We start from the raw sequence: 72089 nt of genomic DNA on the forward strand, positions 1-72089 counted from the left end.
GGCAGACCTACACATACATGATATTGAGTTAACAACGGAAAGCTAGAAGGACATAGACGAGGGCTGAACAATTCATCCAAATTTTATCGAAATCGCAATACAGCTGACTGCAATTTTTCAAATCGCAGGAGACGTTCAAGCCAAAATGTGTGTCTTCATCTTTACACATCTTATCCTGCAGACAGAAGAGAACATCTTTGTTTCTCACAGAGCTGCACAAATATCACACATTGATTGTACATATGTTTTTTGAATGAAATGAGAATGGTGTAAAAATGACCATTCCCTCTGATCTCACAAATCACTTCCTTGCAATAAGATATTTATTGAAAATGGTTCAGCCCTAACATAGACAAATTAGCAGGAACTACAGAGAAATGTGTCTCAAGATTGTCACTGATGTGTATAATTGATCTATAAATGAAAACAGACATAGGAATGTCTACCTTCCAAAAATAAGGGACATTATTTTATAATAATTTATAGATTGTTAAAGGAGTGTGAAAGTAGATTAGTTGATTAATAGCTAGCGTCACATACATCACATCTATGAAAGCATACTGTGTAATTGTGCCATCCGAAAATGGGAGACGTGCCTGTCAATGAAGTCAAGCATCATTCATTTATTAAGACAGATGTTTCTCTAAAGAGACAGAATTCCCCATCATTTCAGTATTACACCTTGAATAAAAACACAATTTGTAATGATGATTTTAGTCCACAGTGGAATGTTAGCATAATATGTTGTGATTAAGCGACCAATGGCGCCATGGGGAGGTCTCACCTGTGATGCGAGTATGAAGCGTATGTCTCATTCTCTGCTCTTTTGCTCTTTGTCCTCCACAGTGTACGAGTAAACCATTCTGTGATAAGTCCATGACTGTTTTCTGTAACACTTTATCAAAAATAGCCAGGACATCGTTGGGATAGGCATTGAAATAGTCCCCAACCTGTGGTCACATATATTACACATAACACCAGGTCATTAATCAGGACAAATTATCAAGTGTACTAAAAACATGATCTCTAATGGGTTTATCAGAAGAGGATCAAAGGATGTAGGTCTTAACTGAACCTAAATGTATCTGATCAGTTAGCTTCCAAAAAATGTTGATTGTGGTTAAAATGATGATGTTCTCAAATGTCTTTTTTTTTAATTCAAAAACCAATATTATTTAGTTTTAATTAATTATTCATTATATGGAGCAAAGAAACTGGAAAATATTCACATTTAAGAGCCAACCCTTAATGAACAATTGTGGAAATTGTATTTATCAATTAATCTGCCCTGTACAGAGGATGTGTTCAAGTGCCTTTCACTCGCTCAGATCACTTTATTTACATTATGCTGGAGGGTCATGAACCCTGACAGCTCTACATCTAATTGTTCTGTGTACTGAATCTAAACATGGAACACTGAGATTGTGTTCACATTACCTCCATATTGGCTTCAAACAATGTCATGGCATTGACAACAACAGAGTGATGAGTCTCCTCATTGGTGTCTGCAAAAAGCTGGAGAATGTCCCCATGGTGATGCTCTGTCAGATAGGTTTCAAACACCTGGCCAATCAGAGCCTCCTGTTGGGGGTTTATCAGCATGCTGTTAAGAGAAAGTTTAAAAAAAAAAAAGCCATAGCCTGAGGAGTTTATATTTGTGATCTGACAAATGTCATGTTCACTGTAATGAAACAACGGAGAGCACTTAGACATAAAATTATTATATACATATATAAAACCATTTGTTAATTTCCCCCAGGGAACCTCCCAAAGGGATTCATAAAGTCGTCTGTCTGTATGACAAGCATCCCAGCACTGTGTGTGTGTGTGTCATGGTAACAGGAAGTTTAATCTGCAGCCCTGACACACCTGAGCTATGTGAGCCAAGGAGAATGCTTTTGTGAAAGTGTTAGTTACAGGTTACAGGTTTTTTAAACTGTGATTGTTTGACGTACAAACAAATTGTCAGGACGCATGAAACAAACTGATTTTAACCCTGGTCATAGGTCATCTCCATGACCTCACCTAATAAAAAACTGCACAAGCCTAAGTCTATGATGTCTTAAAACTCTGTTTGCTGCTTTATTTAACCATATGACTGAAATTAAACTGTTTGTATTGCTCTCTATCACTCACTTACTGTATCAAAATCCATGGAGAAATGCTGTGTGTTTACATCAAAGCACTCAGGAAATGTAGCTCCACTGCTACATCCATCAGTGACCTCAAATGTGTTATTCAGTTAGTTCTGTAACAGTACACCAGCAGCTTTACAGTAACATTAGTGGGTGAAATCTATAAAGTTTACAATCAACTCCACAGAGACTGTGTTTCAGGGTGAGTGGACACCATAAAGAAATAAGTTGTGATGGAGGGTTGACATGCTCAAGTGAAAACCAACTTCTTTCATCATTTGAAATGACACAGAAATGATATGTATTCTGTAAGCATCAGATGTTCCAGTTACTTAAATGTATATTTGTGGATGTGTGTGCAGCTGGAGTGAAGACTACACAACAACATTCATTTATACATCATGTATTATATACAGGTGTGTGTTCGTTAGTGTGGGTGCTGTGTCACTGCACAGGTGTATGTCATGACACATCACATTATAGTAAACAGTTAACACACAGCTACAGCTCGAGGCTAACACACACACACACACACACACACACACACACACACACACACACACACACACACACACACACACACTGGAGAGTTACTGACTGTACCTTAAAAGGTGAGTTTGCTTTCCTTCTTGACGTAAACTATTGACTGCACTTACGAGATAAAAACGAAAGAATTGCGCGGCTAGCACCAGCACTTTTTCTGCTGTTAGCAAGTGTGGACTTTTTCCTTCTTCTTCTTCTTCTTCTTCTTCTTCGTTATTAACGGCGGTTGGCCACCAACATTATAGGCCATTACCGCCACCTACTGACCCGGGGTGTGGGTCAGGCTCCATTCTCACCCAAATTTCCTCCGACTTATTAAAAGAAATATATATATATATTTTATATATATATATATATATATATATATATATATATATATATATATATATATATATATATAACCCCTGTTACAGGACCATATATATATATATATGCAAAAGTTTGGACACCCATGTAAATTCATGATTTTCCTTTATAAATCAACAATTTTTCAATTTCAGTTCAGTTTTAGTTCAGTCAGGGCCTAGTTTGGGAGATTATATGTGTGTATGTGTATATATAAATTTACTTATGTGTGTAGGTGTGTATGTAGTGTAAATGTTCATGATTTTCCTTTATAAATCATGGGTTTGGATAAGAAATTTCAGTTAAATATATCATATAGGATATTTGAGAAGTGAAATAAAGTGATTTACAGAAAGTGTGCAAGAATTAAAGCCTCAAAAGCAAAACTTGAGGGGGGTCTAAACATATTACAGTGTAAAGATTTTTGTACTTCCAGATTTACTTATATGATCTACATACATAATACAATGTGCATGATTTCTTATTCTTTATAACCACATGATACGTAATTTATTTTATTTGTAATTTTGTATTTTAATGTTTTAATGAATTGCTTTCCAAATGGCGCTGTGGAAAAGGCCCACACAAGGCCAGATCTGACAGGGAATATAACCAATACTGCATGGTGGCACCTGCACTCTTAGAAATAAAAGTGCTAAGTAACCCTCACCCTATTAAAACCTTTTCTTCGGGGAAAGGGTTTTTCAGAAGCAAATGGTTCCAGGTAGAACCTCAGCCCTTGTAGAAGGACCCTTTTGGAACCCTCTTTTCTAAGAGTGTGGGGTGGTGAAACAGTATTGCGCAACACATTATTCATGGGTATTTGGTACACTGCCCCTGACCTCTAATAAACCCTCTAATTCCTACCTCTTACACGGATTGTAGTAGTTAATCACCGCCACCTCCACACCACCACTACAATATACTCTAAATCAAACCCCTGTTCCAGGACCCTAAAGGGAACACCTAGCCTTATAAAAATAAAACACCCCCCATGTAGGAGCCATATATTCATTTGTATTTTCTGGGTTTATTCTTCCTGAACACCAGGGGGTGTATTGGTAAAGGCTGGCCACAACATATTTACGTTCATGTCACTGATCACAGGTGTTGCTAAGTTTTGGAGGAGTCAAACCGTTTTTGACTGTGCTCGGAAGACGTGTGGGTTTAAAGACTTTGTTTGGAAAACAACAAAGAAGGTTTTCTGTATGAGTTTATCCAAGTTACACGTCTGAACAAACTACTAATTAGCAATAAGTAGCAGCTGAAAATGGGACTTAGTCATTCTGGCCTGACTGTATTTATTTTTTGATGATCATTCTATAGTATATATACATATATATATATATGCCTTATGTTATGTGAACATTTCCATATTAATAATGTGCTTACCTGTTATTATAAGTTTGATGATGTCAAATAAATATCCAATAAACGGAATAATGGTCCACTTGTACACACTGTGCATTTTTATATTACACCTTTTTAAATATTAGATGACATTGAGACTTTATTATATTGCTCTCGTCATTGATATAATTGAAACCATATTTGCAACCTTAGTCATTTCTAATCATCTCAACATCTACATAATGTTGCATGGACCAAAAAGTTTGTGATCTGACAGCTACAAGGTTAACAAAGGCACCGATAGTGAAACCCAGTGGGAAGTGACAAAATAACATTCTGTAGGATTAAAAATGTCTATCAAAATTAAAATATACATATTTTAATGCAGCTTATGAAAATTGGGCAAAATAACAATAATAATAAAAAAATGATCATGGATAACTGAATTACATTTGTTTCTGATCAGTGTGACAGTTGACAGAAAGGACCGACTTAGCAGGATTAATAAATCCTTGTTGTTTCACCATGGTAACTTTACTTTTGTGCAACTGACTCAGTTCAGCCAGGATAGCTGACATATCCTTATCTTGGTTTTGTGCAGCAGCCCCCAGGAGGGTTGTGGACCCCAAAATATTGTCCCTTGCATGTGGATTATTGATTATATATTATAGTGAAAAGAAGCGTTTTGTTGGCTCCTCAAAGCGTATGAATATGTGTCTCCTCAAGCACTCAACAATCATTTCATCTATCTATGTCAATCCACCAGACGCTTTGTGTGGGCAACTGCTGTGCGCTCAGAAAAGTCATCCAGTGTTCAGTCTTCTGGAGGACATAGTGGACCATCATGAAGAGGCACACAAGGATGTCAGTCTTTGTGTCACCTGTGGATACATGTGTTCAGTCCTTCTCCATCACGCAGCTGTCCAACCACTGACTCATTTTGAAATGCCTAAAGATATTTCTACTGAGGATGCGAGCGATTATTGCATCAAAACATGGATCCTGCATCAACACTATGATCCTCAAGTTGTCGTCAAACAAATCCTGGAGCTCAGCGAGGACGCAGTTACTTACTGACTTACTGACTGTATGCTACTCTCCAGAAAGAGCCCCTTCGTATTTGAGAGTTCTGCCATAGTCAGATCCACCAGGCCCTGCATGTGGCTGAATGCAACGGATGCAAAGGCAGGCCAGTCAGAGTGCTGTTTTTCTGGAGGACATATTCAACTATCCTGTGGAGGAACCTTCTTGTCGTCCACATGGTCTCTGCATCTCCTCTGTCCATCATAATTGCATTTCTTCCGTCCTCCAAAGCATCAGCATCTCCTCTGTCATTTACTATCTCCACATCTCCTCTGTCATTTACCATCTCCACATTTCTTCTGTCATTTACCATCTCCACATCTCCTCTGTCCTCTATTGCTTCATCATCTCCTCTGTCATTTTTCATCTCGACATCTCTTCTGCCCTCAACTGAGCAGCTGTCTATGCACTCTGGGATTTTTGGCTGCTTTTCAAATGCCCCGAGTATATTTCTCCTGAGGATTTCAGTGATTACATCATCCAAACGTGGATCCTGTGTCCACACCATGTATCTCAGCTCATCACCAAACTTCTCATGGAGCTCAGCAATGACGCATTTACCCACTGACTTGAATGTGCTTATGTCCAGGATAAGCCCCTCATCGTCCGTGAGTTCTGCTATGCAGGATTTGTACATGAAGCCCCATGGCCGGGAAAGCCAGATTCCTTTGTCTATTGGAGGAATGCAAAAGGGGAGTTGCTCAGGTATAAATGTGGAGGGCTCACTTTGCGCTGGGTCTTTCTCCAGCTAGGATCACTCCTGTGAAGATTGACCTTTTCCTTGCAAAGAAAATAGAAGTTCTCTATTTCATTCTTCACCAGCAGCAGAGAATTTCCACAACAGCACACATCACTCTTGTTTAGCAGTAGTGAAGCAAATACAACAGACTTGCTACCAACGCATTTAGCTTTGCTAATTAACAAGCTAACAACAGTTAGTTTACAACTTCACAGTGCAGTAGTGAGGTTAAATTGAATTGTCACTAACAAACAAACCCTGGAAAAGCTAAGCCACTGACCTTCTTAAAGCATCTCATGCTGCACAGCATGTCTTTACTGGTTTGTTGCCACTTAAACTTCTGCACAGCTTCAGGATGACTTTCCAGCAATGATTTTCTGGGCGATGGAGTAATGTAAAATAATAATAATAATACGTAAAATTCCATCCATCCATCTACTCCTGCTTTATCCCTCACATGAGGGTCCCACGCCAATCTCAGCTGGTGAAAGGCGGGGGGGCCACAGGGCCAAAAAGAAGAATGAACACACTGCTCAGTGTCTTTGATCTGTGACATTTCATGGTATGAATGTGGAAATCCCAGCCTTTGAACAGATTTCAAAGGTTAGGAAAGAGAAGCCAGTACTGCAAAATTACAGTAGGCAACTGCTGTAAAACATCAAAGAAAACAGCAACTGTGGAAATGCTTTGGCCAGTTCAAGAACTCTTCTTGTAATGTCAATATCCAGGCCCTGTTCCGTCACCCACTAGACCTCAATAAATTCTCAGCGCCACTGAAGGACCATCGAACACCATGGACCCTGACACTCAGTGTCTGGGATGCTCAGGACAGGAAGGGCTTCTGTTTGATGACCAAGGAATGGTTCTTCCCCATAGCTTTCTGGGTAGTTTAGATGATTTTAGAAGCTATCTAGAGGCCAAAGGAGAAACAGAGTTGATAAAGCGACTACCAAAGTCTCAGAGAGATCCTCCACGTGGGAGATATAAGTGTGAGGCTGTGGAGTGTCAGGTCTCTTCAGAACACTTACAGAGTAATGCCCTGCAGAACTGGAACACACACATGAGGCAGCGCAAAAGACAGCAGGACTATTTATCAAATTTGCTCAACAAACCAATCAAGACTTTACTGATGAACTCAGCAAACAATTTCAGAGAAGTACAGGAGCAGAGGGAATTTCTAAACCAAGTCATGCCGTTCATCCACCCTGGATATGGCTATCGTGTCGGCAGTGAGTTTTGGAGTCTCCCCCCGCATTTGGGGGATGAAACAAGTGGCATCACAGCCACTCTGACTCAGACACAGCAGGGCAGATGGACACCGGTCACATTTATAGGACAACCAAGTAGCATCTGCATAGAATCCAGTGCTGAGACCTTTCGTTCAGCCTCTTGCACTTGGAACCAGAGCTCATACCTCCAGCACCAGTACCAGCTGCTGGGGGAGTTTTTACAGGACATGGCCATCAAAAAGCCTGACTTGAGCGTGCTGGAGGTGATAGGCTCTGGCAAGCCTCTCACATTTGTCACAGAGTGTCAAAGTCCCTTAGTGGAGAAGGAGATGGAGCATGAGGAGGAGAAGGGAAAGAGCATTGATCCACAGAACAATGAAGGTCCCTCTGTTCTGCTCATTCCTGCCTTGAGGTTCTGTGGTCAGCTTGCTTGCTGGACCGGGAACTCTCCCACTAAGCACGGAGAAGTAGGAATCAGTGCCACAATCATTTTTGAGGGTTTGACTGAAGACATAGCCACATCCCATCTGGAGATGTGCAATGAAGGCAGCACAGCCATTTTCTTCAGCTGGCAGCAGCTTCCCATGACACAAAGCTTTCATAATCTACAATCGCAAACAAAACACAGAAACTTCTACTTCAATTCCTCCTCTGGTGTGATCCTTCCTGGTGACACCCGGCGCCTGGAGTTTATATTCAAGTCAGAGAAGCCAGGAATCAGAACTGAAGTATGGCAGCTCACCACTCACCCTGTGCTGCTTCAAGGAGCCTCCCTGCAGGTTGTGTTGAGAGGGGTGTCCCTGTACCAGGACAAAACTTCTGATCAAAGGCTTTTCATAGAGAGCAAACTGGAAAAGATGATGACTGTAAACATGTGTCAGGCGATTTTGCGCGATGTGCTACGTGGCATTCGAAGCCCTGAGAGACCCAGCTCTCCTGCTGAGCTCTATGTTACTGAAGAGCAAATGTTTCTCGATAGAAACCCAAAGTTGCAGTACCTTTATCAGCCAGTGGAGGACCTGAAGAGACTGTATCAAAAAGTATATCCAGAGCACACCTGGGACTTCTCTGTTGATACTCTTCAACAAGTGGTGCTGTCTCTTCCTGAGAATGCTCAGGACACCATCACCAAAGAGAATAGCTTGGCTCAGCTCAACTCTCTGCTTGTTGAGCTTTCAAAACCTCCTAAACCGAAAAACTGCCATCTAACAGCAGTGGCTGTGGGGCACCAGCTGTGGGTGGTACTCCTGGACAGGATGGCAGATGAGGCTATGAACATTCGAAACCTGCTGGGCCTCCCAGAAAACAAGACATGGACGTATACCAACGTTAAATCCTTCATCTCTTATGGCAGTTCAACAACAGGTGATATATATGACAAATCAGTGGAGGATAGCAAAAAGAAGGGGAAACGAAAAGAGGAAGTTGGGAAGCGCACCAAAGAAAAGCAAGGGAAGGTGAATTCTTCCATGATTGATTCTGAAAGCAACAGTCAGCATCTTTTTGATGACCAAAATGATGAACCACAAGTTTCGGACATTTACACAAGGCTCCTACACAAAAAGGTGTATGCTTTGATGGGAGACCTGGTGGACAACCTGTGTGGCCTGATGGATGAGGGGGCTAAGGAGGCTAAGGAGGCCACATGGAACATAGGAGATAAGCAAACTTTCTAGTCTTGATGACCACTTTACGTGCTTTACTGTTTTCATTCACTCATGCATTCATACAGTGCTTTTTCTATCACACATCTATCATACACATTCACACACACAGCCAAAATAGGCCCACTTTGTATGTGACTGGGGAACATAGGACCCTTTCTCTAACTCTAATCCTAACCCTATCCTTTTTCAAAAAAAGGGTCCTATGTTCCCCTGTCACATACAAAGTGAAACTATTTTGGGAAAAACGGGGAACATAGGACCCGGGGAACATAGGTACGACCCCCTCATTGTCTATCGCTTTATCCTTCACGACGGGCTGGAGACAACCCCAGCTGACATAGAGCTAAAGGTGGGCTACATCCTGGACATTTGCCAGTCCATCCCAGGGCAAACATTTAGAGCAGACGCCCTGTGAGCTGACGTCCTCTGCAACAACCAGGTTTTGAGTTAACTTGGGCCTCTGTCCTTTGCTTCATGTCTATCCCCCTTTCACGTTGTCTGTTCTATCGACTAATAAAGGTAAAAAATACCCCAAACATATCTTAACTAAGGTTTACTACCTAGAGTGTTACTGGCTCAGTTTGTATGCTTTTTTCTATTATTCGTCTCTACTGTACAACATTCTTCTTTCCCTCTACCCTCTTCCATCCCTACCTTGTTCTCTTCTTGCTCCATCATTTCCTCATGCCAATGAAAAATAACAATGGCTGACTGAGGCGTCAGAGGAACGTAGCCCACTACAGGTGAACTAACTAATAGCAGTGAATGGAAATGGGCTTTAACTATGTCTATCTACGATTCATACAATTTGACAATTTGTTGAGTTAGTGCCATGTTTTGTTAAGCTGTATTTGTGAGTAGAGTTTTGTTAAGTTAACCTCTTATTCTGCCCAGATTTCCAATCATTTGCAAAATGTTCTTTTTTCTTTTTTTTCAACATCATCCTGTGTTTCTTTGTTCATTGCTGCTTGGTCCATGACACCATCGAAGCTCTTCTTCCTCCCTGTACCTAATTTGTCTAAATACTTTTTAGTTTTAAAGGTTCAATCTTACTCCACTGATGACTTTCAGCAATGTAAGAAAAAAAAATCCATTACCACATTGGCACCAAGAAGCAGGCACGATAAGAAAAAAAGTCTTCCCATATAAGGATTTTTAAGGACTAGCTTCACTATGAGGCTTTTCATGCTCTCTCATTCATTACCCCATTTCTCAAATAATGTCATTCACTGATTCTTGAAACTTTGGCAAAAACTTGTCCCACTGAAAGTGCTAAAAGTGCCAATTCTGTTGGAAATTAATAACATTTTCATGAATAAAATAATTAAGGTTATAATCAGAAAGGACTCCTTTGCACATATGTAAGTATTTTTAATTTTTATTAATTGAATGATTATATGCTGGCCCGCTGCCTGCAAAATCAGTTGCCCTCGGATAGGAGATAATCATTTCAACTTGATTAAAAAAACAAAAAGTAATAATTGAATTGAATAATATCTTTACCAAAGCTAGAGTACATTGTATTATGTGTTCAAAACTACAAACAGTGAGCTTTGAATAATATTTACTATTATTTTGTGGTTGCTCAAAATGTGTCCCACATATTCGTCAGCAATAAAATCGGGCAACTAAAAGGTCAACTACATTCCTGAGGACCCCATGTTCATACCTTCAGCTACACTGCATGCTTCAAGGTCACTCAAGCTCCTGCAGGTTTGCTATTTTCACTTAAACTTGTTTATATTTTTGGACACTGCTACTGTCACAACCATAACATGTAATCACCGTCTCTGTTGTATAAAAATATTAGATTAGATTATGACAGATGAAAATGGTGATGTACAGTCTGACTGTGGTGACAAAAACCTCCAAATTGCCCTCAAAGGAGGCTAGAATATAATTGTTGATCAAATAAATACTAATATGACCTGTAATGTTTCACTAACCTCTTTTATATTTTTATTTATGTAATTCCCCCTATAGTTCTTATATTTATTTTCCTATATTACTACCTAGTACCTACATAGAACATAGTATACAGTATCCTTTGTAGGCTCTGTATCTCAAATTACTAAAACCAAATGAAAATGACATGACAACATTTTACCAAATCTAACATTCACTGAAATTTCCACCAGTTTCAAAGTCATTACACTCAACTTTTATTAATGATAGCCTGTTGCTAAATGAACCTACAGTATATGTTTCTTATTGAATGTTTGCCACAGTGCTCAAAGTTGTTATCTACTTCACGTACAATATACAGTTTACAGAAGAATATAAGTCATTATTTTATGAGTAGATGACAGTATAAGATGATGTCAGTGATACATGCTACATTATTCTTACTGGTAATGACTACTGCTATTTACTATGATGATTTGATATTTGATGATATGGTGAAATGGTGATGGGGTACTTTTACACACGATTGGTTTTTTTTGGACCAAATAGTTAAATAAAGTTGTGAAGCAAGAAGCCATAAACTTGGGTGGTATCAATTTTGGAATTAATGTTGAAATGAGGCCACTGTTACCACGGTCAGATTAGTGTCACCATCATCAGTGGGAGTTTTATGCTAATATGACATCCACAAATATGTATGGTCACAAATATTTGAGTTATTGTATTGTGTATATGTGTCTTGTGTGAAAAATGAGGCAGATTGAATGTTTTAAAACGTGTTTTACAGGCAGTAGTAATGTAAAAACTGTTACAATAGCAGTTAAAGGTGTTAAAAGCACAAGTACAATGTTGAAAATGCTGATTATAACAGTGGAAATTTGGTTTTAATGACACAGACATGTTTTGTTATTTCATCATATGTTGGGAATATGATATGTGAAATTATCATTTTGTGGTGATTTATGGATTACGATGAGGAATGATAGTAGAGAACTGAGCGTATGAAGAAGAGTGAAATCTGTTTAATAAAGACAGCTAACAGCCTGCTATGAGAAACGCGACTGATGACTTCTGTCCCTTCTTTTCCTGTGAAAACAGGATATATCTTCTGTGAAAAGGTAACTCATCTTGAAGCCTGTAACACTAACAATATTCAATATTCTTCAGTACTGTTGATATATTAAAGTAATAGTCTCTTACACAATACAAAATAAGTTTTTAAATTAAAAAATATTACTTTTTTGTATTTAGGCTTAAAGTAAACATTCTATGATGTTAGATCTTTTAGAGTACACAGTATACAGTGAAACAATATAAAAATGAACAAAAGTGAATATTCAACATTTAACAGCATATATGTGCACTAATGGTAGATAATAATTTAAAAACTCTAAATAAGTATTAGACCAAATAAATTACAAATAATTTGCTTTATATTGTGACTGACGGTGTTGACAAAAACAAAATAATAACTGGAAAAACGCCTATTTTACGAAAAAAAAATACAAAATGAGGAGTTTGCACCGGTACATTGCTGAGACCTTGGTCTATCATGATATACCTTCAGATTTTGTAATATGAGTAAAAATAAAAGTAAAAATCAGTGAATTGTCAAAACCTCTTAGAGGTACAGTTTATGAGCAACTTTGGCCAACAGTCATACTTTACCTATGCTCGACTTGCTGCTTACCATGTTTTTCCTCCTCTGATAGAAAGTGTCTTTTTGGATGGGAAAAGCTTGGCATCGACACCTTTAAAGACGAATTCTGACTCTTGAAGCAAAATAGTTTTTAAATATTTGCAGGTCTGGAGCTTTGTTCAGAACACATTCCCCATGTTTCTCCAGATTATTCTGTTCTAGATATATATATTATTATTTTTTTACCTTAAAAGGCTCTATTTCACATATTTATTGCCAAATCTATCTTCTTTTCCAGACTCTTTAAATTATATCAAGACCCTGTGGGAGAGTGGCCTGGGAGTGGAAGGCAATGAGATTTTTAAAACAAGTTTACAATTATACCATTTGTGCTAGACGTTCAATGCAAATTGGTTCATGGCACCTGTTATACCAATTCACCATTAATTAAGTTTTATGATGGGGTGTCCTCTGTGTGTGTGTGTTTCACATTTGTATTTGCTTGTGAAACTAAACTTAAACAATGTTTGAAAAATAATAATGATAATTTGACTTCACTGCAAATGATGCATCAGATTGTATTGATTTTATTTACTTGAAAGTGGCATTTTTGTTATGTAGATTGAGTGCTGTCATTGAAACGTCCTTTAGTTAGGTGCGGACGGTGTATAGGGACGATTTGGGCGACGCCCTCCCAACTAGGAGGAGAAAGAGAATTTTTTTTCCTCAGCAATTCCAAAGATCCTTAGTACTAATATTCCTTTCAGCCGTCTCTGCCAGCAAAGGTAGTTATTATCAGTATTCTAGACATATTATCTGTCATTGTCCAATCAGAACCATCAGATTCAAGTCACGTTTTATGGTTCCGCCTCTTCTGGGACGATTTGACTGACGTGAAGATTCGCCCGAAAATGCTCCCATTGACTCTCATGTCTCAACATACCCTCCAATGCATTTTTAATGACGATTTATGTGTACGCACTAACGTGCTCGCGTCATATGTAAATTGAGCAAAGAGAGGAGGGGATAACTTATCTTCACTAACTTCATGTCTCTCGATAAGAAGCTCACCGTTTTCAAAATACACAGATGATTGTGCTCGTTTAATCGGTCCCAGCACTAACGGATAAGTACACGTAGTTTGACCAGTGCCACGGGGTTCACACTTTCATACGTGTTAACTGTTTATGGCTCGTTGCAGTGGACAGCAGTCATTTGAAGCTACGTTCGTTAGCTTGTTTGCTAACATTATTGATGTTTGTATCGCTCAGGGTTTAACTGCAGGTTAAACTTCACGCAAATCAGACAATCGGACTGTTTTGTGTAAGAAAGTATTGTAAGATGCATTTATCAACACATCTAAATATCCAATTCTGCACTTTCCTTTACACTTAAAGGGATATTTCACCGCTGGGAAGTTGAATGTCTATTAAAATGGGTCATCTATGGAGTAGAAATGTGAAATAAAATTTGAAGAAAGTGCCTTAGCCGAGAAATTCAGAAAAATGTATTTTTCGCTCATGTACACAAACGACAACAACTCCCACAATGCTCCGCTCACTTCCGACTCCGAGGCCGTTTCTCAATACCCAAGTATGCCAGTATGTACTTGCTTACTTGGAAAGTACATACTTGAGAAGTACGACTGAAGAACATACTTGCCAAGTACGGGAGTACACGAGCACGATTCTCCATTTGGAACAGCAGTGTACTTCCTTGTTCTACTGTTTGAATGGCGGGTGGCGCGAAGCACTTAAGCCTCATTACCGCCACCTACAGTGTTGATGAAGGAACATATAAAATACTTTTAATAAATACATATATTGTTGTTATTTTCACATTTTAAATATTTTATACACTATAAAATGTGTCCATTATATGTAAATACATAAACAATGACAGTGCGACTTTAATATAAATCTAAAATTCAAAGTTACAATAAATGAAACATTAATATTATACAAAAGTTCACACTGTCAGGTCAAAACGTTTGCATTAAAAACAAAACAACATGTCAACAACAAATCTATGGATCACACCAAGTATGTAATGACGGAGCCGTCTGAGCCAGTGGATCATTTCATCAGGACAGGCCGAGGTAACGCTGCTCTGTACAGGTGTTGTGCCAATGTAAGTATCCCCGACAGAAAGTGTTTCCCCTGGCCACGGCCGCGGAGGCGGAGAAACAGTGGTGCGCTTGCTATAATAAAACTAACAACAATTGCATTGTTTAATGATTTATTTTATGTATACTTCACATAGTATCCTTACCTTAGGTATAATGAGCAGCTTTGTTCTATTCTAGCCAAAGATATGGGGGAAACGCATTATTTCAGACTGTTTACCTGTCTGCCATAATTTGTATCCCCCCATATCTTTGGCTAGAATAGAAGAACGCTGTTCTTAATACTAGAGGTTATAGAGTAGTATGTGAAGTTTACATAAAATAAATCATTAAACAATGCAATTGTTGTTAGTTGTAATTTATTTGGGTGAAAGCAAGCGCACCACTGTTTCTCCGCCTCCGCGGCCGTGGCCAGGGGAAACACTTTCTGTCGGGGATACCTACATTGGCACAACACCGGTGGTAACTTTTTAGCAAAGATGGCGGACACTGTTTACATTCTCGGAATTAAGTCTCGTCCATTCTGGAAAGTCTCGTCCCCCTGTGGGTGAGTCAAATAAGTGCAGAACTAGAGTTGTAGTTTTTTTTATTGTATTTTGGCAGCAAAACAATGATATGGGATGAGGGAGTTATGGGATAGAGTTGTAGTTTCAACACTGAAACTAAATGAAACGCGTCATTTTACGCGGTTTGTCACGTGTGTGGTCCTCTTGGAAAAGGGAGAACGGATTTTTTACAGCTCAGTGAAAAATTGCGGGAGGGAAGACAAAACTTTCTAAAATATATACTACCCCTATTCTAGCAACACAAAGCCACATGCAAATCAGGGAAGTATCCCTTTAATGAATAATTTGACAGGACTATCTTGTCATATGTTTGTTGTGTGTATCTGGTAAAGGTTGTGAAAGCTCTTGATCCTTGGTTAGTTAAATAGTTGGTTAAAAGACTTAATATGCTGCCCCTGCCTTTATGTGGTTGCTGGACACATCTTGTGTCCTGTTTAGCTATTTTACATCATACATTAGATTCATGTAAATAATATTTGTTGTAATATAAGTTGCCATCTAGTGGACACAAGGATGACTGTTAGTAAACTAACAACACATTGATACTGTCTTGCTTTATGCACTCAATTGAATGGGTCACCTTATCATTATCACCCCCCCACACACACACGCACACACGCACGCACGCACGCACACACACACGCACACACACACACACACACACACACACACACACACACACACACACACACACACACACACACCCCAACTAACCAACCAACACGCGTGTGTTTACGTCCAACGTGATTACGTGTGCATGACTTTACGTACTGCGTGTTGTGCGCGGGATCTTTGGTTATCAAACGTTAAGTGAGAGGTAGAACGGACGAGAAGGAGAATCAGTCACCGAAGATTGAAGCGGACACAGTAACTTCCTACATATAAAGGTGAGAGCTAAGTGTCTTCTGTTGAGCTGACACAACTCTGTGTGGCTCATGCGTTAGCTTCGCATGCTAACTAACTAATGCAGACAGCTGCTTAGACGGTGCTAATGCTAACAAGCTAACCCACCCCGTTTGTTTTAACTGTATGTTATGCCTATTGCAAACACTTAACCAAGTAACGTTTTGTTTTCTAGTAAGTCTGTTAACTTGCTAAGCAGTAGGAAGGTTACACTTTATAAAATTACGAGCGCTGTCATGTCACTCAAATATTTCGACAACAATCAGTTGTATTAACATTCAGTGTCATAACAGCCGTTCAACGTCGTTTCCTTTTATTGTATCACTCGTCTTCACATGGAGCAGTCACTGTGTTCCAGACTACCCGTGTCTCACGGAGTGTCCCCAGTCTGTGGACCAGGTCTTTATTCTTACACCATGGCAATGAGCAGCGAGGCCAGGGTGGAGGCAGAGGTGGAGGAGGAAGAAAGCTTCGGACCACAGCCTCTGTGTAGACTCGAGGTATAGTTTCAAACACACGGATCTCTGCTGGTCTGCAGAGTTTTCCCTCTGTGTTGGCACTGGCATTTATGTTTTCATTGATGTCAAGCATCCGAGACTTGGGCTGGTTGTTGAAGCACAGGTGTCACTCACTGCCCCTGTGCTTCAGAGATGTAATACTCTCCTATCTTCTCCTTAGTAATTAATATGTGGCTCTCTTATATTCCAATCTTTTCAATTGCAGCAATGTGGAATCAGTGCTAGTGACATCAAGAAGCTGGAGGATGCTGGTTTCCACACTATTGAGGCAGTGGCCTACGCACCGAAGAAGGAGCTGCTCAACATCAAGGGCATCAGTGAGGCTAAAGCTGACAAAATTCTAGTAAGTAAGCACAGATCAGTGTCATAATACAGCAGTGCATTTTCTTGTATTCTCTATGGCCTGATTCATACCCGGTATCCACATTTATCTTATGAAACTGCAATTAGACAGTGTTAAAGATGTCGTGCACAATATTTAAAGTGGTACTAGAGCGGAAGTTTCAATTAACGCTGTTTTTTAGTGTGTATCTGCGTCATTACCTTGTTTATGAAGCCATGAAGGTTCTAAACAAACAGTTCAGCCACTGCTGAGAACGCTGTATTTCATTGTAATCTCGGGCTCAGCGTGATCTCTGAAAATCCTGTTATAGTTACGTAAACATCGGTTCTCCGGAACAGCAGAACCTCCTGCTCCAGGCACTAGTCCGGGTACATCCGGTTGCGTACATTGAACTGCAGAAGAAGAATAACGTCCGTTGTGGAGGTGTTTCACGAGCGACAGTGTCTTCTGACTCTGGGTCAAAGTCATAAAAGGGACTGCGGCGGAGAGTCGTGAAGAAGCTATTTTTAAACATTGTTAAAACAATGTTTTGATAATGAGTAGCAGTGTATCCACCGTTCCAGAGGGGGGAGCTGTGCTTCTGAGAACGGGTGTGCTGATATATGTCACTTCCGGGTTGATAGATTTGAGTCTCAAGTCTCGCGGCTGGGAAACAGTCAGAAAAGACAGATTTCTATCGGCTCGTTTACAGCAACTAGGGGGTTTTGACCATAAAAACAAGTTAATGTATGCAAGTAGACCTCCATAACTAACATATATGTGCAACAGGACCACTCTATGTGACCTTTAAATATGTTACATTCAAACCATTGTCAAATGGTTCAAAGACAGTTATAATAATAATAACAATAACAATAATTATAATACATTTAATTTAAGGGTGCCTGTCAGAACACTCAAGGTCTTACACTACTAATGCACAAAGCGTTCCATCGTCTTTACATTACACTTAAATAAAATCCTGACTAGAACCCTGTCCGGTACTCCTTTTTCTTTTCTTTTTTTTTTACCAGTATCTGATTATTTCCAATGCCATGTAATATTTTGTAATTCCAGGCAGTTGCTCTTCAGGTGGGATTCTTATTCTTATTTTCTTTTTATTTCTGCCTTTTCAGACTGAAGCAGCCAAGCTGGTGCCTATGGGGTTCACCACAGCCACGGAGTTTCACCAGAGGAGAGCAGAAATCATCCAGATCTCAACAGGCTCCAAGGAGCTCGACAAGCTACTGCAAGGTCTGTTCTTGGGTTGGGCTGAATCCACATTTTAATGCCAGGGAACCTTCCAAATTTCCCATGGTATACAGCGTTACAATGACTATTGATAGAATTACACCAGGGCTCTAGACTGCAGCCAAAGCTTGAAATGGTGTGAGTTCATCTACTCGTGCATGTGCAACCAATTTCCCCCCCACACACACACAGAGATGGTGGGTGTTGTTCACCTCTCTGTCAGCATGCAGAATGGCCAGACAGCGATTTCTCGCAGTAATTCAAAAACTACATATGTACTGTAAACACAAGAAACGGGTGTTTCACTGACCGTCAGGAGAACGAGAAGAGAATGCTGGATTTGCAAGAGTGTCATTGATGTAGTTAATTGAAATAGGATATGGTGTTGGCAGAGGGGGGCTTTTATTCAAATAAATATATTTAAACGCTTAAATATCTAACAAATTTAAGCGTTGTGTTCAGTCATCTGGCAAAAATAATTTGTGTATTTTCTGCATATATTGCTGGCACTCATTAATATGTGTTAATATCAGCACTTGAAGTGGAGAAAAAATAGTACTCCCATTATCCATATGAGACATGTATCTCTGTCTGTGCTACAAAATCATGAAACGCTAAACTATGAGAATCTTCAGTAAATTAAATAAGGGAACATTATCGCAATTAGATATTTGCTGAACAATTCTAAATTGTTCAGCCCGAACATCTAGTAGTGCAGCCTGAGAAATTAGTATTCTGGACCATAATAATGAATTGGACAGATAACCTAAACAGAATACCAAAATAAATTGAATTCAATTTAAAAAAGGGGGAAAATAACAATAACTGCAACTATCAATAGTAACAGTGATTATAGAAATACACTGAAAAATACACATAAAACATTGAATTTGTACTGTACTAGTGTATGCTCACCGTCCTGATATTTTTCAACACCCTAAGAGTGAGATGTGTTTAAGTTGGAGCAACACAGTAATTAGACAGATGAAATTTGTGTGTGTTGGTTAAAATGTTGTTGCCCTGCAGGTGGGATTGAGACAGGCTCCATCACAGAGATGTTTGGAGAGTTTCGGACGGGGAAGACTCAGCTGTGCCACACGTTGGCCGTCACCTGTCAGGTACAGAGAGAGCTGTTACTCTGATGAGAGCCTCACTGCTGTCATTATGAGAGGGTGGAATATTTTTAAATACAAGAAATCATGATTGTGTTTACAAGTAGGAGTGTGGGACTGAGCAGTGTGTCTGTGCCATGTTAGTCCAACTTAAATTGAGCTAGTCTTAGTCAGACTACCATACCTGGGTAATGCAATTCATAGTCAGATTACTCCTGCACATACACTTAGTCGGACTAGGTGTTCTGCGCATGCACCAAAAAGGAGACGACAGTAAACGGCAGTGCTGTTGTAGGAAAAGTACCAACAATACGATTGCTTCACGATTAACATGACCAGCAGGTACAAAAACATACAGATGCACAGCACCATCTACTTTCTCAATAACCAAGTATGCAAGCACGACTGTACATACTCACCAAGTATGGGAGTACAGGAGTTGGTGCTGGGTGATTCATCAATTTTAAATCGAAATCGGATTTATTTGTTTTGATGTTAAAAAATGAGAATCAATTTTTTCCTTTTTACTGCGCTCCCTCCGCTCCATTGAAAATCAGATCTGGTATTTAAAAAAAACAAAAACGGGGATTTTATTTTTTGGCCGTATCACCTAGGCCTAATAGGAGTACTCGAGTACGATCTCTTCAATTGGAACAGCAGCGTACTTTACTACGTTTTACTGTTGCTTAAGCCTCGTCACCTACAATGTTTAACTTAATTTATTTTTATTAAAATATATAGTACCATGTGGAAAATGGATATATTACAGCAGTGTAGAGTTGTGTGTGTATATATATATATATATACACACACACGTATACATGTCCATATTATATTTAAATACATATCCCGTATAATGTCAGAACGACTCTAATATAAAGCTAAAATTCAACTTTAAAATAATTAAAACATTAATAATATACAAACTTTAAAACTGTCAGGTCGAAACGTTTGCATTAAAAATAAAATAATGCATGAACAACAAATCTATCTTCTCTGCTGCTGTGTTCTGCCCAAATGGATCCACATGGATACTCAGCCTCTGCAAGTTGTCCAATTGCCTGTTTTAGTCAGACTGTGGCAGTGCATGTAAACAACTGAGTGTGAGTGCACTCCTGAAACTGTTGCATTCTCTCTATCCACAGCTGCCCATTGATCAGGGAGGTGGAGAGGGTAAAGCCATGTACATTGACACAGAGGGAACCTTTCGGCCAGAGAGGCTTCTTGCTGTAGCAGAGAGGTGAGTCAGCAGCTCATCCAGTGTGTGACACTTCCAATGCAGCTGCTGTCTGGATCCAGTGACAGGTTCTAGGTTTTGGGAAAACACCTGATGTTTCTCTCTGTCCTCAGATACGGGCTTGTAGGCAGTGACGTTCTGGACAACGTGGCTTATGCCCGAGCCTTTAACACAGACCATCAGACCCAGCTTCTGTATCAAGCGTCTGCCATGATGGCTGAGTCCAGGTCAGTCAGGATCTTGACTTGTAATTTAAACAACACTCTGTATTCACTTTTCACTTTAAAAAATAAAGGGTTAATTCAGTTTTCAAGTGGTTTTAAAAGGCAAAAACACTCCCTCTCTGTTAAAACATGGTGTCAGAAACAGATTTTAGTCGCTTCACAAAAGACTATTCACCTGCTTAAGTCTGTTAGTCAGCCTTTGAAAAATAAAGTTTCTTTGAAACCACTCACTTCCTTTGCCAAAGTCCACAGAGAAAATCAGCAACTTACACAACAGCAACAGTTGCTTCACAACAGCAATATAATAATAATTATAGTTATTATTTGTCTTCAGCGTTTGAAATCCTTAGTTCAGATTCACCCCAGTGACACAAACTGACCACACGAAGGCATCAGTAGCACTCAGCACTGACTATGTCAGTACCTCATACAACCGTTCTTTAAAATGTGTTTCCAATCCAGACTAGCTCAGATATTTACTAATGTGACTACAGCAGCTTCAATTAGGGATGTCATGATTATATATTGTCTTGGTACGATCATTGTCAGAGAATTAATCACGACATTACAATCATCGCGATTATTATGCGTTAATTGGCTTCACATCACTATGTGTGTAAAATCACATGAACGAACGCGGGTTCAAAAACCTGAGCCCTCTGGCAACGCAGCCGTGCCAGCAGAGTGAGTTTTCTCTAGTTTTTTTGTCCCTCATTCTTATTATAGCTGCATTGATGATCACTAATGGACATTACAGCCATGTTTTTGAGGCTAAAATTGCTGCTGTAAAAAAAAAGGCAGACAATTCGACAAAAATTTGACACGTGGACCTCAACAATCGACTCTCAAAATGTTGTCATTCCTATCCCTACTGTGCCTTTACCTTAACTCGTACAGAGCCGGGTGGTTATCCCGCAGGGAACGGCTCTATTCTGCAACTCACATTGAACAAAAAGAAAGCAACACAAGTGGTACTTTTGCTTTTGCTTTTGCTCCGTGCGAGCTGCGCTGAACTACATATATGGTAATCTTTTGTGACCGTATTGAGGAAACATTGCGATTAATATACCTTAGCGTTTAATACTGCGATTAATCGTTAAATCAAGTAATCGTGACATCCCTAGCCTCAATCCATTGTAGCCTCAGTTGATGGAGTTATTATTTGTGGTGACATTTCAGCAGTGTGAGTGTGAAGTGTGTCTCACTCTTGTCTCACTCTTTCCCTCCCTGTATGTCAGGTACGCTCTGCTGATAGTGGACAGTGCCACTGCTCTGTACAGAACAGACTACTCAGGGAGAGGAGAGCTGTCGGCCAGACAGGGACACCTGGGACGTTTCCTCCGTATGCTACTCAGACTAGCAGACGAGGTTGGCAACTGGTCTTTTCCTCCAAATCATTATAACTATTTGCTTAAAGCTTGTCTGATGACTGATTCTTCTGTCATACACTTAAAGCTGTAGTGTGTAAATTTTCCGTGTGCCAAAATGCAGATTGAGCATTGCTACTTTACACATACAGCGCTTTTCCATTATAGAGTTTGAGCATTACTCGGCTCTATCTTGTATCAGGCACATCATTTTCCATAACTATAGTACCTCCTCAAGGCTGCATGGAAATGCCTTGCTGTTTTTTCACACGCGCCACAAACGCACACACTACTGATGAGCAAAGCAGTGGTTTGGAAAGGGAACTGGGCTTGAAACGCGAAGGTCGCTGGTATAAGTCCTTTGAGGGAGGCGGAGGTGTTCATGTTCAAATCTTTACTAAGTGATGTGAGACATGCAAGAAAGGCAAGTATACAGGTTATCCTCGGGGTCTTAAAAAGTCTTAAATACAATAATTTGAATTTAAGGCCTTAAAATGTCTAAAATTCTCCTAAAATATCATAAAAGGTCAATTTTGAAAGGTCTTAAAAATCTATTAACATGACTTTTATTTGAAACGTGCATAAACTTCAGTCTCGCTTTGAAATGTTTCGATTTTTGAGGATGCGATAACATAACTACACCACGGAACTAAAGTAGGCCACCTGTGCTGCCCGGTGAGAATTTATCGAGCACCACGAGGGGAGCTAGTGTGCTCTGCGCACGCCGTGGTGTGTTACAGCTTAGCTTAGCAGAGGAGAAAACTTAATGAAAACCAAAGTTCAACAATTTGTGGCTCCAATTTTCCTTCATGTCTTTTGTACTTTTTTGTTTTGAAATGGGTCTTAAATTGTGTTCATTATGGTCTTAAAAAGTCTTAAATTTGACTTGTTGAAACCTGCAGAGACCCTGCAAACAATAAAATGCACTATTTTTGAATGATAAAATGTTTTTATTTGCTTGATAAAAAGTGTTGTGAAAAGCTGCTGCTCTAAACTGCAGACGGGTTCCACCTCCACTGAATCACGTGATGTAAAGGCTTCATATATTGAGAGAGAAGGCAGCGACAAGGCTGTGCTTGAGAAACTCTGTGTGGAAAATAGGATTGTTTATTTGTGATGCAGCTCGTGAAATAAATGCAGAAGAATTGCTGTCATTTAGAAATGAGATCATGTGTAGTTGTGACATTATACAGTATAGTCGCAGTTTTCTAACCATTTATCGTGCAGCTCTTGTCTGGACATTTATTTCTTCCAACAAGCATAGAACATCAAACCATTGTCAAATAAGTTCACACAATGCTGATATAAGGGCTGTTTACATGCAAAGCAACTAAAACCAGGGAGTTGCTGAAAAGACTTGATTAACACATCCAACTAAACAAATGAAAGCTCAGCAGCTGCAGATCATCTGCTCTTCCCTCAGCCAGTCATTTCTCTCTGCTCTGTCACTACAGTTTGGTGTTGCTGTGGTGATAAGCAATCAGGTGGTTGCACAAGTGGATGGAGCAGCCATGTTCTCAGCTGATCCAAAGAAACCAATAGGAGGCAACATTCTGGCCCACGCCTCCACCACACGGTGAGTCAAACTGACGTATTAGCATTTCCCTCAGTGATAAAGACCACTTTATTATCAATCAATAAGGTACACGTCATTGATCAAATATGTATTTACTATATATTTCCTTGTTAGTATCACAGTATATTGTTATAAATGCTCTTGTCAGCTCTGTATCAAAATATATGTATTGTATAGAGATGTTTGATTTTGATATATATGTATATGTATGTATATACACGTATGTGTGTATATATATGTATATACAGGCTGTAGAGATACATGCTTCCTACAAAACAAATGTTGATGCCCCACTGATGCACAAATAAACACTGTACAAAATAAGAAAAATCCTCCTTTAAAGTGCAACAAATGAGCTTATGAGTGAGTGAGTGAATGAAGCACAGCCTTTTTCAGCACAGTCTTGATGCCATTGACCAAATTCAGCATGCTAACGCTTACCTGGCTAAAGCTTGAAGAGCAGATATCTGTTGTGAAGCTAATGGTTACAGCATCAGAAAAGAGCTTCTCGACGTGTCTGTAAACACAGTGCTTGTTGCTTCTTTTCAGTACTTTGCTGCACAAATGCTGGCATGTACCTCCGAGTGGTTCTTCTTCAGGTGTGTGATTTAAATTGGAGGAATTGAATGAAGACGTTCCTCCTCAAATAACCAACGTGTTGCAGTCACTCAGACTGGCACTGAATGAGCAAGCTTGTTAGCCACGGCTGCTGTCATGGTCGCCTCACGGTGCCGTTTGACGAGGTCATCAACCGTGTACCGGTAAACATCACAGGACCACATATACTAAGCGTTTGCTCGCACACTTTGGCAAAATCCAGGCTTTTATTACTTTATCCCCTTTTCATTATCGGCAGAAAAAACGAACAGACATTACTTTATTAGGCTAATATCAGGCCGATATTATTGGACATCCTTAGTATTGTATCATCAGATTCCTGTCAGCACACAACCCTAGTTACCAGATGAGTGACCCTCAGGGTAAGATAGAGTGATTGGGAAGAGTTTTTACATTTTCTTAATAAGCATTGGACAATTATTATTTTATTGACCTTGATTTCTAATGAGCCAATTTTATGTATATGGCCCAGATTTATAAATCATAGTTTGCTCAATCTGTACATGTAGCAACATCCTTCGACTTAAGAGAAAATCCCATGAATATAGTTTTAACTGGAAAAATAGAAAAAACCTCAGGAGGAGCCACAGAGGAAGAATCAACAGGAAAACTGCTGTTTTTTTTAAAAGTGTTGTTGTTGTTGCAGTCTGTACCTGAGGAAAGGCCGAGGAGAGACGAGGATCTGTAAAATCTACGACTCGCCCTGTCTGCCCGAGGCTGAAGCCATGTTTGCCATTAATGCTGACGGAGTGGGCGACGCCAAGGACTGAGCAGGTGGATGAGCGTTGTCTGGGACTCTAACCTTTCATTAAAACTCAGTGACTAAAGGCTGAGGGGATTTTGAGTTTGCTTGACTGGGACAGGTGATGAGCATCCATGCTGCACATCAGTGACACAGCTGGAACACTGGAGAGAAAGGTGTTTTTCTGCAAACATCTCATAAGGATGAGAATCTTAAATGCTTTTGAGGCACTTCAGCAGTTGTTCCTAATTAATTACTTGACAGCAGACAAAGTCTAAATGTATAATTTCATGCTTCTTTTTAGTGTTGTGTCAGAATTGTGAGACATCGTCATAATGAGGTTATTTTCTTTGTTGTCAGTGCAGTGGTTATTTAGAATTGTACATGTTTATTTTCTTTCCTTCATTTAGTCTGTGTTGAAAAGGCAGTTCCAACTTAATTTTACAATGAACATATTTTCACAACTGTCATTTCTGTTGGTCTTTACTTGAACCTTCTGTGTGGAGTCTTTGGTTTCCAAATGAAATGTATTTTATTATTGATGTTACCTGTGGGCATCACCAGAATGGAAAGTGTTTTAAACCGACTGAGCTGCATCCACACAAACACATATGCAAATCAAAAAGACAATTTAAAATTGTTTATTTAAACTTTCATCTCAAAACAAAAGTCAGATCAGCCAATGAAATTTCACAGAATCAAAAATACAATGTGAAGTGATGATGCTGACAGAACATGGAAAATAAAAACCTCACAACTGAGCAGAAGACACCATGCACTGGACCACTAAACCTAGGGTTCAAAGTGCATGTGGATCAAGGCAGTCGTTTCTTACTTCACTGGAAAATCAGGTCCACAAACGACAACACGACAAAGACAAACTGAAATGGACCTCGTTTAGATTAAAGTGCACAAAACACAGATCACTTAAATGGGTGCATTACATGTGTTGTAGTGATTCCAAAAATCCCTTGTTAGCTGTAGTCAATTTCCAGATGCTTTCCACTGAATCAGTGTTAGAAGCCAACGTACAATACACTTGGATTCAACACAAATGTCAAATAATTCTGTGTCGATCTCTATGGGTGCTTTCAGTGGTCCAGAACATCTGCAGAACTTCACTGAGGAGAAGTTGTTAAGTGTCATTCATTTGTTTAGCTGAGGAATAAATAAAAAGTTTAAAACATTTATCATTAATACCATATACACTAAAATCAATATACCCACCCAATTAGGCTTGAATAAACTCTAGAAAATAAATAGACATCAATAAACTCTATTTCACAAATACAATGAAGGGCCAGATCATGTGACTGGTGGACGACGAACCAATCAAAGCTTCATCTGCCAGCTCAAGACAAATCAACTGTTCATTTCCCAGCTAAGACTCCAAGTTCAGCCTCCAGTTTAGATGCTTCTTCATCCTTGGAAACAAAGAAAAACAACAGTAAAATACTGTGTTGGTGCAAATGTAATATGACTAGTGCAGCATCCACATCTAAGGCTTCATGTCACAGTGACACAGATAGAGATGAATCATCGTTGAATTAATAGAGATATTTAAATGTCAAACCCAAGAACATGTGATTAGCTCCTCATCACTGCAGTCACGCTCAGTATTTACAGAAAATATAGAAATCCAAGGTTTAGAGAGAGACCGTATGTGTGTGTGTGTGTGTTCTTGTATGTGTGGCTTTGTGAGGACCATGTATAAACCATCGGGGTGAGGACATTTTTTTTGGCTATCAGGTCTTAAAAGGGTGTTTGAGAGTTCATGTAAGGATTATGGTTAGGCGTTTAGTTGTGATGATAGTTAAGGGGCCACGGGAATGCATTATGTCTATGAGTGTCCTCACTACAAATTAGTTTGATTTATCGCCCTAAATCACAAACACCAATTGCTTTGAAGGGCTTTAGAGTCAGTGTACAGCAGTGACATCCTCTGTCCTTAGACCCTCACATTGTATGAGGAAAAACTCCACAAAAACCTTTATACAGGGAAAAATGAGAGAAACCTCAGGAAGAGCCACAGAGGAGGACAGACGGACACATGTACGAGTCCAACAGATTTCCAAACCATACCACACTGTACCATGATAGAAACATGGCTTTAGTGAGGCAGAGCTCCTGCTTGATATTGACCATCACCTTCAGCTGAAGCTATATTATAAATGCATTTCTCAAACATGGACAGTTAGCAACATATTCATGTTCTCACATCATCCACGTTGTTCATCTTCAGAGTGAGCTCCATCCAGTTGGTGGCCTCAGACATGTTTCCCAGCTCTTTGTGACACTGAAACAAACATGATAAGTTTTCTCCTCACAATCACAACATGGTGATAAACATCAAAACACCACGTTACTAAAGAAAACTTCAGAAACTGATGTTTTTTTTGTACAATTTGAAAATGATTCATTGCAAACAAATATTTCTGATTCTTCACAACACTCCACTCTGTTGTTGTGTTTACCTTTGCGATGTAAAGTCTCACCGTCTTGGAGAAGCCTGGACTCAGTTCTTCTGCCTAGAACATCAAAACAAACAGTTATGAGTACAACTGTTAGACTAAATAAAACAACAGAGCATCTGAAGAGGCTTTTACTTTTTAGAATCAAGTTACAGACTTCAGCTTTATAATCATCATTATTTATAAACCTTAACCACTTCTTCCCTGACCCTCTTTTTGGAGTCCCTGCTCGAAAATGACATGCCCAAACTAAATAGAGTAAACCTCTGCAGTTACAAGCTCTATGTGGATTATCTTGTTATCAAAATGAAGATAACACTTGTGAGATTCCACCAGAGGTGTAAGTTTCACTGTAGATGTCACTGTGTCAGAGTAAATGTACATGGAACAGAGCATAACTGAGGGATTTTTTTCTCTCGCCTAAAAAAATATTGCAATTTAAAGCAAATATCACCTTTAAAATATGCAGTAGGAGCTTAAAAACACATGGAGGTCATGTAACAACATGTGGACATGAGCTGTGCAAAGTCTGATGCTGCTGAAATGAAGCATAGTGAAATTACAGAGGTTTTAGTAAAGAGATGTCTGGGCGTTCTCTCTTTTGGCACAGTTTGGCACCATCTGTGTCATTTGAGATTTCTTAGGTACCAAATTATTAAAAAAAAACATTTTATTTTATTTATATGCCACTACTGATCTAAAAAGTTGTTTTGAACTTGTTTTGAAAAAAAAGTATGATAACTCGCTGTAAATCGATGCTTCCTGTGCGGTGCGTAATAACAACCCTGTGACTTTAAACCGGTAGAGCCAGACCCCGGTCTCCAAATGCTGGTGAATCAAACTAATGTCGCTCTGTAATGATCAATCAGACTGGGATTTGTTCCCAAAGCATGCTGGGAAGTGTAGTTCTTCATTAGAAGTGATTTTGTTCCAGTGGAAATAACTTGTTTTGATAAACAGCAAAGGTAAGACGACATTTCTGCTTGTATTTCTTGAAAATCAGTTGTTGTTTTGCTCTTATTTTGGGGCTGGATCCGTGAATCTTGGCCATAGAGTGATAAAAATGGTGCCGTTGGAATCTGTAGGTTCTCCGCTGTCCAATCGACACGTTTTTTTTTGTTTACATAATCACGCTGACGCTCCGGTGCCGCTTTTCAATGTGTGCGCTGTGACGGTTTTTTTCCACTCCTGCTGTTTGATCAATCGGTGTTTTAACTCTGTTTCGTGAACATAAGAATGGTTTATATGAGCTTTTAGCTGAGTTTCTGACCTTTCTGTGGGTATGCAGCATGTCTGTGTTTGTTGAAGTTAGATATGGTTTTATGACGCTTTTGTCGCTGCGTCTGACGCTGCCCCCTGATCCCGGGTACAACCATGAAGAAGAGGTTACATATGCACAAAACTAGATGTTGGTCACTCTCTCTCTCTTCACATTTGGAATGTAAAACAAAGTTGACAGGAAACAATGGTCCTTCACAGAAACTCTGATCCATGCATACACATAAACTGACTGATGGCAGCAGTTTCAGACCACAGTGTAAAATATATTCAATTAAAGTTATACTTACCTTTCTTCCATTTTTACACTTTTCTTTGGTAATCTTAAATTGCTCCTAATAAGCGTATGGCACTCTTAGACATAAGATAAACCCACCAGGTTTTGAAACTCATCATTATTTAATTTTCATATTATTATGATGAAAGTATGACCAATTCAAATATTCGGACCGAATAAAATAATAGTCCGAGCTACCTGTCTGTCACCTGTCGCGCGCCTCGACTCTGTGTCGCTAAATCTGACGACTTTTTGTGGTGTTTGGAGACTCACGTGAAAGCACTTATCACTCTGCATGGACAATTTGCATAGAAAAAGAACAGCTCACAACTGTGACTCGGTTCTCATTGTTCATTTAAAAGGACCATTGAAAAGATTTAACTCGTTTGTGAATGTCACAGCTTTTTTTCCCCCAAAACCACAGTGAACGTAGGCCACAGCCAGGTGGCGCTGCTGCAGAGCACCCCATTGGTCTTCTGCATTCACAGCATCTGCCACATTCTGTCACTGTTATTATTGTGTGAAATTCCATGCCTTTCTAATCACTCCCCATCAAATGAATATTAATCTTTATCATTACAATATTAACACTGATCACATGACGTATTCTCTCACTTTAACAGGATGATGTTATGCACTGAAGCTGTAAGCATTAATAAAGACACAGATACTCCAGGGATTAGATTTTGATGTAATAATGTTATTAAAGATACTTCACCAATTTGAATGTGGCTTTGTATTGATTTTTTTTACAAGTCAGGGGAAAACTGAGGGAGGGAAGCACATTTTCTAATAAATACTAGCAACATAGAGCTACATTCAAATCAGTGAAGTATCCCTTTAATATAACAGCATGGGGGTGGGTCTTTTCATATTGACAACAATAACTGGTGTCAGTGGATAATGACTGTGCCTCTCTAACACTACTGTGCTTATGTACCTTGAGGAAGTTCTCAAGTGCATCATGCAGTGAAGAGGAGGGGGGGCTCTGGTAGAGGGCAGCAGCCGTCTTTCTCTCCAACCAGTCCAGAGAGGCGACCTACACACACACACAGGCAAACATAGATGTTAGGATGATGGAGTCGCACAGTCCTGAGTGAGAGCACAGCACAACATCTCACCTCATAACACCATTTACCAAGCAGGAAGAAACACATGGGCTCATCATCTCTGAGGGCAATGGCACGGTCCAGATGCTCCTGGTGGAGACGTCACACACAGCACCAGAGGTCAAAGATAAGAATACACTGGGATCAAAATGCATTCATTCATTCATTCACTTCAAATGTTCGCAAACATACACAATTGATCATACAATACAATACAATCAACATTACTACATGACCAATAGCAATTTCAAATGAAAAGACAGCATCAGTTGTGCTAATAAGACTCTGATCACCATGACTTTCACTGCATCAGAGAGATTGTTATCAAGTCATTTGCATATTAAGTTTTAGGAACATGAATGCACTCTTTTCACGTTGAATGTCAAATACAGTATAAAGGTGAGCAGGACTGTACATGTACTCAGAGTTTCCATGAGGCTCAGAGTCACTGAGTTTCTGAAGGAACACTGAAGCTTATGCTGTCACATACATCTGCATTCAACTCTGATTGTATACAATTTTAATAATGCACATTTATTATTAAGGGGAAAAACTGTAGTTAGTTTGGCCTTTGTATTCCTTTTGGAACATTGACGAATGGTTTCCACCCTCGTCTGTCTTGTTTCATCCTCTCCAGCTGTTTCCATGTCAGTCCCTTCTTTTTCACATTGAGTTCTGTGCTCCTTCTCCAGGTGTTTATGGGTTCTCTCTGCTCTGTTTGCCTTGTGGGTTCAATGTTCTTGCCTGTTTGGTTATTGCCATTTTGCTGTATCTTAGTGTATGACCTATCCAGCTCCACTTTCTCCTTAAAAGCTGCATCTCTATTGGCTCTTGATTGGTGCGTTCCCACAGGTTGGTGTTACTGATGCGGTTTGGCCAGAAGATCCTGAGGATGCGTCTTAGGCTGTGGATGATGAAAGTCTGTAGTTTACTGGTGATGTTATTGGTGGTCGTCAGGTTTCTGATCCATAAAGTTGAAAAATTTGGAGTGAGATGTTTTTGGTTTTCCAGATCTTATTTATTATTAATATTATTATTATTATTATTATTATTATTATTATTAATAATAATAATAATAATAATAATAATAATAATAATAATATGAATGTTGTTCTTGCTTTCCCTCTTCTTGACTTCACATCTTCTGTCCCACCGTCCACAGCTATCACACTTCCCAGGTAAATGTAAATTTGACGACCTCTTCCAGTGTCTGCTCCCCGATGTCTATAGGACTCATGCTTTTGTTGTTTATCTGCATTATTTTGGTGTTTGCTCCAGTCCTGCTGCTGTTGGGATTTCTCACACATCTGCTGGTGGCTATGTGAGAGTAATGCAATATCGTCAGCAAAGTCGAGGTCCTCTAGCTGTTCTGTCAGACTCCATTGGATGCCAGTCTTTTTGTTGTGGGTAGTTTGCTTCATGGTGAGTGTTTCATGTGCCTGTCCCTGGTGGAGCACTTAGCATTGCATGTCTTGGTATGTGTTCTTGATGATATTTATGTATTTGGGGGGGATTCCGTAGTGTGCCATTAAATTCCATAGCAGCTTTCGGTCTACACTACTATGCTTTTTCAAAATCAATGAAATTGATGTAAACAGGTGTGTTCCATTCTATGGATTTCTGAATTATGATTCTGGTAGCAATTTGGTCACTGCATGATCTCTGGTTTCTAAAACCAGCTTGGTTTTCTCTCAGCTCACCATCAACCCCTTTTGCCGTCTCTCTAATATAATAATATAATAATCCCCGATGTCTCCTTTCTTAGGAATGATTACAATAAGCCCACCCTTCCAGTCTGATGGTATATCTTCCTCTTCCTCTTCCTCCCATACTTCCTTGATCAGCTGATATAGCACGGTTGGTTATGGTGGTTGAGGTTTCAACATCAGCCAGTAGGGCCTCTGCTGGGATGTTGTCATCTGGCCCTGCTGCTCTGCCACATCGTAGAGCCTTTTCCTCACCTCGGACCTTGTTGGGGGTCACAATTGATGTTAAGCATGTGTGCTGTTGGTGGAATCTCTATCTCTTGGACGGGGGGTGGTCGATTGAGCAGCTCCCTAAAATGCTCTGTCCATCTTTGGTGTTGTTCTTCCTTGATGGTAAGGAGTTGTTCCTGTTTATCACGGTGTGTTCGTCTGCCTGAACTTTCCGGCCAGTTTCATGGCGGTCATATAGAGATCCTTGAGGTTGTTCTTTCCAGCTCCTTCCTGTGCTTCCTGTGTCAAGGCCTCGATGTAATTCTGTTTGTCACAGTTAATGCTTTTCTTCACCTCCTCGTTTGCTAGCTTGTAGTCTTTGTGGGCTGCCGCCTTTCTTGCCTTTCTGTTTTTCATTTGGTTAGTGTGTCTTTTTTTGCCCTCCTCTCTTCTATTATTTTAAGTGTTTCTGTTGACAACCAGGGTTTGTGTTTCATTATCTTTTTCCCCAACACGTCTAGCCATGATTCCTTCCATATGTTTTTCAGGCTGTTCCAGTACTCTTCCACTTGTCGATGAAGTTCTTGCAGGGCTTGAAACTTGTTTTGTAGGGTGGTTTGTTACAGTTCAGTTGTTCCAATGTCCTGGAAGAGCTGTATGTTGAATTTTGTTCTGCTGTCAGAGGGGTTGTTGCAGCGCTTTAGCTTAAGTTGGAGTTTTGCAGCCATGGTGGTCTGACCCGGTGTCGCCCCCCCCCCCCCCCCCCCCCCCCTTCGCTCGTAAATCCAGGAGAGAGTGCCTGAACTTCCTGTTCATACATATGTGGTAGATTTGGTTTTCGGTAGTGTGGTCAGGTCAGTGACGTGCGGTGAGCTCTAGGGTAGAGTAGGCAGGCAGTCACAGACCAAGACGTACACACACTAAATTAGTGTTTCATACGTTGCAGACAGTGCACCATGCAATCTGAGAATATCAAGATTGTAGTATTATTGTAGTATCTATAACAGAAACTTAAACTGTGTGTGTGTGTGCAGTCCCATGCACGCCGATGAGACAGAAAGACAGAGGAGGTCTGTGCCTTTGCTCTGTAATGTAACGCAATGGCGATGACTATGAAAATCACCAAATGCGGACACATTCAAACCTGTAGTAAAGTTATCTGAAATTAAAAAATACAAAATAAAAAAAAATAATCAAAACTTACATGAACTCAACCTCAAATTTTCCCTGACAGCCTAGGGTAGGCACTGCCTACCCTGCCTACCCTGACTGCATGTCACTGGGTCAGGTGATATCCAGGAAATCTCATCTATGTGGTAGAGCAAGTGTTTCAATTGGAAGGTTGTTGGTTTGATTCTCGGCTCCACTAGTCTACATGCCAATGTGTTCCTGAGCAAGACACACAGCTGTGCTGGCAGCGTGTGAATGTGTACGAAAGGTGTGAGAGCAAATGTGCTGCAGTAAATACTAGCACAGAGCAGAAGGGGAAATGTTGTTTTCATTTATGGTGCAGTACATCTGTCAGTAGGACAGCGTGGCGACAGCATGATCATAGTCTCAGGTAGCCCTGTCTCACCCTGTCTCACCCCGTCTCACCCCGTCTCAGCCCAGAACTTTGTTAATTTTTTTATACATGGACAAAGCAGTAAATGTTGGTGCATTTTCTTCATGATTTTTGACTTGATGAAATCAGCAGTGAAGGTCTCTCCTCTTTTGCTCTCTTTAATGGGATGGTCATCATTAGGGAGAGTGGCTGTTACCTTCAGTATGTGGCAGGTCTTCAGTTTGCCATGTATGCTTTCATGGTGGTAGTTCAGTCCTGTCACAACAGCAAACCTGGGGACAAAAACAGAATAACTGCAACATCACAAAAGGGTTAAAAGTAAAAGGACGGATTTCTTCCGAACAGCTCAAACCCACAACACAAGGCCAAAGTTAAGTGAGTCTTCATTGTTCATTATTATCGTACCATTTGTGACACTCTGCGTTCAGGCCATTCTTCATCAGGGCCAGCTCCGCCTCCTCACGACCTGCAACACCAACCATCACAGTTCATCCTAAACTCTAGTTTTCTCCTGACTACAATTACAGTGTTTTAGCAGATTCACTTCAGAATGTGGCGTTACCTTGTTGTGCATACGTCTTCTTCTGTTGTTTGTCTTTAGTGGACTTGTACACATCAGTGTAGGCCCGAGCCAGTCGCCATAGAAACTCCCTACTGTCTCCATACTGTGGCACAGAATCAACACTTTTCTTGAAGATAAAATGTAACACAATGCCTTTAAAATAAAAACACATCAGCAAGCAACATAGCGAACTTAATTTGCTCACTGGGTTAAAAAAAACAAACTCTAATGTCATGCTCGGCTGTGATGCGTTCACTGACGCTCGTAAAATGTGCTCGCTCACTCTTCTCTCACAGCATTCGTGCACACATACACATTACCCTATCTCTGATAGTGGTAGGGACAATCTGGCTTTCTCAAAATATTGGTAGGGACATTTTCATTTTTTAACAGAAACTGTTTAGATTTGTAACTACTAAAAAGTATTTTTTTCCTCTTCTGTCAGTGGTTCAACATCCAGGATTAACTCCCTAATAAAAAGGGAAGGACCCGTTTGCAAGTCTTTGACCAATCACATACCTCTGACCTCACCTCATCTCTACCCTACTCTTCTCTTTTCTTTAAGGTTTAGACTAAATGTCAGGATATTGTGTATAGTTTTATGTGTCCAGGCTCACCTCTGCTCTGTTGTCCAGCAGCAGTCGACAGCCCTCAGCCTTTAAAGTGGCATCTCCTGTGTGGAGGATATCACTCTGAGCCAGGAGGAGAGCCAGCTCCACACTGGGAACTTCAGTCCTCAGCTGCAGCCTCCCCTCATCATCAATAACGTCCTCCTCCAGCTCGCCGTCTTCCTCCTCCTCTTCTTCCTGAGAGTCTTCCTGGCGGAGGGTAAGGACTGTGGCACAGCTCCCTTCTTCTTCCTCAGACTCCTGCTCAGGCTCTCTGTTTCCCTCCTCTCCATCTGTGTCACGGTCTGTGTAGTCTGACTCAGCATATGCTGTGGAGTACCTGGGACATGTACAGAGGATTACATGTTATTTATTATACATTTCGGAAAATATGTATTAAAAAACTTGAATAATCTACAGATTGATTAATCGGTTCGAAGCTTTTTTTTTTCATTTGCTCCATAAAACAAAGAAATTATTAAAAACTGATCATTTTGGTTTGTGGACAAAACATTTGAGGCATTTGAGAACATCATCATTTCCTGGTTTGACGAACACTGATCAACATGATTAAACATTTTCTGCCATTTCATCGACCAAACAATTACTTGATAAATCGTGAAAATAATGGACACATGAATCGATTATGAAAATAATTGTTAGTTGCAGCTCTCGCAACATACATGCAAGAGCAAATAACAAAACAATTCAAAGACTAAGGGCCTGATTTACTAAGATTCCAAATAGAGAGCGCTAAATTGTTTGCGCGAGCAGAAAGACTGCGCCTGTTACTGGATTACGTTTTGCGGGTGAACTACTAAAATTGCGGCCGCAATTGACTACAGGCGCAGAAGTGGTTAAGACCGCCCTATTTAAATGAGGATTTTGCGCGAGTCAAGAGTTGTCCACATGGAGAAAGAGCAGACTCAACGGAAGCACAGAATTAAATTTGAAGCCACTGAACAGAAAGTGACGTTCTGCGATGAGCAGATAACTGGGATCCAGGCATATATGACGTCCTTGTTCCCCGGGTTCATAGGACCTTTTTATATTATTATTATTTTAATCCTGCATAGATGTTGCCATAAAAAAAAAGAAAAGAAGGTGCTGCACTCTCCTCCTGACTCACCTGCAGCTCACTGACAGCTGCCAGGGGGCGCTCTGCTGTTTCTCTGAAGATTACACATAGGTCTAATTTCAATGGATGAGTGACTTTTTTGTCAATAAGTAAATAAATAAATAAAGCGGGGTGAGTTTCCATTACGCGTGCCAACAGCCTTTGATCTGACGTCAGAGGCGACGGGACAATCGATATAGATGATATATCTATAGCTGATTCAGATAGTTACATTAAATAGTGATTGTTGTGATTATTTATTGCATTTAAATGTGCCTGGAACTGGAAGAGTTAGGGTTAGGGTAACCTGCCTGTGAGGTTTTGGTGACGTTTGTTCACTGCACCGCCTGCGCTTCGCCGTGCACCGAGAGTAGACCAGGTTAGATGGACCCGTTAAGGTAAAGCTGGGTTCCCCGTTCCTCCGGTTTTAACCAGGGAACATAGGTACGACCCCTCCTTGAACCACCAACTGCAGACCAAGGTAAGCCCATACCAGTACAAACATACATTTCTCCTATGGATATCTATATTTAATTTATTCAGATATACCAAATAAGAAATGAATGTGCGTCATATGTTAACACGTAGTTGAACATGCTCTGGAAAAGAGTAATTTCCTGATTTACAAATATAATATAACTATAAATAACCGCAGCCATGTGTGCGCACCGCTGTGCCAGTTAAGATCTGCCTTTCAAACGTGCTAAATATAGATGCAGAAATAAACACCGCAATCAGTTTCAGGTTTGATAAATCACTTTGCGCGTGCTAAAATAACATATTTACATTTTCTCCTCCCATCACACGATATTTTGCGTGTGATGCACGCCCCATATTGCATATGCATTGAGGCAAGAACGCTAAATGGGTTGCGAGTGCTATTTTCCCCGTCTTAGGGACGCACTCCTTGTTGCGCCCTGTTAGTAGATCAGCATCAACGCAAATCTGCGTGTGCAATCCAGTTTGCACACGTTTTTGCACACGCAAAGCTTTAGTAAATCAGGCCCTAAGTCTCAGCGGGTAGCGTGTCCCCATGTTTTCTCCCTATTATAATCACATGCAGCTAACCTGTGTGGCAGAGAGGTTTGTAGTGAGAGGTCATGTGATCATGTAGGCCCAGCAGTGGTCATGTGACCCTGAATCCTGTTCAAGGAATGTATTTATATGGTGCTTTTCTAGTCTTGATGACCACTCAAAGCTGCTTTACCCACAGTTTTGCCATTCATCCATTCACACCAATTCACTCACACTTTCTGTGTGCAGCGCATTTTCTATCACTCATCTTTCATACCCATGCACAGGAGCAATGTGGGTTTAAGTGTCTTGCCCAAGGACACATCAGCATGTAAACTAGTGGAGTCGGGAATCAAACCCACAACCTTCAAGTTGCAAAGTCATTTAAATTTATGAGTAAAAATAGACGTGTGCAAGTAGTTAAGCATTGTATTTAGTCACATATGTGACTAACAATAATGACCAGTGAGGCAGTTACTTGCTCAACGTGGGTGTCTCCACAGCAACCTGACTGAACTGCTGTGCAGGTGTGCTCCTATGCACACACACATGTACAAGAACGATAAGAAAGCAACACAAAGTGGAAGTAATCCAAGTATTCAGAGTACTTTACCATATACATTTTAGGACATGTGTTCAGTATGCTGTCGTGATTAGAAATGCTGCTGGTAGAATGATATCCTAAGGTTTGAGCAGTATAGCAGTGTTAAGATCTCATGTCCCCCACCGAGCAGCAGTGACACTCACACACAAACAGGGGGTGATTCATTCTACATACAGTTTTTATCTGCAGTGGAATAACTGTTAGTAAGTTATGTACTTGGGTAGTGTGTAGTACACATGACACTGCTTAACTGCTTGTAATTGCCTCAGACTAACTAGCTAATGAAGCTTATTAACAAGCCCATCAACCTTGGACCTCAGCCTATTCCCACACAAACCCACATGGCTGTGGCTTTTCTTTTCAATGACAGAGGGGTTAGATGTTCCTCACATCACAAACAAACAGAAAAAAGTTGAACTGAATTCATTACGCTGTATTCCATTACTTTATATATATATATATATATATATATATATAAAATTCTCTTTTAATTTATTTTTTTTATATATAAACAGACAAAAAAAGAAAAACAAACAAACAAAACAGTACTATAAAATGAAAACACTAACAGGAGGAACAAAGACAACAGAGACAGGGCTAAACATACAGTCCATATACCCATACATTTACTCATGTACATATATAAATAGGTATAGACTGAGAGAAGATCTCCATATTTTCATATAAATAGTCTGTAGCATAGTCTTTCATGAGAGTTCCTAAGTCCGAGCTGTGCCATTTTACTTGGAGTCCAGTAGATCCTGTTAATAATTGTATACTCATCAGTCGGGTCTGCACTTCCCTTGATACTTTGAACCATGAGCCAATAATTTCCCCCCATACTTCACCAGATATTTCTTCCCCTAAACTCTCTCCCAGCATCTCTTGAGGCCTTCAAAACTGTGTGGCTGGGAACCCCTCAAAAAGCTGTAAAAACATGAGGTTTTCCTTTGCTGTGTCTATGCTGTACCAGTGTGTCCTGTATTTCAGTTCTGAATATGAGTGGTACCCGTCTAAGATGTGCCTGAATACAGCTTCACAACTGCAACTTCACCACATCGTTCTCGATTGTTATAAGGGGGCACATCACTGGTTTGAGTAATAAAGGCCAGAACAGGTTGAGGATATATAAGGTCTTCCTCTATCGATACCCAAACTGGAGCTTGCTCAGCTGTCATATATAGTTTTGACAGTTGTTTAAGACAAAAAGCATAATGATACCAGGCAATATTTGGGAGGCCGAGGCCTCCATTCTCTATAGCATCATAGAGTTTTGTCCGATTTATATACACTCAACAAAAATATAAACGCATGAAGAAAAACTTGTAGTTATTGTTATGTGACAAAACAGAGTAAGTGTACTGTTATTTTTTAAAACAAAGGTCCTGCAGTAATGGCAGGAAGAACACAATGGGGGTTGATGATCCAAGTTCACAAACTTCAATAACGTGTGTGTCCACCATTAGCCTCACGCAGAGCGCTACACCGGCGACACATGGACATGGCTTATATCATTTAGTTTAAGAACTATGACTCTTTAAAAGATAAGTTTTCCCAGAAGAGACTACCCCAATTTGGTCCAGTTTTGTAGTGTAGACTCTATTTTCTGAATTAGAGGGATGAAATTGATTGTCAAAATATTATCTAGCAATGGAGTGAGTTTTATACCCAAATATGTTAGACCTGATGGCTCCCATTTAAATTGCCATCCTTGTTCAATATTGGGTGGGCAATGTCTTGACAAAGGCATTGCTTCAGACTTTGACCAGTTTATTCTATACCCCGACACACCTGAGAAAGAGTCAATCAGGGTAAGGATGTGAGGTATAGTAACAAAATATCATCTGCGTACAGAAACACTTTATGCTTATTGCCACCAGCCTTGATGCCAGCAATATTATGATTTTGCCTAATAGCAATTGCTAGTGGTTCAAGCACTACGGCAAATATTAACCTTGTCCCTCTATGAAGCTGAAAAGGGGAAGACTTCCTGCCATTTGTTACCACAGATGCTTTCGGGTTGTGATATAATAATTTAACCAAATTAATAAAAGAAGAACCAAGGCCAAATCTTTCAAGCGACTGAAAAAGGTACTCCCACTCCACCCTATCGAATGCTTTCTCAGCATCCAATGAGACTGCTACAGTTATCTCTGCTTCATTTCCAGCCTGCCATATAAGGTGAAGCAGCCTGAGGAGGTGATGGTTGTTTTCCATTACTATAGTACCTCCTCAACTGTGTCACTGACACACAAACTAGTGACAAGCAAAGCAGTTCTTTTCAGTGTACTGAATCATTATAATTCATTAAGAAGTAGTTCAGTACTCCCTGCATGAGTGGACACAGTCACTGAAATACTGCTGGGTTGTGATTTGGCTCACGACTGCCGGCTTTCAGCAGTGCCGTTGCTAAATACAGCCTCCTTTGTTAAATACTTTAGAAACTTCCTTGCTAAACGAGAGTAGAGTCTAGCCGAGCCATGCTAGAACTGTATAATGGAAAAGTGCCAGTAGAGGTTACAAAATATAATACACACACAAATAACACTGACCATATCCACAGTGTGACACTGTCTGGACCCCCCACCCCCAAACCCATGACGTACCCTCCTTCACTGGTCTCTTCACAGGTGCTGGTCATACCCTGGCTGGCAGTGAAGTAAATGGAGCTGGAGCTGTTTGAATCTGTGCGCTCTCTGTGGATGACATGACGACGACGACGGACACGCTGACTGTCCTCCACTCCCCTTCTAAAAGTGGCAGAGGGAAGGATGTACATCAGTCCAATGATCTCAGCATAATTCATGTGGGTCTCTAGGATTGTTTTAAATCATTACTGCAACATTCTATTCTGTGAAGATGCAACATGTAACTGATGGAGCCGTCAAGAACCAATAAGCCTATATAATCTATTCATCCATTCTGTGGCTGTCAGTCATAGCCAAATCTAACTGCCAGACGCTTTGTAAATGTCTGAGGGTAAATTGTGTTTTCATTCTTCCAAAGTCCCATTGTCTGGTTGTCTGACTATGTTGAGCGTAGGTGTGACCAGCGGTTGCATGGGCGTTTTTGGCTGTCCATCATTTTCACTGATAGGGTTGTAAAAAATCTGTCATAGTCTATTTTTAGTTGTAGTATTTAAAAAGTAAATAGCAAAAAAAAGAAAATCCTGTCAACAATAACATATACAGGGCTTAAAGTTTTTGGGCACAGAACTTTATTCAGTGCTTCCATTTTTGACTATGAAAACAATGAAAAGACCGATGCACACAGAATTAGACAATCACAATTAAAAGTATAGGGATGCACCGATTGCCATTTTTGAGGCCGATTCCGATTTCCGATTTTTCAAGAAGTTTGACTGCCGATACCGATTTTAGCCGATTCCAATTTCAATTTTTTAAACCACTTTTCAGCATACAGAAAGATATAAATTTTTGCATCTTTTCTCTTTAATAGAACATTTTAAAATAGAAATGCAATCAGTTAACATCACTTAAAAGTGCAGTGTTATGGAACCATGTTGTTCACATCCAATATCCAAATAAAAATACAAAAACGAATCACTATAAAATAGACACATGATACATGATACATTTGAACATGCTACCATGGAACATAATAACTTAAAGTGTGACTTTTTGACCAGATTACCACTATAAAATAGAACTAAATAATGCTGTGGAATATTCACACACATCTTAAAAGTGCAGTGTTATGGAACCATGTTGTTCACATCCAATATACAACTAAAAATACAAAAACGAATCACTACCTGTATGTGTAGTTTATTTAAGCTTAAACATATTTCACAATATAGTACCTACACACAAATAAGTAAATGACCTCTCTCTCTCTCTCTCTCTCTGTCTCTGTCTCTCGCTCGCTCTCTCTCCCGCCCCGTGCCAACAATGCCTCGCGCTCTCTGCGCACACAGGTTTAAATGACAAACAAACAAATGCTGATCAAAAGTTTTGTGCAAGTGATTTAAGGTCCTGACTCTTGTCTTAAATATGACAGGCTTCATTCAGTGATTGAAACAAATATATAAACATGAATGAAACGTTTACATGCAGAGCGCGTAGCACCGAGGCTGCGCGGATGTTGTGTAATAAAATACACCGGTATGGCCGTATATATTAAAAATTCATATCATAACGGAAAAAAACAGTATTCGGTGTGAACTGGTATACCACCCAGCCCTACACTCTACTACATGTGCGTGTAGTCGAGTGCACGCGTGTTGCTGATGCTGAGCGATGCGGGTGCATTTGATCGGCTTATTGAAATCGGAATATTCTGACTGAACTCACGTGAAAATCGGCCGATTCCGATCACTGGTCGATTAATCGCTGCATCCCTAGTATAGAGTTTAACACTCCTTTTGCACTAGCGGAAAATCTGCACATCTCCGTGATGCGTAATGGTCACAAACACACTCCAAGGCCTCCAGTCCGTCGCTTTTCAATAAGCTGTCAGCACCTGGATATTGAGAGGCATTTAGCAGGGTGTCGAGGTCAGAGATGATGCCCAGATGGGAAACTTTTTTTGATGGATGTGATTACCTCCTTGTTCTACTATGCTTGTGTGTCTACGTGCGTAACTGTGATATGGCAGAACTTGCCGATGTCGGTAGTTTTCCCCGACAGATACGACACCTGCAGGATCAGAATTATACAGGATCATAGCTACTGGCTCCACTGTTTAATAGAGGTTATTGATCAGAATCAGAATCAGAATACTTTTATTATCCCGATTCTGATGGTGTTGTGTGTGAATTATTTTAAGTTACGGCAGATCGACCTCTGTAATCAATCTATCAAAATGATGGACAGCCTTCAGATTTTTCCGTCATGGTAGAAAAATATCCATCAATGACGAAGAATTCTTGGTTAACACGAGCCCTGGATGCGACTGAGAGTGAATGGTTGTTTGTCTCTGTGTTTGATCTGTGATGGACTGGTGACCTATCTCGGGTGTGACCCTGCCTTCACATTATGCCAGGTGCAATTGGGGTATGCAACCTATAAATCACAAAAATCTGGATTACAAAGTGACTTTGACATCAATTCCCATGATCCCACACTGCCCCCAATAGTCATTAAACTAGGTCTTTTGTTATTATTTTTATAAAAAGTGAGACACCCTAAGTGGCAGAAATGACATGTGTGTGTGTTTACAGAACAGAGATCAAAAAAGGAAGTACTCAAAACCTCTGAATCTAATTTAGTGCCAACCATACATGTCATTTATTCTGAATCAACAAAGAGCAGAGAAACAAGATAAAGGGTGAATTCCAATTCCTTGCTTTAACCCTCAATCTCAAAAATGCTCTCCCTCTAGTACAAGTGTTGTCCTGATTCTCAGAAAAATGAAGTTGAGGGCCAAGTTTAAGGGCTGTATTGCTCTCAATATTCAGATTTCCCGAGACCACCCTTGGGAGCAAGGGCTACCCAGAATGCGTGTTTTCACATAACAAAGATGGCGTCAAAGGCAGCAAAACGAGTACGCTCAAATGAAGTATTTTCTTTGTTAATAGAGATATAAAAATGATGAAAACCATTGTATTATCTTAGTTTAGGCCCATATTATGGATTACTGACGTCATTGTTGTGTAACATTTTTTTTTATTTTACGATCTTTTGTCAATAGTCGGCCGGTGCGGACAAGCGATCGTTTGCTATGGTTTACTTTTCAATAAATCATGGTGTGTGGTAACTGTCAGCTGAATATTTGTATGAGTATCATCTTATAACTAACTGACAACTTAATAACTTGACTAACAAATGGATCGTTATAAATAATCCTGACGTAAATGTGTTCTTCTTCTTCTTCTTTTTTGGAGTTGACAGACTGGACGCAGCTTTTCCGTTATTCTGCCCCCTACAGTCTGAAGACGTATCTGCATTTAAGTGACAAAATAACCCTTGGTTTTGAGGGCCAGTTAAGATTAAGGGTTGAGCTTGAGGGTTAAGATAGGAATTGGAATTGGCCCAAAGTATTGGTTTAAAGGAAAATATTGTGAGTGTGTGATGAATTCATTCAAAATGGCTCAGTCAATAATTACTATTTACTGTTATATCTTGAAGAAACTCAAGATACAGCTCATGTCACTCACTTGACATCCTGGATAATTTGTAGGGCGATGTCCTGCAGGCCTCCTCTCAACTCAGCCACCTCTGAGCGCAGTGAGGCCACACAGCTCAGCACCTGGTCCAGCTGGTTCCTGAGCTCCAGCTGCTGCTCTGGTGATAAGCCCTGGACCGCAGCCTCCACCGCTGCCACAGCCTGCTGCTGGGCCTCTGCTTCTGGAGGACCACACAGAGAACATGCAAGTTATGTGACATTCAGATCCCTTTTATCATTGTATACAGTACAGGCAGCCATGCCCCTAAACCAGGGGTCTCAAACTGGCAGCCCCCCCAATCGATTACATGCGGCCCCCACTTAATATCATGTTATAATGAAAACATGGCCCACGACCTCACCGTCTATTAAACAGTGTGTAGCTGAGGCACAGCTGCCAGCGAGGTGATAGAATATAATATATATGTTTGCTAGCAATGTTTTATATGACAGTAATAATAAGACATTTGGTCATTATTATCCCATTATTAAATGTATCGTGTACAACATTCAGTTACATATATAAATACGCTTGTTAGGGCCCGAGCCACAAATGGAAGTTGCCGAAACGGCTCCTGGCACAAATTTTAATTACAGTTGTCCACACTATTATTTATGTAACTTAAAATAAATGTCAGTTTTTGATATGAATACATTAATTTTGCATTATAAATAGTATTATTAAGTATACGTGTGATATCATGATGCAATATTGTAAGTTGTTTTTTTCCCACTTTTTCTTCTCTAAGCCGGCCCCCTCTTGACCACGATATGCTTTGGCCCCCAGATCATTTGAGTTTGAGAGCCCTGCACTAACCCTTCTTTCTTTCACCTTTTTAAGATAAGCAGCATCATACATACATCTTGTCCTGTGGCACACAGCAGACCTACTAATGTAGCTCAGACCCTTCACTTTTTCTACAACTGTTATGATTTGGCCCTGAGGCAAGGCTTGGAATAGCAATGTCAATTTGTTTTTTTCTTATTATTTATTAAAATGTTGCCAACACAGGGTGTGTTTGTCACAATAGTAGAATTTCAAACCTCACTGCAATGCCCAAGAAAACACTCAACATTCTGCACCATTTTGATACCATGAGGCTATAACAAAAAACAATACATTTTAATAAAGATTAGAACATAACAGTAACATAAAGGGACAACACAATGTAAATGCAGTGGCAGCATAGAGTAACTGTTACTCTTTCATTTCATTTCTATATACAACAAACTATTACTTTCATAATAGATTCATCTCTTGATTATTTTCTCAGTTAATTTGTTGGTCAATAAAATGTTGATCAATGTTTCTCAAACCTGGAAATGATGATGTTCTCAAAGATTCAGTTTTAATGATGTCTTTGTTATATGGAGCAAAGAAACCAGAAGATATTCATATTTAAGAGTCACATTTAAAACACTCCAACTAATGACTAATTATTTACTAATCAATTCATTGAATCTCTGTGCTTCTGTTGAACACCATATGTTGTTGCTGATCAAAGGTGAGGTCAGCAGTGTTTTCTTATTCCTGGTCAACTTTTCTCTGTTTCGATCTCACATTTAAATGAAAAGTAAAACATTCAAGCACATTGAATTGATTATACTGATCTATTATTATCGGTGTTCGCTGTTGGAACCAATAATGAGTATGTATTAAATATCCATTTCTATTATGTGTATATGGATATCAATGTTTGACTGCGAGGGACACTGAAAGGGGGAGAGACAGACACAGCAAACCCACCTTGATCATCCAGCGTCTGCTGCAGCAGCGCAGCTCCGTCTACCTGCTCCATCAGCCGGTGAGATGCTCGGACCTCCAGCTCCACTCTGTGGAATCTTTTCCTGTATATGATGAGGGCAATCAGGCCCAAACCAGCTGTGGCTGCAACAGCAATACCAATGAAGCCGCTTCTGCCGAGCGGCGTGTTCATGTCTCCGCCCCGAGCACAGCACACACAGGCCGCTGGTTCCTGAGGTGAATATGTCACTGATCTACAGACGCCACACTAATGGCTCCACCATTACACCTCGTACAGCTCAGTCTGCCATGGACAGCACAGCACCCTCACCACTAGCACGTTAGCTCGCTCGCGTCAGGTGAACTAACGAGGCTAATGAATAATGTTGTTATGTAATTCGACACGTTTTCTCGCTCGGAGTGTGTTTTTTCAATGACATTTCTGTATAAACGTTGTTCGGCTATGATGCTATACTAACGGAACTTCCTCACCCCAGGAACACAGTCATCGCGGCGATAACATCCGGTTTCAATGTACAAAATAAACTCATTTCCGGTAGCGAAATAAATGTCAAACTAAACATACGCAACACACTTGACAGAAAGGAAGGATTACACCAAGAGGAAAAATAATTCAAACTGGAGGGTGTGTAATATAATAAGTATTTATTGTTTCGAGTCTGCTTTTGTGTTTGTGTTGTGAGTTAATGTATTTGTGTTTTCTGCTTTTGTATTTCCCTTTTTGATTTGCATTTCCGTTTTCTGTTCTGCATTTGGGTTTTTTTGTGATTTGCGTTTGTGTTTTGAACCTCAGGGCTGCCGTAATTATCTCATAGTTATGATATGCTAGTTATAATGTAAGATACTAAGGTAGTAGTATATAGCTGATGTTCTGGAAAAAACAGTTTTGTCATCTGTCAAGTGGAATATATGAACTCCGCTCTATGCAAGGGCATAGGTTGGGAGAAAGCCAGATGGCTCCTGAATGTTTACATGTGCACGAATACTGTGAGAGGAGAGTTTGAGAGTGATGAGCGGTGGAGTTGCTCAGTGGTCAAGAACTGGTGAGAAATCATGGTCACAAGTTCAACTTCACCCCTGGCAGACTGTACCTGTAAGTCGCATTGAATAAAAGTGTCTACTAAATGACATGTAATGTAATGAGTGGATTCACAGCTGAACAGCTGAAATAAGTGTCCCCACCAGTTTGTAACCAAACCTAAGCCCTTGACTCCAGGACATGATGTTATCACTGTAGCTCTGAACCTTCCATGCAATACCAGGGTGTCTGTGCATTCTTAAAAAGTCTTAAACTCATGTATCTAAATTGAAGGCCTTAAAATGTCTTAAATTCATTAAAATGGTATATGCTGGTCTTAAATTTTTCAGGAAAAGATTATTTAATGTTTTTTTATTTTCTTTTTCTACTACTTCGAGAAGTAGATGTAGAGACTAAATGTACTATATGTTTTGTATTTTTGCATATCTTTTTTGTATAGTTGGTCAGGGTTGTAATACAGCGGGATCCCCCAACTATTGCCTATATTTATAGTGTTTGAGCTCTTAAATTTCATTCAAGATGGAATTAAAAATTCATAAATTTGATTTGCTGCAGATACCCCGAATACACACCAATGTAAACCTCTGTAAAAGGCTGTAAATGCCATGAGTTTTTAAATGTAACTGGCAGAAAGTTATGAATGAAGTTTACATTGAAGTATGAAACTAGTAAGGAGCTCAAAATGTCTGTTTTTTAAGGAGTTTTCAATTAATTTTAGTAGTGAAGAAATGTACAAACACATTGAATTTGTCAGCTTTGTCACTGATTCCTGGACATTGTTCTCCAGAATCTGCTGAAATTGAGTGGAATCCATGCGACCCTCAACTTTAACAAGATTCCCAGTCCCTGCACTGGCCACACAGCTCCACAGCATGATGGTACCACCACCAAATGTTACTGTGTCATTGAAGTGTTTTTCTTTGAATGCTGTGTTCTTTTTCGCCCCTTATTTTGCCCAATTAACTCTGTTTTAGTTTCATCAGTCCACAGCACCTTATTCCAAAAAGGCTTTTTCTGCATTACTCTTCCATGCAGCATCTCCTTGTGTAAAGTGCACTGAATAGTTGAACGATGCACAGTGACACCATCTGCAGCAAGATGATGTTGTAGGTCTTTGGAGCTGGTCTGTGGGTTGACTGTGATTGTTCTCACCATCCTTACCCTCTGTTTATCTGAGATTTATCTTGGTCTGTCACTTCAGACCTTAACTAGAACTGTGTCTGTGGTCTTAACATTCCTCACAATGTTCCTCACAGTTGAAACTGAGAGCTTAAATCTCTGAGATAGCTTTCTGTACCCTTCCCAAAACACTGGACATATTTATCTATTCATTCAATTTTATATGCTACTTTGCATTAAATGCCCTGTACTTTGCTTATTACCTGTACGTTTTTACTTTTTTACTTACTTTTTTTTACACTTATGTTCGTGTGAATACTCGGTTGCTGCTAAAAATTCCATTGCCCATTGTGCAGAGACAATAAAAGGATTCTGATTCTGATTGTAAACCATGATGTTGATCAATCATTGTTTTCAGGTCATTTGAGAGTTGTTTTGAGGCTCCCATGTTGTCACTCTTCAGAGAAGATGCAAAGAGGAGAAACACTTACAATTGACCTCCTTAAATACTCTTTCTCATGATTGGATTCACCTGTGTATGGAGGTCAAGGGTCACTGAGGTTACCAAACCAATTTTGAGTTCCAATAATTAGTGCTAAAGGTATTGAAATAAACAAAATGACAAGTTTGCCTAAATGTATGCACATGCCTAATTTTGTTTAAATAATTCTTGCAGACTTTCTGTAAATCATTTAAACTTTATTTCACTTCTCAAATATCACCGTGTTTGTCTCCTATATGATATATTTAACTGAAATTTATTATCCAAACAATCAATGATTTATAAAAGAAACTCGTGAAAATTTTCAGCGGTGCCCAAACTTTTCCATACCTCTGTATTTATACATATATACACACAGGTACCACATATTATCCAAGTGTTTATTGCACGTTTTCTCAGTTTTGATTGTGGTATTGCACATTTTGTGAATTGTGATTATGGACAGTTGGTTAGTTCGCAAAAGACTCCCCCAGCCTGTTGGTCATGTACTTGTGGAGGAGCAGTCTGTTGCTGAGGCTTCTGTGGCTCCTCTGGCTGCTGATGACAGTGTGCAGAGGGTGGCTGGCATTGTACGATGCTCAGCATCGTACGTAGCAGTTTGTCGAGGGTTCTTCTCTCTGCCACTGTCACCAGAGGATTCAGCCTCATTCCGACCACCAAGCCGACCCGTCCGATCAGCTTTTCCAGTCTGTAGAGGTCTGCCTTGGTTGTGCTCGTCCCCAACACACCACAGCTTAGGAGAGAACACTGGGTTAGACTGAGTTTTTCTTCGTGTACAAGGGGCTGGATGGTGTTGAAGGCACTTGAAAAGTCCAAAAATAGGATCCTGACTTTGCAACTTCCCTTGTCATGTGGGGTCGGTGTAGGAGGTAGAGAGTGGCATCCTCCACACCGACCTCTGCCCGATAGGCAAACTGTAGAGCGTCATTAGCATGCTGTACCTGAGGCTTGAGGAGGTTGAGGAAGAGCCACTCCAGTCTTCATCAGATGTGATGCAAGTGCCACCGGTCTGAAGTCATTCAGCTCGCTGGGACGGTTCTGGGAGGGTGGGCACTCTCCCGAGTTACAGGCTCAGGTTGAAGTCCCGTTGGAGTGCCTCCCCGAGTTAAGCCTTGTTTATTCTGGCAAGGTGCTCCTCAGATGGCGTGTGTCCATTCAAGTATGTATGGAGGCACTTATGCTCAGCACGTTGTTAATTGCAATATTCGCCGCAACGACAGGGGGCGTACAACCAAAATATTCAACTTGTGCTGCTGGATAAATGTCCAACAGGAATAAACAACAACTTTCTGCATATCGCTTACATGGTCTTAAAATGACTGTCTGTCTTTCGGTGTTTCATGTATTGGGACAGCCATCCCAGCTCCACCAGAATAACTGGGAGGGCCTGGGTCATCCACCATTTCTATGGGCTCATCTTTTGCCCTTCACAAAGCGATCCCTCTTTTTTTTTCATGTCCTACGGTAAAAACTAGGTGGTGTGCGGAGGTGTGTGAAGGTGTGCACCATTTTTGGCGCTCGCCCGGCACACTACAGCAACTATAAACCTAGCTTCAAGCAGCGCAGGTCTTAGATAAATGTACAGTGAAGTTAAAGAGCACTTCCTGTTTCGGATGACCTACTTCCTGTGTGGAGGTCATGGCTTTGAGAAATGTTCCTTGGTCTCAAGTTTTGAGATCAGTCAATGTATGGTCAAGTAAAAGGTCACTTCCTGTTTCATGGCAAAACAACAGCAAAATTCAAATGGCCAACTTCATGTTCGGTCAATTTTGTGGTCAGGGTCAGTGTCTTGTGTCACGTATGAAGTTTTGAGCCGATTGGTCAATGAATAGTGGTGTTACAGCCCACTTCCCGTGACGTGGTAAAATTCCAATGATTGCCGTGGCAACATCCTTTAGAATCCTTGAAACCTTTTGATAACTTTTCATTTTTGATTTGGCTAGTACAAATTAACATATTTTTTATGATGTACAATAAACATGCTCAGACATGTTCGTTCATTTACGAAGCAAGCAAATGGCCAGGATGGACGCCAAATCCATCATGGCCGACTTCCTCTTTGGTCCTCTTGGCCTCTTGGTCAAGGCGTTACTTAAGAGTGAGGAAAAATATGTTCTGGTAAAATGTAAGCAAATTTGAAAAATGATGACTTACTACTGGGGTGCCCGGGCCCTAATAAACAGTCCAGATCTACATCCAGATCGCTTACTTGTTTTGTTCCGGCTCCATATATTCAAGACAGAACTAAAAGAAATTGTGTACAATAATAATAATAAACTGTTGTAATTGATTGTTTAGTTTACAAGAATGAAGGTTAGATCTTCAAAGCCATAAAAGCTCATGAAGACTGTGAGCCAACTTTCTCCTCTGGATCATCACGTTTAATATGATATGAGAAGGGGATGAGACCGTGGAGGGCACAGTGTACACAGTGTGTTGAATGCTTGAGGTGCTGCTTTGCTCACATCTTTAGCATTACTGTGCTTTAAAATGTTGAGATATCAACCAGTGGATTCCACCATCTCCCGGGATCACTTCTGCCGTCCGCCTTCTCGCTCTGGCTCTCCTCGTCTCCAGTAGAGCTGCCGCTTAACTTCCTGGTTCGTCTCGCCTTCTCCTGCCGAGACGCTGTCTCCACCTGTGCTTCAGCGGCGCTCCAGCTGCACGTCTCGTCTTCTCCACGAGGCGCTGCCTCCTTCCAAGCCACCACCAAACCGAGTGAGTCCGTTCCTTCGAGAGCGCAACACAAACTTTTGCCATTGAGGAGCGGCGGCTCCTCCAACACCCAGCTGCAGTCCGTGTTCTTCGCTCGCTCGTTTCTCTATTGCATTCACATTAGTCTCTGTACCAACTAGATTAAGAAATACTGTTTTACTTAATCTTTCATCTCCTGCTCTGCATTTGGGTCCTCTCGTCTACTCAGTCTTTCTTCTCCATAGGAGAGAAACGTAACAGTAAGCCTCCAACATGGCGGCCACACCAAGTAATGACGTCACGTGCCCGAGCCATATAGACCGTGTGCTCTGCTAGCTAGCATACAACAGTGGCGAGCTCTGTTCAGTGATTGACTTTGTTATTTAGCTGTTATAGTGAGCTGTATTTTCTACACAGTACAGTGCTGCATCATTATGCATGATTGTTCTTTGTGTATGATTGTTCCTTTTTTTTCTCTGTAATGTTTCAGTTTTACTGAAGTGGAAACAACACTTCAGTAAAATACAAGAAAAGACAAGCATTGTGTGTTTATTGGAGGACTTTTGAATGTTAACTGGCTGTTTAGCTTTGCACAAGAATATCCGCACGGCAAGGGCAGTACAAACAGGTTAACATATGATGTCCAAAAAAAGGATGTGTTTCTTCACAGAACATATTATGTCAAACAAGTGGTATTATAGGCTATGGCTATTTCTGTAACCAAACAGCTCCATTTAACAGGTTCACACATAACTCCTTCAAGAACCTCAAAGGAGAGCGAGCCTGATTCATTTGACCTAACAATTCATTGTGCCTCCTTTGATTGGCAGCCTCTGACTCTCTGAGTAACTCAACAAATTAACTTTGCTGTGGCCTAAACCTCGGTTTAGATATGTTCACTCTGCTGCTGGATGTGCTGAATATGTTCACTGTGCTAGGAGCTGTGCTCCCCTGTGGAGATGGGCTGGCCTGGCTGCTTGCAAGTAACTGCCCATCCTCATTTACCATATCAGGCCTGCGAATCTGGATGCCTTCTGAAGTTCCAATGATTTGGAATGTATGATTTCCCTCCCCATGCTCCTGTTATAATCTTAATTTTTTTATACGCATCCATAAGGGTGTTCCAATTTCTCTCCGTGGTCCGCTGTACTGTCGCTCTATCATTATCTGTCAGGAATTGAGGATGTGGTGAGTTTCTGTCTTTACTATTGCTGTAAATAACGACCTGCTCCATGACTAACCTGGAAGGACAATTTTCACACTGACCGTACAAGCTTCATCGAGGAAGAAGCCATTCTGATCATCTTGCTGGTATAGAGGTCCCACGAAGGGTTCTTTCCTCATCTAGGAATGCATTCATCCCCTAATCTTGAAACACTGACATGAAAACGGAATTTATGGAAACATTAATATAATTTTCAATGACAATGCAGGCTATGCATCAAAAAAGCAACAGCTACTCGCTAACGTTTGAACTTGATTGCCTAATGAGCCTGCTACCAAAGTCGCAGTCTCTGTAACAACAACAACGGCATAATTTCACGCCATAACATCAAAAACAAGTTGTGGTAAAATGCTGTGTCTAAAACAACTTTACACACAGAAAAGTAAAGTTTATAGCCTATAAATTTAAGTTTTACCTCTCACGACGAGTGACTTCATGGGCGCCGCCATTATCCTCCCACTTAAATTTGGTGAAGTTGGGGTAGGTCGATCAGTCCTGTCTTTGCGAGGAGGTCCCACTTCGACAGTCATTCCAGTGCACTTTTTCTAGTTGGAGGTAGGATAAGTGATTTGTGACTCAAAAAATGCAGGTACATTTTGAAAATGAAAAATCATTTCTGTTAATGCATTTTAATTTCGATAATGAGGGAGGAGTGCTTAAGCTGGTGATCAGACAGGGAGACGGAATCAGGTAATCAGTCACCTTTATAGACCTGGGGTCCGTTTCACAAAGCAGGTTTAGTGAAAACTCTGAGTCTGTTAACCCTGAAATGAGGGAAACTCTGAGTTTTCCATTTCACAAAGGGAGGTAAGTCAAACCAGAGAAAGAGGAGTAACTCTAGCCTGTTTCACAGAGAGAGGTAACTTAACCTCTCGGTCAGTTACCATGGTAACATGCTCTTTGAAACTAACCTGGTCGGGAGCAGGTTTTTTTTCCGCAAACCTTGAGTTTCTCTCTGTCTCCGCCCTCTTTCAGACACACACGGTATTTGATTTCCTCATTCATTCAGTCAGCAGAGTTTTAGCGTAGTATAGTTCTGCGTCTGTTCTGCGTCTACATTACAAGTTATATTAGGTGGAGACTATTTTCACTACCATGTCCGTGGATGAAGGTGCAGCATTACTGCGCAGAGAATTAAATATTTGTCAGGAGATGATTATCAGACCGCGCATTGATGTTCTTACATTTCCAGACACTTTTCTTTTTGAGCGGAACTGTTTCACGTCACAGTTCATCATTTACATTCACAACCTGATCCGTCCTCATATTTCCAATATCACCAACCGAAGTCATGCTCTCACATCACAGCAGATATTGTGTGTTGCGCTGCGGTTTTTTTCAAATGGGAGTTTTTTAACATTTAAGCGAAGGCAACGGTTTGCAGAGCGGTCAGAAAAGTCTGCCTCGCCCTGAAAAGACTGCTACCTGTCTTTGTAACTTTCCCTGGCCATAAACCCGTCAGAGCCATCAAAGAGGAGTTCCACAGGATTGCAGGTGAATGATGTAGAGATACATTAAATGAATATTAAATAATATTCTGTTCATGACATTGTGCTGCAACCTCAGACTGAGATTATTGATTTTAATTTCTTTCAGGATTTCCCAGTGTTATTGGCTGCATCGATGGCACACATATTCCCATCATGGCTCCATCACTCAATGAAGCGTATTATGTGAACAGGAAGTCCATTCACAGCATAAATGTGCAGGTACATGTGGATTGACTACTGTTTCAAAATGTTAAAGACTGCATCATAGTTCAACATCTGTCATTCTCTGCACTGTCCAGATCGTATGTGATGCTGCGTACATAATTACTTATGTGGAGGCCAAGTGGCCCTGGTCTGTTCATGACTCGAGGATTTATCGTGAGTCTAACCTGAGCACCAGATTGCAGCGTGGTAAGCAGCCTAAAGATTAGCACAATACTGTATAATTCACTTGTCTCCCTCCTTTAAATATACTCTAATGTATCCACTATACATTACAGGAGAGTTTGATGGACATCTGCTGGGTGACAGGGGTTACCCATGTCAACCCAGACTGCTGACCCCTTACCCTGACCCTGAACCAGGCCCCCAACAGAACTTCAACCGGGCTCACTGCAGGACGAGAGCCCGGGTTGAGATGACCATAGGCCTGCTGAAAGCCCATTTCCAGTGCCTACGTCACCTCAGGGTCACCCCTGAGAGGGCCTGTGACATTATTGTGGCATGTGTTGTTCGTCATAATATTGCCACTATTAGAGGAGAGCAACACCCTGCCCTACAAATAGAAGACCACGATGATGACCCCAACCCACTGTCAGCAGTGCAGGACGGCAGAGCCGTGAGAGACATTTATATGTCTCAATCACTTTAGGGATTGAGACACGACCACCACCACCACCACAAATACCAAATAAAGAGTTGATACACATTTAATTTGGTCTTCTTTATTTCCTGCGAATACAAGAGCTAGTTTAGTTAATGTTCCAATAGTTAACATAATTCACCTGTGACCATGCACCTACCTCTAACTTGTGCTCCAGTATTGCAATTTCTAGGTCTGCCTTCCTAATCTGGCGGTCCAAGAACTGCATTTCTTTGTCATTTTTTAAAAAAACTTTCAGAAGGAGCACTTTATAAATTTCTTTGACTGGTAACTGGAAATGCATACAAGGAGGACATTATACAGTTGCACATGAATTCCGTTGAATGAATCTCTGGTGTTTACTGAACATCCATCTCACTGTGTCAATCTGTGCAGTGGAAGTTGATGGAGCCTCCTGCTGCTGCCCAGCCATGTCCTGTTAAAAAAAGGATGAGAATGTGTTAATACTTCAGTGTAGGCTAAATGTCACTCTATATTCCACCAGAATGTTAACAAATATAAATGGGAAGAGAACTTTCAATAACATATCAAGATGTTACCACTATAGGCCTTTCTGGATCCCCCTCTGTAAAAGCAGCTGATAGAGTTTCCTCATACTCTTCAACCTAGATGAGTGATACCTTTCAGAATAATTTAAACTACCATTTGACAAAATGGTATAAGAGTATTGCTTACTTACAGTCACAAGGTCTGTTGTGGCGTGAGGGGGATCCACCAAGCAGATAGCACCATCAGAATCTGTGGGTACAAAAGTACAAAAAAAAGTAGTGATGAAAGGGAAAAAACTATTTTTATGAATAGGCTTTCAAATACATATAGGTCTAGGCATATTACATTGTATAAGGGCACTTGTGTCCTGAGGTGTGAGCTCAGAGGATGAGCTTCCTCCAGGGATTCCCTCAGCCACTGTCCTTCCTAAATTCTGGTTTAGGGCCAGCTCCTCTGCCTCTGTTAGAGGTGGCGGTGCTGGGCCACCACCTGTTTTACGGGCATCAGCTTTCTTTCTGTTGGCTGAGTTGAAGTCTGTGTTAATTTAAATAGGCTTAATTATTTAACAGAAAATGATATAGATGAGAAGCCTTTTATGTGTGAAAAACATCATTATGTTGGGGATAAAACTACTGTACAGTCAAACAGCCACTTCATATTTACTTTACAATGTAAAACATAATCAAAATGAGGTTAATCCCATGAGATTATACCGAGGTTTTACCTGTTTGAACAATGTTTTTATGTTTCATCTTAAACTGCTGCCAACTGCGCTTCTCCCCCGCGGGATTACACCTAAATGAAATAAATTAATAATCTACAACTCAAGCAGCTTCCCGCTGTAATATTATTGTGATTGTGCAAAGGACGACATTTAAACTTACGCATTGACTCGAGCAGCAATGTTCTCCCACACCGTCTCCCTCTCTTTTACTGCTGTTACACTTCCTTCTAAAAACATGCTCAAACTCACCGTATGAGCGCATTAATATTTCCAACTCCAGTGGGTGAAGAACGTCACCCTTCGCTTCCACGTTGTCATGGTGACTCGTTGAAACGGGGCTCCATTCATACTGTCTTTTTATACTTGTGGTGCACGCGCTTAACTCGAGGTGAAACTACTCTGAGTTGAACAAACTAACTCAAATCAGCTGTTCTGAAACCGAAAACTCAGAGTTTCCTTTCTCAGAGTAGATCAACTCAGAGTTCAGGGTTAGACTGAGAGTTTGTTGAACCTGCTTTGTGAAACAGACCCCTGGTAGTGGACTGGGTCCAGAGAGAGAAGACTGGAGCAGAGTCAGGACAGCAGAGACAGACAGTCCAACCCTCAGCCATCAGAGTGACGGCAGTGCTTTATGTTGTGGACTTTCTTTACTTTGAGAGAATTATTTTATATGTTCTCTGAATAAACGGCAGTTTTCCCCATGCAAACACAGTCTCTCCTTCCTTCCGAACCAAGCCGTGAGCGGTGAAGCTCACAATGTATTTTATAATTAATCATTTATTAGATCTTTTTTCATAATGATGACTTTTTACCCAGAAGAGTAAATGTATAACTTTAAAGCCTCATCCTTTCTATAAGTCAACAGAAAGAAACAGAAATGCAAACTCAAATCTGCTAAATGAAGGCCCATTTGTTCAATAACATAGTGCATACAATATTGTATTATTCTATTTCACACGGCGTGCCATAGGCAGTGTTTAGATAGAGAAGTGTTGTCTATGTTCATACTGCAGGAAAATCATATTTGTGTGTCCACAGATCACCATCCTATTTTCATGTGTCACTTTAGTAACAATGCAAACACATCTGTGAGGAATTGACTTGACTCAAATATTTCAAACAGGTAAAAATGGTGCATGATGTTTTTTTTTTTTTTTTCATTTATTATTTCAGGACAATGCACATTAATGAACATATACAAAAGAACATGTAAATGCACCATTTTATTTCCCAGGGGCTGATTTCCATCTGCAGTCCATATTAGGCAGGTTGATGTTGGAATAAAAAGAACAAAATATATACATAATAAAACTAGCTATACAAAAAACAGGACGATTCATAGTTTCTCCTGAACAGCTGCACTGCATATATTGCTGTGTTCCCTGCTGTTGTTGTTGTTGTTGTTGTTGTTGTTGTTGTTGTTGTTGTTGTTGCACGTTGCCTTTAGTAATGCAACAGGGAGTCTGAAATCCAATATGAGAACCCACAGCATTCAGACTGAGATGCACTTCCAAAAGTGGTTTGAATTAAATTAGGAAAATATTTGATTTCAAGTGGGTATATTATCTGTCCAGACTTTATTTCTTGCAGTCTGAACAAGGCCATAAGAATTTAGGTGGAACACTGGGGCAGACATACCTGCCTTCAACTGACATGCCAGGATCATAGCTGAGTGATTACAGCAACACTCACTTACTCACTCACTCACTCACTCACTCACTCACTCACTCACTCACTCACTCACTCACTAATTTGACTGGTGTCTGTTCAGTGTGTTCTCTGGGTTTGAGGATAGTGTTTCAGTGGGTGGTGCCTCAGTTCATCTTATAATAATCGCCGGTCAGCAGGTGACCCTTATACTGACCCATTGGTTTCTACTGAATAACATATTGATACACACCACACTCATGCCATCATTTTCTCTATTGCCACCCACAGGACACCAGGAACAAATACACCTCACACACTCTTCTCTGTCAAAATCTTATCTTATTTTAATTATATGTCCTTTAAAACCATTTGAAAGACACTTGGTGTGGAAACTTGTAGAACGTGTTGTCAAATGGAACTGTTTGTGACTTGGGTTGAGACAAAGTCAATAAATGAAGAGCTTCTAACTAGGTTAAACAAAGGGTGTATGGTTTACCTGAGACATGCAGTCAGACCTGTGTAGCCACTGAAATGCAGGTCTTGCCTGTTGCAGCACAGGAAATATTCTAATAATATACTTTTGTTTTTCTGAGATGAACTTTGCTGTGAAAATGTTACCAATATTTTCATGACTGTCCGAGCAGAGTCAGTGTCAGTGCAACAGGTACAGAGTTCAGAGTGACATTGGACAATGTGACTATAGTGGAGATCTTTACCAATGACATCATGTGAATTTTAGCTGGAAATTCAAGGAGATTCACTTGCCGATGCACCAAACGCCACATTGCTCCTGTGTTGACAGCGGGTATGAAAGATAAGTGATAGAAAATGCTATTATCAAGACTAGAAAAGTGCTATATGAATACTGAGCATTAGCATTAACATTAGCATTAGATGCTGCGAACACAGTAAGTCAAACCTGTCAAGTGAACTGTTGGGGGCGACTCCTGCCCCCCACTGATGTTTATGTTCTTTTGTTGGTAGCCTACACTCCAACATAATATTATTTATCCTTTCAATATAATGCAATATAAGATGAACCTTTTTATTAACAAAATACTGTAAGAAAGGGTGACAATCAAAAGGGTAAAACACCAAAACAGTCGAGAAAAACAGCCAACGAGAAAAGGACTGAACAAACAACAGAAACAAACAAGTGAACAAACAAAAAACAAAACAAACACAAACACACCATCAGTCAGCAAACAACTAGACAATATGTCAGTAAAGCACAAGTAACAGTTAACATGCACCGAGCCAAACATCCATACTACATAAAAGATGCCAGTCCAGGACAAATGAGAAGTTTATCTGCCTAAAGTATGAAAAATATAAATATGTAAATGAGCACCAGAAGTTTCTCTGCCTCCATTTCATTACTGTGGTTAATGAAGCAATCCCACGTAACTCCTACTCCTGACTCCATAAGGACATTATCAGATGTATTCAGATCTCATAAACATTCAATATCTTCTGAATTATTCAGCTTTTTCAGCAGATTTTTTTGATGAATTAATTTTTTTTTTCAAAACTTTCAAATATTTTCATGCATCTTTCAACTCCTTCTACTGATTCTATTTCATGTAGACACACTTAAATTCAACTTTCCAATACCAGTCATACTTTTACACAATCAGAGTTTAAGTTTCATCAAGTGTTTGGACTTTTTCAGAGTTGAACCTTAGTGTGTATTGTGTGAGTTTATAGTGGTGATGGCATCAGTAGAGTGAGAGCGACCAGAAAACTGCTGTAAATCCCAAACCTTTGATCTCACATACGTAAAAAACAGAGAACATCTTGTCAGGGTTCTTGTGATGTAACTTGAACCACTTTTTTCTCTTGCTCCTGTACTATGTACTATGTCTTAGGGTTCATTTCACAAAAATATTCACTTTTTATTTATTTCATGTACATTTTAGTCTATTTGTACTTTTAACAACAACCTCAACAACCTGGCTTTTAAATCCATGTCAATTTTAACACATTCAGTCACTTCAAAGTCTTTTTCATACAAAAGTGCATGACACTTTTCAAACTATTCATACAACTTTAGCTGCTTCAAGCCAGCAACGCATTTGACAACAATCCCACTGCAAAATCTTCAAAATTGCCTTTTCTGGTTACTACAATCATTGTGGACAGAAATGTGGTCAAAGCCGCAGTGCATTATTTCCTGTTTTTACCCTTTAACACCAAGCATATCGCAGACTATTTTGGCCTGTTTTTGGACATTGAGAAAAAAGTCAAACAAATGTTTCTTTAGCTCTATGGAAATAGTGTTACTGTTTGTTATTGTATGTTCTGACTCTAATTTCTTCATTTTTTCTAATAATCTTTGATCTTTTTCACATTCCTTTTTTAATTTAGAGGATAATGATATCATTTTGTTCCTCAACACTGCTTTAGCTGTGTCCCACAAAGTGGAAGGGGAGATTTTGTTGTTATCGTTTATGTCCAAGAAATGTTTTTATTCATTTTTTATTCAATGTGGCCTTCTTCCACTCTATGGGTATCTTGTTTTGAAATAAAGAACTCTTATGGACTCTGGAAAAATGAGTGTAGTCTCTAGTTTTGGTTTTTACACACCAAATCAGTCAGCCAGTCCGAGCTCATCTATCATATTGCACAATGCTTTCGGTTTGGACAATTGGTATTTCTGATCAAATGGGAATTTATCTAAGTATTTGTTCATCACACAATTAAAATCGCCCCTTAATATTATTATTCTTTTTTAGTTCCCTGCCAAGAGTTGAGACGTCCTAAGTGGGTGCATAGATATTCATAATTGTTATTACAACTTCTCCAATAGAGCCCAAATGTTACTTTAAATATGTTTTACACTGTTCAAATTGCAAATTTAACACACACAATCTGGTGTTTGTGTACAACTACAGTGTTTCGCTCAATTAAACGTTTTGTTTTTCGACATTTTAAATTGTTAATATACTATTTTAACACGCACTAAATTGCAAATAACTGCCACAGGACATTTCCTGGCTCTTTTATGGTTAAAATTTAAAAAAAAATCCAGATGGACATTTTGAGGCTTAGGTGTTAAAGGGTTAATTGATGAAAAGCCCCCCAGTCACATGGTCCTGGTGCCTGGCCGAGCTCCGGCCCTGTCCATGGTTCAGCTGTGACCGCCCCTGTCTTTGCCCCGCCCCCTCCAGTTAATAAAGCAGCAGCAGAAGTTGTTGTCGGGATGATGCTGCTGCTGCTGAGGCTGAGCTCACACTAACATGGCGGAGTCCGGCGGTGAACAGCGGTGAACACATGGGTGAACAGCGGTGAAAAGCAGCTCCACTGCTGCTGCTGCTCTTCCTGTTCTTCCTGAGTCTCAGCTCTGCTGTTTGTTCTTCACTCAAACCTGGACTAAAGTAGCTGAAGATGAGCCGACACGCAACAGGTAAGAGGCAGCGACCACACGCTGACCAACGTGCTGCTTTTTCACCGCTAAACTTAACGTAACGTAAGTGTTTGACAGTGTGTGGTGAAGCTGGTGAAGCTGGTGAAGCTGCTGTGACTCACGTCTCTCTCTCTCTGGACTGTTCCAGGTGACCAGAGCTCCGGTCAGAGGAGCGTCACCTCCTCACCGCTGCCTCCGGATCATGTGCTGAACTCTGGAGCTGTGTTCCTCCCTGGTAAACCACACCACACCACACCACACCACACCACACCACACCACACCACCAACACACCTGCTGTCATACACATGTTCATTATGTCCTTATTGGACACACTGTGTGCGTTTGAACCCTGTTTCTGAACCAAAGTCGTGAACATCCTCACGTCTTTTAAAGCACTTGAGTTTTCTTTGTGATTCGGCAGATTGAGGCATTCTATACAAAGACGGGTGTGTTTAATGCAGAGGTGGAAAGTAACTAAATACGTTTACTCAAGTTACTGTATTGAATACTTTTATTGTTTATTTTGTATTTTTTAATTACAATTTAAAATCAGAACCAGACGAATGATGATGTGATTATCACTAGTGTTGTGTCGGTCAGGAGCAGGGATGTAATATCACAACTCACGACTGGATACGGTTCACGATACGATTTTCTCACAAAAAAAATTTTTTTATCAACATGAGCTATAAACAAATTATGACCAACTAAAATAATCTTTTATTCGTAGGAAAAAAATCTTAGAGGTGCTTTCTTTACAGAAACTCTGTAAAACAGTTTGTGTCCTCTTATAAAAAGTGCAACTTACATGGTCATCTTAAATGACAAAATACATGAAAAATATGTCCTTTATTTAGAAACACTCTCACAAGTAAAGGCCACATTATACTTCTCCGACTGCGTAACCACAGAGACCCCTCCAGCCTTCATACTTTTCCGTCATGGTGACGGATACGCACTGCAATTTCCCGCCCGATCAGTAGGAGTCGCTACGCAAGGTTGTTGTGCTTTTAGCTACAGTGAGCAATGGCGTCCGAGAGAGAAAGACTGTGGAAGCGGAATAACATTGAAACAGTGGCCGTTTCTCACTTTTCTGTGTCACGGAATGCAGTTTTAATATAATTCGAGGCGAGAAATCTGCCATTTAGAGTCTAAACATGTGCTGTGTGTGTTAAGATATGACGTATTTATAGTTTGGCAGCTCACAAAGTGGCGTAACATTACTCTGCTTCTCACTGTGGTGGCGGTTAATATGCTGCTGCATGTTGTTGTGTTGCCGCTATGTGTTAGCAGTCTCTTGCGATATTTACATGCGTCTGTCCATTTCTGACCGGTTATATTTGTGTTTATAGGGAATCCAAAATGCCGCCACACAGGTGATTTTAAACAGCTCGGTGCATCCTCTATCTCAAAGTTGTTGCCTACAGTCGACATGTCTCCCCTCGTTCTGTGCCCCGTACCTACGTAGTGACGAAAGTCACCAACCAGTGACTTTTTTAAGATTGACATATTTCTATATTTCTAAAGAAAAAAAAGAACATATCCTACTTCTCGCATTCGCGAATCGTGATTTTTTTTTTTCTGTCAACCGTTGCGAATCGTCGGGAATGGAACTGCCGCGTTCTGTGAATCACTCATGAAGTCTTTCGCCGACACCGTCACTCACTCGTGAATCTTCGGCAAACGAACGGGGAGAGAGTGACTAGTAAGAAGAACTGTGTCTGCCGTGCGGCTGTGATTCGTTCGCGCTGTCAGTCACTGACTGTCGTGATTCGTGAACGAACTGACACACAGAGAACTGGAGAACTGTGGCTGTGGACGTGAATCTTGTTCGCGCTGTGACTCACTCTATGACCCGCGGCGTGAACGTACTGCACCAAAAGTGACGTAATATCCTGTGTCGTGCCGGGCGCATGAGCTCCAAAATAGTTTTGGATTTCTGACTCCTTGTCATATTTCTACTACCCTCACAGCCCACGCAAAGTAACTTAGTAACTTTTACTTAAAGTACATTTCAAATGAACTACTTTTTACTTCTACTTGAGTACATTTTCAGATGACTACTTTTACTTTTACTTTTACTTGAGTAATATTTCATCAAAGTATTGGTACTTTTACTTGAGTACAATATTTTAGTACTTTTTCCACCTCTGGTTTTATGTCATAGGCTTATTATACCAAGTACCAACATATTCAGCTTTCACAGAATCGACGCCAACCTAACAATACAGTGGTGTAAATAGGCTGAGCAAAGTTAGCATCGTCATTTATTCCCATTATAATAATTTGCTCTCATACATCACACACTGGTATAGTGAAATTAGATTAAGATGGAGCGAGAGATCATTATTATTTCATTTATTATTATTTTGTTATTTGTTTAATTTTCTACAACAAATTCCTCAGTTCCACTCCGATCTCTTATTTTTCAGTTTGAGAGCGATGGTCAAAGGCAATATATGGAGACAAAATAATGTCAAATTGTTTTGGGTTAGAAGCTAAGCAATGTAGTGTCCAACCTTTATGACACAAACAGAAAATATTACTAACTTCAAATAAAAAACCCAGGTTCACGACTGGAGGCTCTATCTGTGTGGAGTTTGCAGGTTCTCCCCAGGTTTGCTCCAGGTTCTTCAGTTTCCTCCCACAGTCCAAAATATGCAGAGATGAATTGTTTTCTCTTGTGCGATTAATTTCACAGTCAATGAATCTGTCGATTTATTCTCTTGAGTAAATGAGTAATCATTTGGTCCATGACAGAAAATGTTAAAAATGTGGATCAGTGTTGCTCAAACATGGAAAATGACAATGGGAAATTATTCAGTTTGAATGATTTCTTATTTATGTGGAGCAAAGAAACTAAATATTCACATTTAAAAACCATTTTGTCATCCCTAGTTGACTCTTAAGTTGAGCATAGGTGTGAATGCAATGGTTGTGTCCTGTGATGGACTGGTGACCTGTCCAAGGCTCCAGCTGCATCGCAGCCCTCTGTGAAGGATAAAGTGGAGACAATAGTGTATAATAATGATAAAGGTTTTCAGTTGTGTTGACTAGAATAAGGCCAAAACACTTGTGCCCCCTCCCCCACCGCATGTGCTGTATCAAAATGAAAGATATTTAGGTGAATAACTTGTAATTGATACCAGAATGATTCTAAAATGCTGAACTCTGTGACCTGAAAGTGTGTGTGATGTGTGCTCAGGTGCTTTTGATCAACATGGCTGCCCTTTGATCGTGTTCCCGACAGACGGACAAGCCAAACTCTTCTCACAAGTCAGCACAGCAGAAGTGGTGGACTTCATAAATTACTTTCTCTCTCTGCACAAGTATGTGGAGTTGGACAGACATATATGGTTTATATGTGAATGTGGGTTCTTGATGTGCTGATGGTTGGTTTGTTCTCAACAGTAAGAAGCAGGAGAAGGAGAGTTTGGTGTCTGTTGTGGCCGATCTGAGTCTCTCCACACTCCCTACGATCAAGTTCATCGCTGAGACTCTGCTCCTGCTGGAGGTTTGTCATGTCCTGCTGCTGCTGCTGTGCTCACTCAGCAGCATTGTTGGCTGTCTAGAGTCTTTCCGATGACTGCTCTAGGGCCCTATGATTTCCGCATTAACGGAATCGCGGACGGAGTCGCTGAATTGGCCAATAAAAACGCAATCTAATGTTAAACACGGAATATCGTGGAAATTGACGTAATGTGACTGAAATGCTGTCGTCGTGAGGAAAAGGAACGTTTGTCTGGGGAAATGTTCCGGGAAACGCTCATTGGTGGCGCCACCTGTGCATCTCCTCACAAACACTCACCTGGCCAGAGTCTAACCCAGTGTGTGTTGCTTGTTTATTTACTTTATACAGACTTTTTTTATACACCACAGATTTTTTTAAACCACGGAAGAAGCGTGCTGCGCCCGCATGTAACCTGCGAGCATCCCCTTGTCCAGGTGCCGATTGAAACTCAAGTCACACTATCAAATACGCCATTATTACAGTTATATTGTTATTGTCGATAAAGATATTATATTTAGGAATGCACCGATAATTCGGCGGCAGGAGAGGGAGAACAGTACAGCGCAGGGGCGGTGCGCAGAAAATTATCTGCACCAGATGAGGGGGCACTACCACTTTTTTATTTATGTTGATCATTTTACTTGTAAATGTGACCAGCATTGCATGGCTTGTTTTAAGATTCACTGGCCTTTACTTAATTAAGATTTAACTTAAAGGGACACTGTGTAGTATTTATGGGTTTATTTAACCCAAAATCCATTTTTGTATACATATTATGTGCTCCTGCATTGTCTAGTCGCTGTATAATATTCTTTGTTTCATTTTCGTAGTGTTTCAAAAAGTCATGTAAAATAACATGGTCACGGGCCGCGGTTGCATTGCCACGACGCCATGTTTCTACCGGAGCCTGTAAGGACAAACGCGAGTGAACAATTCAAGCGTCGCTTTACTTGTAGCTGAAGTCCCGCCTCCACTCTCTTCGTCTGCTACGGCCGCGGTAGGTTGCCCTCTCCCTCGCCTCACGAACCTCATCTGCTGACACGGAGAAAGACAACGAGGACGACATTTGACTGACTGAGGATACCGTAGCACTCAGGGAAGGGAGGGGGTGAGCAGAGGAGCAGTTCTTTGTTGTAAAGTTCAGCCTCTCCTCTAGATGGCACTATAAACTACTTACTTCACCTTTAAGTGAAAACAATTGAACAATTGAGAAGTCAGTGGATTCAAGAAGAAAGTTGCATTTCAATGGATATTTTATCACTGACACATTCTATGGTGGTAAAGTAAGTATAAAAGGTAAAAAACAGAATAATAAAAAAACTTTAAACGGAAAAAACGGAATTCTAAAAAATTAAAACGGAAAAAACGGAATTTGGAAAAAAATAAAACGGAATTTGGAAAAAAATAAAACGCATTTCATATGGCCCTACTGCTCTGAAACTAGATACCCAACCATGGATGAATTGGGAGAGTTTTTTAATCACCAAATATTCTGATAATTGTTTTTTTTTCATCTCTTTGGTTTGTGGTCAAAACAAGTGGTTGAACTTCTTTTGAGGTTTGGAATGCACAGTCATTATTTTAACAATGTTCTCAGTTTACGCAATGACTCAACCTCACATTGGTCAAATGGAAAACCTGCTCTGCAGGAAGAGTTATCAACTTATCCATCAGATTATTTCTGCTTGTAATGCACGGAGAAGTAGTTTATTTGAAGATCTGAGTCATTGTTATTGTCATTTTATTTTGAGGAGTAGATGAACTTCATCTTTCACTTTTATCTCTAAATCCTAAACACAAAGCTGTCAAGTTTGAGTGAAAGTCTGTTTCGTCTCTGAAGCACTTTGAATCTTTTTTGTCAGGTTGTTCCTCATCTTGGTCGCCATCTGTAATGAATCTGAGCAATCTTTTGATTTGTTTTTCTGTCATTGACTGTTCTTTATGGTGATTTTTAGGCATTTTTTTGCAAATGATTCTTGCAGCTCATTCCCCAGTTTCAGTATCAGGCGGTGTGTTTGTGCATATCTATAAGGACACAGTAGGCAAGAGGGGATCAAATCTATCATTTGTGGGGAAGCTGTCTATTTTCTTTCTTTATTAATAGATATCAGGACACGAAGAGGATTTTAAATTGGACCATATTTAATTAGAGATCGAGTGTGGCTTTCCATATCATTGTCAGATGAGTTCACAGTGTTTAGTCTACTGCTCAAAGAAATCCAGTGAGGCAAGATTTCTGCCCCAGCTCTACTGCTGTATACACACACATGCTCCCTCAGTCTCAGAGCAGGGGCTTGTTTCACAAAGCAGGTTTAGTGAAAACTCTGAGTCTGTTAACCCTGAAATGAGGGAAACTCTGGTTTTTCGGTTTCAAAAAGCCAGTTCAGCTTAACTCTGAGTCAGTTGCCCTGGCAACATACGCCGTGAACATAACCTGCTCGCTGGCAGGTTTTCTTCAACAAACCTTGAGTTTCTCTCTGTCTCCGCCCTCTTTCAGACACACACGGTATTTGATTTCCTCATTCATTCAGTCAGCAGAATTTTAGCGTAGTATAGTTCTGTGTCTGTTCTGCGTTTACATTAGAAGTTATATTACGTGAAGACTTTTTTCACAACCATGTCCTTTTGACAGTGATCCTGTGGATGAAGGTGCAGCATTACTGCGCAGATAATTAAATATTCGTCAGGAGATGATTCTCAGACCTCATAGATGTTCTTACATTTCCAGACACTTTTCTTTTTGAGTGGAACTGTTTCACGTCACAGTTCATCATTTACACACACAACCTAATCCGTCCTTACATTTACAACATTAACAACTGAAGTCATGCTCTCACATCACAGCAGAGGTCTTACCTGTTTGAACAATGTTTTTATGTTTCATCTTAAACTGCTGCCAACTGCGCTTCTCCCCCGCGGGATTACAGCTAAATAAATAAATTAATAGTCTACAACTCAAGCAGTTTCCCCCTGTAATATTGGTTTGTGCAAAGAACGACATTTTTTAAACTTCCTCATCAGCAGCAGTGTTCTCAGACGCCCTCTCCCTCTCTTTTGCTGCTGTTACACTTCCTTCTAAAAACATGTTCAAACTCACCGTATGAGCGCATTAATATTTCCAACTCCAGTGGGTGAAGAACGTCACCCTCTGCTTCCCCGTTGTCATGGTGACTCGTCGAAATGGGGCTCCATTCATGCTGTCTTTTTATACTTGTGGTGCACACGCTTAACTCGAGGTGAAACTACTCCGAGTTGAACAAACTAACTCAAATCAGCTGTTCTGAAACCGAAAACTCAGAGTTTCCTTTCTCAGAGTAGATCAACTCAGAGTTCAGGGTTAGGCTCAGAGTTTGTTGAACCTGCTCTGTGAAACGGACCCCTGATGTATGAAGTATGTTCAACAGAACCATGCTTTCTTTGTTTGACCTAAGACCTCTGAGATAACTAGTATCACTGTGCACAGGTGTGTCAGGAGCCACTAGTATGCTTAAGGCAGGCATGTCCAGAGAGGCAGCATGTCCAGAGAGACAGGCATGTCCAGAGAGGCAGGCATGTCCAGAGAGGCAGCATGTCCAGAGAGGCAGGCATGTCCAGAGAGGCAGGCATGTCCAGAGAGGCAGGCATGTCCAGAGAGGCAGGCATGTCCTGAGAGGCAGGCATGTCCAGAGAGGCAGCATGTCCAGAGAGGCGGGCATGTCCTGAGAGGCAGGCATGTCCAGGCAGGCATGTCCAGGCAGCATGTCCAGAGAGGCAGCATGTCCAGAGAGGCAGGCATGTCCAGAGAGGCAGGCGCATGTCCAGAGAGGCAGGCATGTCCAGAGAGGCAGGCATGTCCAGAGAGGCAGCATGTCCAGAGAGGCAGGCATGTCCAGAGAGGCAGGCATGTCCAGAGAGGCAGCATGTCCAGAGAGGCAGCATGTCCAGAGAGGCAGCATGTCCAGAGAGGCAGCATGTCCAGAGAGGCAGCATGTCCAGAGAGGCAGCATGTCCAGAGAGGCAGGCATGTCCAGAGAGGCAGGCGCATGTCCAGAGAGGCAGGCATGTCCAGAGAGGCAGGCATGTCCAGAGAGGCAGGCGCATGTCCAGAGAGGCAGGCATGTCCAGAGAGGCAGCATGTCCAGAGAGGCAGCATGTCCAGAGAGGCAGCATGTCCAGAGAGGCAGCAAGTCCCTGGACACCTCCACACATTTTTGTCACTGAGATGGGCATTCTCTATCCAGAGCTGAATTTAATTTCCTTTACTGATTGGGAACACACCCATAGGAAACACAGTTGAGACAGCATCTTATAGGGCACTGCATCACTTTTCTCCTTTAGTTGTGACTCAAGAGGGCACTTGAACAGTGATGGGAGTAACAGCGTTCCTTTTTTCAGTAACAAGTAATCTATTTATTCATTAATTATTAGCTCATTGAAGCGGTTTTCATCAGACCAACTCGATCACTACACTGAGAGGCAAAGTTTTTAAGTTTTTTATTTTTTATTTTTTTAACTGTTCTTCCTGCAAGCGTGTTTAGCTTGTTTATGGTCAAAAAACTCCTAGTTGCTGTAAACAAGCTGATAGCTCTCCAGAGCCACGATATTTCAGACATAAATCTTACCCCCAGAAGACAGAGTGTGTTGTGATTGGCCAATACCCGGAAGTGACATATTCAGCACACCCGCTCTCAGAAGCACAGCGTCCCCCTCTGGAACGGTGGATACACTGCTACTCATTATCAAAACATTGTTTTAACAATGTTTAAAAATAGCTTCTTCACGACTCACCGCCGCAGTCCCTTTGACGACCTTTGACCCGGAGTGAGACCCAGAGTCAGAAGACACTGTCGCTCGTGAAACACCTCCACAACGGACGTTATTCTTCTTCTGCGGTTCAATGTACGCAACCGGATGTGCCCGGACTAGTGCCCGGAGCAGGAGGATCTGCTGTTCAGGAGAACAGGTGTTTACGTTACTGGACCGGGTTTTTTTCAGAGATCTCGCTGAGCCAGAGATTACAATGAAATACAGCGTTCTCAGCAGTGACTGAACTGTTTGTTTAGAACCTTCAGGGCTTCATAAACAAGGTAATGACGCAGATACACACTAAAAAAACAACTTCCGGTCTAGGTCCGCTTTAACACAGAAGGAGACGGCTAATACCCAGTGTGGGCCCCTAGGCACGGCCCTTAATGCTACTTGCCTTTCTGAACACGGATGTATGGGCCAGTTGCGTCAGGAAGGGTGTCCGGCGTAAAAACCTGCCAAACAAAATGTGCTGGTGATCCACTGTGGCGACCCTGTGTATGGAGCAGCTGAAAGACTCACACAACTAGTAACTGTAACTAATGAATTCTTTTAAGTTACATTTCCAACACTGCACATGAAGTGTCACTCATTAATGTTACACTTTACGTTCAGTAAGTAACTTCTATGCGACTAAAACTAGTGACGGGCAAAGCAGTGGTTTTCAGGGTGCTCAATGATCGCCGGTCACTAAATACAGCAGATTCCTCTGCTTAATGTTGAGATTGACATTTCCTTGCTAAATGTTGGAGATTAACACTTTTGTTTTCAGGGTTTTTAAGCCATTTTCATACATATACAGCAAACAAATGTTACATTGTTTGTTCTTCAGCAACAGTAACTGAGGTAAAAGAACATTTACGCACTGCAGCTTTAAGCTAATGGAATCTTTAAGTGAAGTATTTTTGGATGGATTTCCAGCAGAGGAATGCTGATATGTTCAGTGTAATGAGGTCATCACTGTTGACATAAAGGCAGCAGGAAACTGAATATCAGTGTAGTAATAAATGAAAAGCAACCTTGAGTCTGAAATCTGATGTTTAAATTCATAGCTAGTTTTATCGAAGGTCAGCTTTGTTGACTGACCTGAGAATAACATTCACAAGGTTGGTAGCTGATGTTGGATTTGGTGACCAGCTCAACTTGTGAAGAGCTTAGTTTTTCCTGTCATTATTGACACATTCATTTTGGTGATGCTGAGAGCTATAGCTGAACAGATACTAATACTTTACTTTACTCAAATGCCAAATGTTTTCTTGTCCGTGGGAGTGGAATTACTTGGTGTGTATAGTGGGAGAATGGGGGCAGGGGGTCACATGCATGACTGGTCACATGTTGGGTTATTAGAAAAGCCACAGCAAACTTGCATTAAATGAGCACAATTATAGGATGCTGCTTCTTTCTTCCCCATTGAAATGAGTCTTGGTTGCTGGCCTCATGTCAGCAGGCATTCTGATGATCATGCATTTATTTACACACAGCTAGGATAGAGACAGACCTAAATTATTGGCTATCCCTCTCTGTGTGGTTGGATTTCATTTTTGTAGTTTTTAATTTACCAAACAAATCAGCCATGAACAGCATTTCTTTAGCATTTTTGTATCACATTACCAAACCAGAGTTATGCGAGTGCTCAGAGGCTTTTCCTTCAGACAATTTTTTTCAGCTCTTAGGTGGAGAATTAGAATTGCACGTCATGCAATTCCAGAGGAAATCATAATACACAGCTAGGCCTTAATATACTCACTCACACTACTCACTGGCCACTTTAGTAGTTACACTTAAATAATACCAGGTTTGATCCCCCTTTGTCTTAGATTTTCATGGCATAGGTGCAACAAGACGCTGGAGACATTTATCAGAAATGTTGCTTCATGTTAATGCGAAAGCACCTTTGAATTTGTTGGCTGCAGCGTGCAGCAATTCTTCATTTTCAATGGAAGGCTGGCCGAGCAGGTCCGCTTGTACACGCATTTGTATGACTCTTCTATCTGAGAGCACCGAGACAGTCAAATGGCCTTAAATTCATGGAAGGACATTACTAGCATTAGGGCTGTAATGTCTATTTTTAGTCGATATTTCAGGGCTTTAGTCGACCAAAAATCGACTAATCGGGGGTGGTTCATTGGTGTTGCACTTTTCAAATTAAAAGAGGCTCTTAATTTGATAAGACCCGCAGCCACGGCTGGAGTTCAACAGAGTCTGATGGCTCTGACATTCCGGTCCGTGATGGTCCTCCACTCGTTTGCGTGGCTGTGTAGAAGAGCCAGAACAAGGGGAGTGGCCAGTGACGTCACTATCCTGCGCCGCTCCGTATTGCGAACTCATTTGAATTAGGAGACACTTTTTGCGGCGAACATGAAAACGAAAAAGTATTTCTGTTTGCTTTTTCTTTGAATTAAGGCATAGAATAAGCAGTCTTGAAGTTGAAAATTAAAATGCAGTTTTGAATATTGATTATTAATTTCATTTATAAGTCAAAAAAATGCAGTTACATTTTGAAAATAAAAAGGCATTTCTGTTAATGCATTTTAATTTTCAAATTTGACATTTCAAATTGAATTTTGTTACCTTTTTGCTGGAGGATGTTTTGAAAATTAAATCTTAAATGTCATTTTCTTTATCATTTTAATTAAGTGCCAGAATAAGCAGTCAGGAATTTGAAAATGAAAATGCATTTTTTGCATTTCTGTTAATGCATTTTAATTTGGATTATGGCCCAAATTTGCTTCCATAGCTTCCAAGTAGAAAAGCTATGAAAAGTTAATCAATCTTTGATCTTTTTCCATGACGATTATGTGTTGCGCTGTTCCACCCAACACTACAGCCACCGTTTATCATGGTTGAGATGGTAACACCAAATTAATCAAATTAAGACACACGACTGAGAGGGAGTACGTCTATAAACAGTGCACAGTGGTCCGAGTAGCAGTAAAGAATGCCTCCAACATGGCGGCCACGCCA

General features: G+C 40.5%; 4 protein-coding genes across 4 annotated transcripts in view; 2 read left to right on the top strand and 2 right to left on the bottom strand.

Annotated features, from left to right (window-relative positions):
- The window catches only part of mcm9 (minichromosome maintenance 9 homologous recombination repair factor), a 12837-nt gene extending 10076 nt beyond the window's left edge, over positions 1–2761 (bottom strand). The window contains exons 1-4 of the mRNA XM_083899077.1: positions 2739–2761; positions 1438–1603; positions 785–950; positions 1–7 (exon numbers count right to left, since the gene is read on the bottom strand). The exon at positions 1–7 is cut by the window's left edge and continues 100 nt beyond it. Coding sequence (XP_083755203.1) covers positions 1–7; positions 785–950; positions 1438–1602 — 338 coding nt within the window. The 5' untranslated portion in view covers position 1603; positions 2739–2761. The remainder of the gene's footprint in view (positions 8–784; positions 951–1437; positions 1604–2738) is intronic.
- A 4227-nt stretch (positions 2762–6988) lies between these two features.
- LOC310935226 (MYCBP-associated protein-like) lies at positions 6989–9100 on the top strand (the record flags this gene model as incomplete). Its single annotated transcript, XM_083899078.1, has 1 exon — positions 6989–9100. The coding sequence occupies one exon, from the start codon at positions 6989–6991 to the stop codon at positions 9098–9100; it is 2112 nt and encodes a 703-aa protein (XP_083755204.1).
- Positions 9101–16159: 7059 nt separating this feature from the next.
- rad51 (RAD51 recombinase) lies at positions 16160–25549 on the top strand. Its single transcript, XM_083899213.1, has 10 exons — positions 16160–16213; positions 16588–16729; positions 16953–17090; positions 18206–18323; positions 19347–19438; positions 20578–20672; positions 20783–20896; positions 22132–22261; positions 23715–23836; positions 25101–25549. Exons 2-10 carry the CDS (start codon positions 16646–16648, stop codon positions 25222–25224), a joined length of 1017 nt encoding a protein of 338 aa, XP_083755339.1. The 5' UTR covers positions 16160–16213; positions 16588–16645; the 3' UTR covers positions 25225–25549.
- Positions 25550–26273: 724 nt separating this feature from the next.
- rmdn3 (regulator of microtubule dynamics 3) lies at positions 26274–45779 on the bottom strand (the record flags this gene model as incomplete). The annotated part of the gene is made up of 12 exons (XM_083899079.1): positions 26274–26620; positions 27415–27492; positions 27671–27724; positions 30163–30261; positions 30344–30421; positions 34008–34083; positions 34217–34277; positions 34374–34476; positions 34991–35321; positions 40323–40466; positions 43835–44024; positions 45590–45779. The coding sequence occupies 12 exons, from the start codon at positions 45777–45779 to the stop codon at positions 26567–26569; spliced, it is 1458 nt and encodes a 485-aa protein (XP_083755205.1). The 3' UTR covers positions 26274–26566.
- Between the last annotated feature and the right edge of the window lie 26310 nt (positions 45780–72089).

Source organism: Microchirus variegatus (assembly GCF_963457635.1).
Source record: "Microchirus variegatus genome assembly, chromosome: 12".
In the NCBI taxonomy this organism is placed as follows: domain Eukaryota; kingdom Metazoa; phylum Chordata; class Actinopteri; order Pleuronectiformes; family Soleidae; genus Microchirus; species Microchirus variegatus.

Coding starts and splice junctions, on each gene's coding strand:
- rad51 (XM_083899213.1), top strand. CDS start 16,646: ATGGCAATGAGCAGCGAGGCCAGGGTGGAGGCAGAGGTGGAGGAGGAA. Junction 16,730..16,952: donor AGCCTCTGTGTAGACTCGAG/GTATAGTTTCAA, acceptor TTTCAATTGCAG/CAATGTGGAATCAGTGCTAG. Junction 18,324..19,346: donor GCTCGACAAGCTACTGCAAG/GTCTGTTCTTGG, acceptor GTTGCCCTGCAG/GTGGGATTGAGACAGGCTCC.